Source organism: Phaseolus vulgaris, chromosome 4, assembly GCF_051622355.1.
Source record: "Phaseolus vulgaris cultivar YP4 chromosome 4, ASM5162235v1, whole genome shotgun sequence".
Classification (NCBI taxonomy): domain Eukaryota; kingdom Viridiplantae; phylum Streptophyta; class Magnoliopsida; order Fabales; family Fabaceae; genus Phaseolus; species Phaseolus vulgaris.
The window spans coordinates 42992664-43064752 of NC_143501.1; the positions used below are offsets into that span (position 1 = coordinate 42992664).

General features: G+C 32.1%; 4 protein-coding genes across 4 annotated transcripts; 1 reads left to right on the forward strand and 3 right to left on the reverse strand.

Moving 5' to 3' along the window:
- Positions 1–21021: 21021 nt before the first annotated feature.
- On the reverse strand, positions 21022–21573 carry LOC137838826 (psoralen synthase). Its single transcript, XM_068648048.1, has one exon. It carries the CDS (start codon positions 21571–21573, stop codon positions 21022–21024), a length of 552 nt encoding a protein of 183 aa, XP_068504149.1.
- Positions 21574–26953: 5380 nt separating this feature from the next.
- On the reverse strand, positions 26954–31130 carry LOC137837659 (cytochrome P450 736A117). Its single transcript, XM_068646753.2, has 2 exons — positions 30015–31130; positions 26954–27785 (listed from the first exon to the last, which is right to left on the reverse strand). The coding sequence occupies exons 1-2, from the start codon at positions 30939–30941 to the stop codon at positions 27174–27176; spliced, it is 1539 nt and encodes a 512-aa protein (XP_068502854.2). The 5' UTR covers positions 30942–31130; the 3' UTR covers positions 26954–27173.
- A 4197-nt stretch (positions 31131–35327) lies between these two features.
- LOC137837660 (cytochrome P450 736A117) lies at positions 35328–37778 on the reverse strand. The gene is made up of 2 exons (XM_068646754.2): positions 36755–37778; positions 35328–36142 (listed from the first exon to the last, which is right to left on the reverse strand). Exons 1-2 carry the CDS (start codon positions 37688–37690, stop codon positions 35531–35533), a joined length of 1548 nt encoding a protein of 515 aa, XP_068502855.2. The 5' UTR covers positions 37691–37778; the 3' UTR covers positions 35328–35530.
- Positions 37779–69560: 31782 nt separating this feature from the next.
- Positions 69561–71681, forward strand: LOC137837661 (uncharacterized). The gene is made up of 3 exons (XM_068646755.2): positions 69561–69946; positions 71005–71078; positions 71421–71681. Exons 1-3 carry the CDS (start codon positions 69703–69705, stop codon positions 71484–71486), a joined length of 384 nt encoding a protein of 127 aa, XP_068502856.1. The 5' UTR covers positions 69561–69702; the 3' UTR covers positions 71487–71681.
- The last annotated feature ends 408 nt before the right edge of the window (positions 71682–72089 follow it).

Below are 72089 nucleotides of genomic sequence, written 5' to 3' on the forward strand. Positions count from 1 at the left end.
TATTACGTTATGCAATGGATGATTACCATTGTAAGACTATGCATTAAAAGTGGTTGGAAAGAGGTAACATGATATGTTAAATTATTTTTATAATTCTTGAACATATATGTATCTTAAAACTAATTTATGTCAACTATATTGTGAAATTCAGTTCTTCACGGAAGAAGTACCAATGACTTCGGAAGCCATAGCATATGTGAGACATTCTTGGTCCATATATTTCATAAATTTTTATAACTCCAGGATAGTTGATCAATAGTGTAGGGATTATATGTAATTTGATTAGTGTTTGCAATGTACATTTTGATCAATATATATTTGATTCTCTGAATTTATGTATTTTTCTGGCTGGGTATATATAATTGAACAAGTTAATTTATATGATAATTAGCACTAAACAGATTGCACTAAAAAAACACTATTTACAAGGGCGGCTATTAGCATAGTTGCACTCATAAATGTGATTTACAAAGGTGGTTATTTACCAAAGCCGCTCTTGTAAATCACATTACGAGTGCGGCTATGGTAATAACTGCACTTGTAAATGCATTACCCCTAAACCCCTAAACCCTGATTCAGAAGCATATACAAGTGCGGCTACCAGAAATAGCCGCCTTTATAAATAGTATTTACAAATGCGGTTATATAGCCGCAGTTGTATCTCTTCGATTTAGGAATGTGTGCTGATCAAATGCAGTTATATAGTCGCCATTGTTTAACCATTATGCATTAGTGTTAAGACATGATTTCTCCTGGTTTCAGCTTAGGTTGTGTATATACAAGAGTCTTTGTCCGTGACGACACAGGCTATATGACTTCCAGCTCAATGACGAGGTTCGTGACAAGGTTGAGTCTTAAGGATTACATGGACTTAATTAGCACAATTTAAAAACGTATTTAATCTTTTTTTAAAATGTTATCTAAAATAGTAGTTAAAGCACCACATTTTTAAAAATATTGTCTAAAATGCTATTTAAAATATCTACAATTTTAAAAATGTTGTTTAAAGTACTCACACTCTAGTCCACATTTTATAAGATGTTGTTTAAAATAAATAGGCAACACTTTTTTAAAATGCTTTGATATAAAGTAAAAAATCTTACTAAGTGGGTAACAATAAAAAAGTATTGCTTATACTCACTTTCGACAACACTTTTCTAGCCATTTTCACTCACTACACCATTTTTTTTACCTTAGACAATGCCTAAAAAGCGTTGCCTAAAGTAGGAAAAGTGTTGTCTTAACTTTAGGCAACGCTTTGGTAACGTTTTTTTAGGCGTGGAATATGCAACCGTGGACTTAGGTTTAGATAATGTTTTTTTGCAGTCGTTGCCTTATACTGGTAGAATAAGCAACATTTTCCCAAAAAAATTTAGGTAACGCTTTTTCTCTTAATGTTTAGGTAACACATTTTTAGTGTTATTGCCACATTTTTTTAAATGTTGTCATTGGTATAATCAACATTTTTTTTTAAATGTTGTCATTGGTAAAGGCAATGCTTATTTACATGTTGCCTATCTTTTTAGGCAACACTTATTTACATGTTGTTCGTCTTTTAGGCAACACATTTTCAGTGTTGCATATTGATAGAATAGGCAACGCATTTTCAGTGTTGCATATTGATAAAATAGGCAACGTTTTATTTTTCATAATGTTTAGGCAACGCTTATTTACTTGTCTGTCTTTTTAGACAATATTTATGTACATGTTGTAAGTATTTTTTACAACACTTTTTTAATGTGAAAACTTATGAAAAACATCTTAATTTATAAAATTACGTTATATGCAACATTTTAAACTGATTTAAAACATAATTTCATTGTATACCAAAATATTTCAAATGTGCAAGTTGCATTTTCCATTGTATACAAAAATAGTAGAAGTTGTAATCATTACAACTAATTAGAGTTAGGAAATATCTCAAAATTTCTACATTTCTTCAATCGATCATAAATCTTGTGACACCAAAATTAGTTTTTATTATTGATAAATAGTTTCTAAATTGGTATCTAATTAGCTACCTAAGTTTTAGCTACAAATTATTTAGATTCTAAAGTTGGTATCTAATTAAATACTAATTTAGAAATCATTTATCAATAATAGAAACTAATTTAGATACTAATCATTTTTTTAGTCTCTAAAATAATATCTAATTTTGTCAATATAACAAATATTATCTCTAAGATTGATTTATATATAATGATTTTCTTGTAGTGTTTTAATTACATGATTTGTCTCCTCAATTTGCGTCTTATATACACAACTTTAATTTAAATTTATTAATCTTCATGGCCATCTCAAATTTTAAAAATGCAAAATAGTGAAAGAAAAGATGCCAAATAAATCAAAAAAACTTGAAACGATATGATAGAATTTTTGTATGGTAGATGACTTTAAAAAAGGCGTTAAGATTGTTTTTGAAGCATAGATTACATACCAAATAATGAAATTCGAGTTATTCATCTTTTAAGATAATTTTTTTTACAGAACTGTTTATTATTATTTATTTTCCTCAAAATTTGTGTCATTGATACTTGAACAATTTATTTATTTACATATACTATTTATGTTTATGCATTTATTAATTTTAGTATATTTAGTTTTTTATTTATTTATTCGTATATGTCTGATGTTATTTCTTATATATTAATATTTGTTTTGTATTTTTTTTCTAATTTAAATTTACATTTACATTTACATTTATATATATATAATTATATAAAAATATATTTGTACTTCTTTATAATTCATAAATTACATGCTAATTAAATTTGTAAACATGTTCGTACTTATTGTTAATTGATTTAAATATTTATATCTTTTTATAAAAAATAATAATTAATATATAATTAATGAACAGTGATGATAACATAGTTAATTTAAATATTTATATCTCTTTACAAAAATTAATGATTAATAATTACTATATAATTAATGAACAGTGATGATAAAATAGTTAATTTAAATATTTATATCTCTTTACAAAATTAATGATTAATAATTAATATATAGTTAATAAGCAGTGATGATAATAATTAATAAATATTTATATATCTTCATAAGAATTAATAATTAATATATAATTAATGAATGATAAGATCATTAATTTTTTTTAAATAAAAGCTTTCATGTTAGGCATCACTATGTCATTTAAGATCTCAGCTAGGCTGAGACTTCAAGTAACAACAATCATTTACCATCACATGAAAAAAATATTATTAAATAAAAGAAAAAAGAAAGAAAATACAAAAATACGGGGGGACTAGACCAAAACCCTTATTTTAACAAAAACGATACGTAGGTAGACTATACCTATTCATAAAGAATTCTAAGAACAGACAAGGTGGAAGCCTATTATACCAAAGAAAAGATTCTCAATGAAAAAGTCCTAAATTAGTCAACTTATCAGCACACGCATTTCCTTCCCGAAAAATATGAGTAACCGTCGATAAGATCATTAATTTAAATATTTATATCTCTTTAAAAAATTCATAATTAATTATAGTAATCTCTATTTATCTTGAAAGGGAGGACTGATGACTTCCAACACTTATAAATACCTCCTTCTGCATTGCTAATCAATTATGCAGAAAATTAAAGAAAACACAGGACACAGTGTTCACTTCTCTGCATGAAAACTCTTCATGCTGGTTTTTCCTCCCTATCGCTACCTTAATCATCTTTTTACCTATTGTCATCAATCTTTTATCCAAATGTAATCACAATTTCAATTCTGCAAGGATAAAAAAAACCTCACTCATCGCAATCTCCAATCCTTTGCTCAAACCTATGGCCCTTTAATGTTACTTCACTTGGGAAGGGTGCCAGTTCTTGTGGTTTTCACAACTGAGGCAGCTCGTGAGGTTATGAAAACACACGACCTGGCTTTTTCAAACAGACCATAGGTTTGAACCTTTTTGGCACTAAGAAGATGCAAGACAGAAATACTCCTTATCTGCTTCCAGTAGTTGCCATATGGAGCAAATGCCACATCTTTGGAACTATAAAAGAAGATATCCGACATCTTACGATGTGGTCTGTTGGAAAAAACAAGGTCGTGTGTTTTCATAACCTCACGAGCTGCCTCGGCTGTGGAGACCACAAGAACTGGCACCTTTCCAAAGTGAAGTAAGATTAAAGGGCCATAGGTTTGAGCAAAGGATTGGAGATTGCGATGAGTGAGGTTGCCAACTTGGTGGAGATTTCCTATTATTGGAAGCTTTAGAGGAGATGGTGGTGAGGTTTTTTTGCTCCTTGCAGAATTGAAATTGTGATTACATTTGGATAAACGATTGATGACAGTAGGTGAAAAGAAGATGATTAAGGTAGCGATAGGGAGGAAAAACCAGATTGAAGAGTTTTCATGCAGAGAAGTCAACATTGTGTCGTGTGTTTTCTTTAATTTGCTGCATAATTAATTAGCAATGCACAACAAATGCTTCTCATAAACCAGTTTGTATCTTGAAATGGTGAATGCACAAAAGAAATAAGTTTTTAGGTTTTGTAGATGTACATAAAAACAAAATTATTTGACTTAATGAATAACAATATCATGAGAAAAACCGAATGGAGAGCAATATCATGAGAAAGACTGGATGAAGAGCACTATGATGAAAAAAACAAAACATTTAAATTGTATCAGTAAATGCAATATAAAGAAACGCAAAAGAGTAGAATCATGTTGTAAAGAGAAGCTTACCAAGAGCTCTTGAAGAGTTTTTGGCACCACTAGGATTGAGAAGTGTAGTGCGGGATCCATGAAGAAGTGCGCGTATAAAGAATGAAAAAAAGGCTCTAAACTTCATTTGAAATCAAGAATCAATTGAGATTTTAAATTTGAAATTAAAAAACGATTATCTTGTTTATGTACACGGTCTTTCTACTGTACCGTAATTTAGGCTTGCGTGTGAGAGAGAAACGGAAACACCAATTTCCTCCATCCAAAGCAGCTTTAGGGTTTCGTGACAGAAAAAAAGAAATCCTAATCCAACTTGAGAGCATCTTGTGACTTTTGCAAATTGTCTTCCACACAGCAAGAAGAAGCTATGTCAGTGTGCCACATGTGTTGTTTCTTCTTTTAGTAAAATTGCATTTTGATTTTTTCTTAAAAAAATGTGGTTGTGACATGTGGCAAAAGTTTTCGATTGCTCCCATGAATTATATTAAGTATAGAATTTTATATTATTATTTAAGTAGAAAAATAAAATATTTAGACACTACAAGAGAAAAAAACCATTTTGTGTGGGCCAAATACGGACGCAAAAGCTAAAAAACTGACGCTTATGCATCGGATTCGCGTCCGTTCCACATCCCACGAAAAAACCGACGCATGTGATGAAGAAAAAAAAAACATTTTATTTTGCTTTCTAACCAGATTACCTGTAAAAATTAAATACCAACCAAATCACATTCAAACAAATTACTATCATTCACAATACATCTATAAACACCCAAATCCACAAACACATCCAAAGCATGAAATCAAAATCCACAAACACATCCAAAGTAGAAAAGCAATAGAAATAGTTAAACAAAAGATATGAATACTTGAAAAAAATATTACAACTAAAATTGTACATTACAAATTTAACTAGAAGTAGCAAAATGAATCTCATAGTGATGTGATAAACCTGTAAAAAAATATAAACAATATAAATAAATAAATCAAATAATTAAAATATTTAGTATATAATAAAAATATCAAATAGTTAAACTTACATTATAGGATGCACTTTAAGGAACAGGTTGATCATCCTGTTCTGGATCATACTCATGATCGAATTGTGTTGTGCTATTGGAAGTAGTTTTGTCACGTTCCATAGAGATAAGTTTATCTTTTATAACCTTCAGCTCATCCTCCAGGTGTGCATACTTCTGACTCCACATACTAAGTTTAGCACGAAGCATTTGATTTTCAGTCACATGTCCAGATTGTGAAGTGCCGGGCGCAGAGGCTTGGGTGAGAGAAGAGACTCCTTGGCGGATGTTAGCAGCCAAGTCTGTCGTACCATACACCCGACCTCTACTCTTTCCTCCGACAACTTCCTTCCATGTTTGAAGCTTAGTTGCAGGATCAAGTTGGTGGACATCAATGTTAGAGTCCTAAGAACTATTTGCTTGAAGGGCCTTCAAGTGCTCATGATACTTTTCCTACACAGATCATTACAAAATGAAAATGTTAGAAAATTAAAATATAAATATAAAACAATTTAAAAGAATAACTTACATAAGTTTCTCGAGCACGAGAATCAACCCATTCACCCTTCTTATTTGTGTGGGTGGCCATAAATAGTTCATCAGGTTCTGGAGGACGGCCATATTGACGTTCCTAATAATGTTGTACAATTAAAAGCATTATAGGTTGCAAATGTAAAATGATTTTCATGTAAGGCAGTGACAAGTACTTATCAAGGTAACTACAATATCTGAATGTGATTTTCTACCTGTGGAGTGCAGTGCTCCACCACGAGCTGAACTCTTATTGGCTTTATTTTGAGTTGATTTATCTTTGAATTTTTGTGAATCCCAATAGTTTAGAAGTTCAACCCATGCTTGCTGACCTATCCAAATAGGGCGGACAACCTTTCTCCTAGCCTTAGTCAACATGTCACAAAGTCTTTTTTTGACTTTAGACTCGTAGACCTTTTTAATTTGGCATTCATCATGGGGTGCCCAAGTGACTCTAGTCTGTTAAAAAGATGAAAATAGTTACTTTGAGTCCACAAGAAAACAAGTGACTGTAGTTTGTCAAAAATTAAAATTACCTGAAAGTCAGTCCACCATTTTAGTTTGTCCTCCTCAGGCATGGCATCATAATGATGATATGGACCTCTAAATTGAGATCGAATGCAATGTCCAATGGCCTCACTAGCAAAATGATTTGGTGTCCAACTACAAATACAAACAAATAAAATTACAAACATAGTAATATAAAGATAAAATTAAATGTACATTTAGGATGACTTACCCTCTACCAAGAAGTCGGATGATGACCCTACCAGTAGGGTCACGCTGGACCTCCTCAGGGGGGAGGTTATGCTCTGAAGCAGCAGTGGCACCATGGTCAACATGGTCAGAGAGGCCTTGCACAGAGCCAGTAGTAGTCGGGACAGATGAAGAAGATGTGGTGTGGACAATGGGATAAGGAGTAGTCTGCACCAATGTACCAGGGGTGGGCTGCACAAATGTACCAGAGGTAGGGTGGAGTGGAAAACTCTGAGTCTGGTGGAGTGGTTCAGGGACACTCTGATGGTAAGTCGGAGCAGAGGATGATGGTCCTGGTGGTACTGGAATACTAAGAGGACGAGGTGATATAGTGGGGTGTGGATAAGCATGCCGAAATTCTCCTGCCCAGAGGACGAGGGGATGGAGGAAGACGGGCTAGAAGATGGTGTCGAGGAATGGGATGAAATATATGGACTACCAGGATCAGACGATGGTAAAATACCAGAATAAGGGAGGTTTCCCAAGTCTATAGCTAGCTCACCGTGCATCGATGTAGAAACTCCACGTCTCGGCTGCCCACGTCTAACAATCCTACCATCCCTCCCTCTAGTCCTAACCATTTTTCCTGAAAAATTATCTGTTCATAATATTAGTATAAATATGTAATGATCACATGTTTTGTTTATAATTGATTACAAGTAATATACATTAGTCTTCATTGTTATCAAAATCTGAATCGTCAGTGTGTATGTGATGTTCTGAATAATCTTCATTTAAGAGGTCAACATCTTCATCATCGTCATCATTACGTGCTTCAATATCATTATCGTCATCAAGTAGTTCGACATTAGATGTGTCAGCTAAACATTGTAAATGTTCAATTCTTGTAACTGGTAACACATTAGACGTCTCCTCAGCTTGATACGGCAATTCATCATTGATGTTGTCAACTTGCACATATCCTCGAGGTTTTGTTTTAATTGGAACACACCACCCACGAAGGTTTTTACATATGTTTGGATAAGTGAGATAATAAACTTGTTTGGCCTTTTGCGGAAGAATGAATGGATCATAGGGTCCATATCTGCCACTTAACTTGATTTCAACTAAATTATATTGTGAATGAAATCTAGTCCCAACACTAATTGTAGGATCAAACCATTCACCCACGAGGCTCTTATAAACGTGCGACATCACAATAATCCGTGACCCACGAGGCTCTTATAAATGCGCGACATCACAATAATCCAAACCAGCAATAATCAGACCAGAAACCAACAATAATCCAAACCAGCAATAATCCAAACCAGCAACCACAACTCAATATCCAAATAAAAAATTAGTAAAATGTGAACCTGAGGAGGAGGCAGAGCTTGATCGGAGGTAGAGAAGGAAACGGAAGGAGAGCTACACGCGCGGAGGAAGCTTGACGTGGAGGGGAAGCTCGCGCGGAGGAAGGTCGACGCGGAGGGGAAGGTCGACGCGGAGGAAGCTCGCGCGGAGGAAGCTCGACGTGGAGGGGAAGGTCGACGCGGAGGAAGGTCGACGCAGAGGAAGCTTGATGCGGAGGGAGAACTTGACGCAGAGGAAGCTCGACGCGGTGGAAGCTCGCGCGAAGGAAGCTGGACGCGGAGGGGAAGCTTGAAGAGGAAGCTGAACGTGAAGGAAGCTCGCACGCGAAAATTGGGAATTAGGTTTTCAGAGATTTGGGGGTTTTGAAAAACTGGGAACCCCAAAAAAATTCTATATACCCAAAATAAATTAAAACATTTTTTATATAAAAATATTTAAATTTAATATAAAAAAATTAATTTCATTATATAACAAAAACTTTTATTAATTTATAAAAAACAATTTAATTTAATTTATACAATACAAAAATTAATTAAATTTACACAAAAATATTTAATTTAATTTATACAATAAATATTTACTTTAATTTATATAAAATAATTTAATTTAATTTCTACAACATAAAATTAATTTAAATTGTAAAAAAATATTATTTAATTTATATTAAATTTATAAAAAATATTTAATTTAATTTATACAATAAAAAATGACTTTAACATCTACTACCACAAATATCAATGAATCCTATTATTGAAATTGCTCATGAGACCTTCATCATCCCTTCTAACTTATAATCCAAAATCTAATAATCAACTATATTCCATGATTTTAAGTTACTTCTATAACTATCACGAAATGACTCATATTTCTCAAATTGCTTATGATACTCTCTTTCAACCTTTACAATGCACTTCTTAGTTCAACTCTTACCTTGACAATGGACTACGGTTATTAACTTCTTCCTGCTAGGGAGATGAGACCTAGAAAACTATTGAAGTCTTCGTCTTCTTCCCTCGGTCGGGCAGATTGTTGGGTGCTTGACTGGGATCTTTCTCATCTTCGTGCTTCTTTCCTCGGCTCTCGGTCTATGGCGAACACCGATGGGGGGTACCTGCGAAGGCACTCTGACGCTAAGTCAGTGAAGCGGGTGATCATTATTTTGGTAGGTGAACAGTAATAAATGACGTACCTTTCTTCTTGGAATGTGTGTTGTGTATATTATTTTAATGGGCTGACCTTATTGGGTCTGATTAGTGGAGTGGATCTGGCTTAGGGTTGTATTACTTTATCCTTAATGACAGATTAGCTTCACTGACCTTAGTTTCAGCGTTAACGGTAGTATGGGTCAGCCGACCGTGATGATTCCACTCGTCTCGGCCAACCTTCCATGGCACATAACTTATAATCCAAAATGTAATCATGAACTCTATTCCATGATTTTAAGTTCATTCTATATCACACCCAATCAAAACTTACTTATTTATGTTACGTTTATTAAAAACTAAGTCTACTAAATTTACTATGTCAAAGACCTATTATTTAGTATATTGGGAAACTATATTAACACACTTATAAGGAATATTGCATATGTATCATCTCGTTACTTACTACATTATTATGTGCTTCAGTTGGAAAACATTAATTTCTTTTCGAAATCATACTAAGTAACTATAACAATGACATTTATAGAGCATGTAGTCAACTTTGGAACACTTTGGATATTGTATCAATCTAACAATGAAGAATAAGTTACTTACTCACACACTTAATCTTAATATGTTTGTATCATATACATTTTCGCTAATTCATTAAGATGATCTTATTATTCATTTATGAGAAACATTTTTAGATCAAATTTATTCTCTATTTTTAAATACATCCATTACAATTTGCATTAATTAATTACTTCATCTTGAATTTATGTAAATTTTATATAATATTTACAAAATTTAAATACGCATTTTATTTTTATTTTTTTTACTATTTTTTGATTAATTATTATTTTTCTATATGCTTTCAAATCTTTATAAACTTTTTAAGATAACTTCTTTTAAATAATTTTAAAATTAAACACTTCATCAATTTAATAAATGTAATTTAACTAATTTATATCATAATTTCAAAAATAAAATAGTTATAACAATATATAAATAAAAAAAATTTAAAATAAATAATTTTTGAAATAATAAAATATTTTATATAACATTTAAATAATTTAAATATATATTTTCTTTTACTCAATTAATTTAATTTAATAAATTTAATTTAACTAATTTATATAAAAAATTGATAAATTAAATAATTTATTATAATATTAAAGAAATAATTTTAAAATAAATATAATAAAGAATTAAATATTATAATATTTATTATACATTAAATAAATTTAAATTTTAAAATCCTAAAAATGCGTGGGCCATTGCGGACGCATATGCGTGGGCTTTGTGGCCGACGCATACGCGTGGGCTGCGGCCGACGCAAATTGATTTTCTCTTAAAAAAATAATTAAATCCATTTGTGCGTCACTTTTGCGTCCAAGCTCATTCTTGAGTCGGCTTTTAGCCTTTTTGATCGACGAGACTAGCGTCTGCAAGTTGCCCACGCAAAAATTTGGAAGCTAATTTTTCATTTTGCGTCCAATGTGATTTTTGCGTGGGCTTTTACCCATTTTGGCCGACGAGAGTAGAGTCCGCTACTGGCCCACGCAAGATTTTGGAAGCTACTTCTTAGTTTTCTTGTGGTGAGAATTTGTATTTATTTTAGATTTTGAAAAACTTAGAAATTGAATTAATTTAGATTTTTATTTAAGAATGATATCAAATAATTTATGATATGTATTTATTTAGGAATTTTATTGATTTTAGATTTTTATTTAAGAATGACATTAATTTTTTTATTTAAATTTATTTATAATTTTAAATTTTTTATTAATTTATTAATTTAATATTTTTATTTAAGTAGTAAATAAAATAATTTAAGATTTTGTATTTACTCAAGATCAAACTTAGAAATTTTATTTATTTGAGATTTTTATTTAAGTATGACATAAAATAAAAATTTATGTTTATTTAGGATTTTGAATAATTTAAAAAATTTATTTATTTTAGATTTTTATTTAAGTATGACATTAAATAATTTAAAATTTATATTTATTCTGATTTTGAATAATTTAAGAATTTTATTTATTTCACATACTTTATTTAAGTAGGATATTAAATAATTTTAAAATTTTATTTGTTTAAAATTTTAAATAATTTAGGATTTTTATTTATTTACAATTTTGAATGATCTTTTCTGTTCTATGTCACGCTTTATTAGAAAATACTGCAACATTTGCTTTAATTAGTTGTGAGTTTAGGTTGGGGAATAAAATGGTTTGCTAAACAAACTCAAGGTCTATATTATATTAGTAATTTTATTCTTAATTTATATATTTTTCCCTTAGACTCGTTATACTGATGGTTATACTGGAAAAATCAGCTTGAAAAGCTTATGAACACAATTAAAATAGCTTAAATAAGTCAATCAATTGACACAGTACGAATATCAATGCAAAGAATGCATTTTCCTTCTGCTAGAGTATAAAATTAGAAATAGGTAGATAAAATTGTGATACTTGAATTCTACATTTTTTAATTATGAAATTAAAAAAGTACTGCAAAAAAGTTACAATCTCCATTCACCTAACATAAATTGGAAACCCCTACCACTCGTGTTAGTACATAGTATTCAACCATGTAGGCTCTACATATCACATAAAAAGTTAACGAGCTCCTAGTATGTGAATATTTTTGTCACAAAAATAAAAGGGAAAGGATCTTATATTTGATAATATATGATACCATTTCAAGAGTTTCAAGGATATTCTGAACATCAACCTTGACAACTTTGATAAGAATCTGATTCAAAAGTTTTAAATAGTTCAAGAGAAAGTGATGAATTAAAATAATTTTCATAAGTAATCAATATAAGAACACTAAAAAAAAATCAGTATTATTTACGGATTTTTATCCACGAATCTGAGTCCGTAGGTAAATTCAGCATTACTTACGAATATTACCAACAGATTCTGAATCCGTAGGTAAATTCAGCATTACCTACCAACTATTACCCACGAATTCTGAATTCGTAGGTAAATTCAGCATTACCTACCAACTATTACCTACGGATCTTATTACCTACCAACTATTATACATATTATTAATATTAATATAATAATTTAAATAATATAAATAGTATTATATTAATAATAATAATATTAATGATATTAGTAATATAATAAAATTAATAATATCAGTAATAATAACATTAATAATATAAATAGTGTTAATAAAAATATATATAAAATTAACATTTTTTATAATATTAATAATATTAACATTATTTATAATATTAATAAATATTTAATAATATTTAATAATATTAATAATATTTAATAATATTTAATAATATTAATAATATATAATAATATTAATAATATTTAATAATATTAATAATATTTAATAATATTAATAATATATAATAATATTAATAATATATAATAATATTAATAATATTTAATAATATTAATAATATTTAATAATATTAATAATATTTAATAATATTAATAATATATAATAATATTAATAATATTTAATAATATTAATAATATTTAATAATATTAATAATATTTAATAATATTAATAATATTTAATAATATTAATAATATTTAATAATATTAATAATATTAATAATATTTAATAATATTAATAATATTTAATAATATTAATAATATTTAATAATATTAATAATATTTAATAATATTAATAATATTTAATAATATTAATAATATTAATAATAATAATATTAATAATAATAATAATATTAATAATATTTATTAATATTAATAATATTTATTAATATTAATAATATTTATTAATATTTAATAATATTTATTAATATTTAATAATATTAATAATATTTAATAATATTAATTATATTTAATAATATTAATAATATTTAATAATCTTAATAATATTTAATAATATTAATAATATTTAATAATATTAATAATATTAATAATATTTAATAATATTTAATAATATTAATAATATTAATAATATTAATAATATTTAATAATATTAAATAATATTAATAATATTAAATAATATTAATAATATTTAATAATATTAAATAATATTAATAATATTTAATAATATTAAATAATATAAATAATATTTAATAATCTTAATAATATTTAATAATATTTAATAATATTAAACAATATTACTAATAATAATGATATTAAATATATGAAGAATGTTATTAATTTTTATTTTATTAATTATATTAATATTGATAATCATACTTATAAATATAATAATAATCATAACATGACAACAAAACTTGACTGGTGTAATGGTTAAAGCTTCTATGAACATATCTCAAGGGACTTGGCTTCGAGTTCCACCTGCTGCAGTTGAGTTCTAACGTAGTGGAAACCGGTACCAACACCACCAATAACGATGGTTCATAAATCGTCTTTATATGTCTTTTTTAACCGTTGTTAATGAATTTTTCTATACTAGTGATAGTTTGGTGCACTACAAGAAAATCATTGAATAAGGAAATCAGGATGAGAGGGAGGGAGGATGGAGGGCGACTACGCTCTGGTGGATAGAGGGAGGAGCAGAGGAGAAAATCTGATTCACCCTTAATCATTCGTCACCAAACTCCTGTACTATGTTTTTCTTTTCAAATTTTCCAAGTACCCATGGTGAATATGATATGCTGAAGATTTTCCAAAGATGGGCTAGGATGAAATAGGTGTTCATTTCGAGATGGCGGAATAGGTGGGGAAGAAGGTTTGGCTTTGTGAGATTTTTTATGGTGCCAAATGAGTACAAACTGGAGAAGGAGTTGGATCAGGTATACATTGGCAATATGAAGCTCTATGTTAACTTGCCAAAATACAAGAGATCTGGGTCTTCTCAACAAGGTGGGGTGTTACTTAAGGGAGACAAGGGTAAGAATCACCATAACCATGTACAGATGCAACTGAAGGGTAAGAAGGAATGGAGAGAGATAAAAGGAAAAAGCCTTCATAGGGACTGTTATGAGAAGTGTTCATACGCTGAAGCTGTTAGGAAACCTTCTTAGGACTCCTGGACAGGCCCAAGTATTGAGACCTCCTCAACAGTTCTTCCTTGGATGTCAAACAGCGCAGTAGGTCGGATGGCTCTAGATATGAACTTTGTGTCCTTAAGCGAGGAGTTTATCAAAGGAGGTATGTCTATGATTAAGGTGAGATATATGCGTGATAATCTTGTTCTCTTCACCCCTAAGGAAGCAGAACAAATGGAAGAGATCATTAAGCTGAACAACAAATGGTTTACGAGTCTGTTCGAGGATATTGAGCCTTGGTCTGAATCACTGGTAGTGGGTCACAGGTTAGCATGGGCGAGGTGCTACGACATTCCAATCCCCTTGTGGAATAGGGATTGTCTGTCTAAGGTTGTAGGCGAGGCAGCAGAGCTGGTATCCATCGACGAAGCTACTGAGCAGTGGGAGAACCTTGAGTGTGCACGCATCCAAATACGGGTGTTGAATTCGCGTAAAGTTGAAGTTTCAAAAGGGTTTCGTATTAATGGCCAAATATACAACATTAGTATTAATGAGGAGGAACCCATCCAAGGAGGACGGTCATGCATGTGCCCTGAACATCTTTATGCCTCTTCGGATAGCATTTCTTCAATGGACTCCTTCATTGTGGAAACTATCTTCTCGGATAAAGCATTTGAGGATGGGGACGCCAACATCGTGGTTTCTTCCCAGCGAGGAGAGGAGGCTAAGGAGGGAAGAGATATTTCACTAGAGACAAAGTCGAAACAAATAAGGGAACATTCTCAAGTTGAAAGGGGGAAGCAGAATAAAGAAAATCTTTCTTGTGCAAATGAGGTAAGGCGTGAGCAGGGGATCTCTGTTGCTGGGGCAGCTTTTTCTGAGCAAGAGAAGGTCAACACAATCTGTTCCTTTTTACATAAGTCTTTGTTTGACCTGGCTCTTTGTGTCCAAAACTTTAATCCCTCTACAACACAACCCGATTTAGATGTGGGCCAGTTTTCGAAAGCCCAAATTAATAATAGTGGGCTGCTGGGCCTTATGGAACAGGGGGTTCTGGGAGGAATGGATGAGGTGTGCGCAAGGGAAATCGGAGGTACCAACGTCACCGGTTGGTGGATGTTCGGAATCGGCAACGGAGGCTTCTATTAACTTTTATGGAAGGATTATTGCAGAGCCTAAAAGTGGATTGGATCAACCAGATGGTTCTCCCCGAAGCGGTGAGGATGAAAGAGGGCCTTCGCCCCAACCTTCGCCCAACCATATTGGGGTTTTTGATGAACCAAGCAGCGTGGGTAGCTCTACACCGGAGAGGAGAGGTTTGACCTTTGATAAAGCTACACCAAGTGGGGAAGAAGGATCCAAAACACCAGAGAATGTGCGTAGGTTACGTGACCTTTGGGAGCAGGGCACAAAACAGTCTTGCCTGCGGTGGAGGTCCAAGGGTGGCTTCGGACCTCTTCACTACGGGATTAACTCCTCATCTAGGTTAAGTCACTGCTCCTTTGCTGAATCTGTTAGTGACATAGAACATTGTAACAACAGGTTAAGGCTTGAGGAGTATGTCGCTGAATTTGCTCGTATTTGGGATGCGGGAAAACAGCTAGGCGTGAGGTTTTCGGGGGAGGAGGTGGATGTTGTAGTAGAATTGGAGTGTATGGAGGTATGGGACAAGGAAGTCAAAAAGTGTGTTGAGGAGGGTACCAACCATGTTGTTTTATGATCATACTCAATCTCAACATCAGAGGCCTAGGGGGGGGGGGGGGTGGGGGAACCAAAGCAAACTACCTGAAACACGTTATTGCCAAGGAGGATGCAGAATTTGTGTGTTTGCAGGAGACAAAATCCGTTTCTATCTCCGATAGTAGATGTTTCTCGCTTTGGGGGGTTAGTAATATTGGTTGGGTGCATCATGAAGATGAAGACGGCGCAAGGAGCCTTTTATCAATGTGGCATAAAGACAAATTTTGCTACAAATCGCACGTTGTAGGATTAGGCTTCATATCTGTTGTAGGTCAGCATATTAAATCTAGACGCACGTGTTTAGTGGTTAATGTGTATGCAGCTTGTAATTATAGAGCTAAAGTAACTCTATGGAAGCTCTAACGTCTCTTAAAAGGTCTCATCAAAACGTGGTAGGGTGTTTTTGCGGTGACTTTAATGCTGTAAAAAGGGAAGATGAAAGGAAAGGCATTGGAGGTGGTTCTAGCCAGAGGAAGGAAATGAAGGGTTCAACAATTTTATTGATACAAACTGTTTGGTAGACATTCCGAGTATGGGGAAAAAATTTACTTGGTTCAAAGCAAATGGTACTGCTAAAAGCAGGCTAGATAGATTTCTTGTGTTCGAATAATGGATTCAAGTTTTGCCCTTCTACAAACAATATGTACAACAAAGAATTGTGCCTGACCATTGCGCGATTGTGGCAAAGTCTTGGGCCAAAGATTGGGGCCCTAAACCCTTTCGTAATAGATGCGTGGTTTATGGAGCCAGGATTCAAACTGTATGTGAAGGAGAAATGGGGTTCTTACATTGGTCAGGGAAATGGTATTTCTAGTCTCAAAGATAAGCTAAAATATTTGAAGGCAGACCTCAAAGACTGGAATAAGAATGTGTTCGGGTGTATGCAGACAAACCAGAAGCAAATCCTCAAGGAAATTAAGGACCTTGATATTAAGGATGAAAGTGAAGTTCTTGAGGAGAGTGGTCAACTAAGAAGAATGGAATTACTTAGCCAATTGCGGGAGGTGGATAACAAGCTGGATTCCCTTTCAAGGCAAAAAGCAAGAGCAAACTGGTGCAAGTTTGGGGATATGAACTCTAAATTCTCTCACACGGCTATTAGATGGAGAAGACTTAAAAACGAAGTCAAAGGTGTGGAGGTTGGGGGGCAATGGTGTGAGGAACCGGAAGTAGTACGTAGGGAAGCTAAGTCTTTGTTTGAGAAAAGGTTCACGGCTACACAAGATTTTGGAGTAAATTTGGGCTCTGTGGAGTTTAAATGTCTCCCCTCTGAAATCAGTACAAGGATGGTAACAAGTTTCATAGAGAAAGAGGTGAAAGAAGTCGTGTGGCAATGTGAAGGTTCAAAGAGCCCAAGTCCAGATGGATTCAATTTTACTTTTATCAGGAATTGTTGGGACGTCCTTAAAACTGACGTTATGGAGGCTTTGCAGGTTTTCCATGAAACCGGGGTGATACCAAAGGGGTGTAATGCCTCTTTTATTGCTTTGGTACCTAAAGTGAGTGATCCCCTTTCTCTCGACCAATTCAGGCCCATCTCCCTTGTAGGAGTCTTCTATAAGATTGTTACTAAGGTATTAGTAGGTCGAATGAAGGATGTTCTCTCTTTGGTCATTGACGAAGACCAATCCGCTTTTCTGAGGAATAGAGGCATGTTGGATAGTGTGCTTATAGCAAACGAGGTGGTGGAGGTTAGGAGGAATCGGAGGAGTGCACTTTGTTTTAAGGTGGACTACGAGAAGGCATATGACTCAGTAAGGTCAAACTTCTTACTTGATATGTTACAAAGGTTAGGCTTTCATAGCAAATGGGTAAGGTGGGTTACAGGCTGCTTGGAATCGTCCTCCATTTCTATGTTGATTAATGGAAGCCCAACAGAGGAATTCAAACCATGAAGAGGGCTGAGACAGGGTGACCCTATGGCTCCATTTCTATTCCTGGTGGTTGTTGAGGGTTTGGCTGGATTAGTGAGACAAGCGACTAAGCAAAGCATGCTTACAGGTGTGAAGGTGGAAAGAAAGGAAATAGTATGCAGTATGCTCCAATTCGCAGACGACACCCTGTTCACGATTGCGGACTCTTTCTCAAATGTTTTCACTATAAAGACGATTCTAAGATGCTTTGAACTAGTCTCCGGATTGAAGATTAATTTTCACAAATCGAAATTGGCAGGGATAAATGTGGATAGGTTCACTTTAGAAACCTATGCCAAGACTTTAAATTGCAACACTATGCGGATGCCTTTCAAGTACTTGGGGTTGGAAGTAGGAGGTAATCCAAGGAAGGTACTGTTCTAGGAGCCTGTCGTCAACAAGATCAGTGCTAGACTTAGTACTTGGAAAGGGAGATGCTTATCTATGGCGGGTAGAATCTGCTTAATCAAATCAGTCTTTACATCCATTCCTCTCTTCTACTTATCCTTCTTTAAAGCCCCGGTATCGGTCTATAACAGAATTACGAGCATACAAAGGAGATTCCTGTGGGGTTGGGGCAGAGATAACAGATCCATACCTTGGGTAAGCTGGGGAAAAATCTGTAAACCTCTTGAGGAAGGTGGTTAGAAATTAAAGACATCAGGAAGTTCAACTATGCCCTTATGGCGAAATGGAAATGGAGGTTAATGAGCGAAGCGAAGGGGAAATGGAAAGATATCTTGGAGTCTAAATATACGGTGTTATCTGGTGTTAACCATGTTCGGTCTTGTTGCCAATCCTGGTGGTGGAGAGACTTAGAAAACATATGTAGGGAGGGTTATGGTGTAGGTTGGTTCCAACAAGCTGTTGCATGGAATGTCAGATCTGGGGACTCTGTACACTTCTGGGAGGATCCTTGGATTAATAACAATAATCTTAAGGAGTTATACCCTAGATTGTTCTCTTTATCCCTGAATCAAGGGATGATGGTGGGTGAGGCTGGATTTTGGGATGACTACGGATGGCATTGGCACCTAGAATGGAGGAGGGAGAGATTCAACTGGGAGTCAGTTTTGGAAGTATAATTATTAACAACCTTATCTAGGGAAGTTTTGAACAAGGACTCCAAGGATATTTCATTACTTGGAGAGGGGACCCTAAGGGGTTTTTTTTCTGTGAAATTAGCATATGGCCTCTTAACCAACCAAGGGTCCGGCCCAGGTAATGCTGCTTTTAGCATGCTGTGGAAGGTCAAAGCCCTACCAAAAGTCCTATGCACAGCTTGGAAAATCCTTTTGGACAAAATCCCGACAAGCCAGAATCTCGTGACACGAGGAGTCGTGGTGAACTCCCCTCTTTGTGTCTTTTGTAACCAGTCAGTGGAATCCACCCAGAATTTATTCTTGGATTGTGGTTATGCTTATCGTGTTTTGATGTTTTGCTATAGATGGATAGGTGTTCTGGGTGCACAGAACAAGGACATTTGTAATCATTTTCTGAATTTCCACTTACCTAACTTGTCCGAGAAACAGAATTTGGTATGGAAGGGAGTATGGGCGGCGATTACACGATGCATATGAGAGCATAGAAATAATGTGATTTTCAAACAAGGCATTCCTGAGGAAATTCTTCAAGCAGCTCAACTTCTGTCATGGTCCTGGCTCAAACATAGGGAAGGTTCTTTTTCTTACTCTTTCACGGACTGGCTTTTAAATCCTATCCAGTGTCTTTTATGTGTGCGCTGAGAATATTCTAGTGCTTCTGGGAAAGCTTGACGTCCAGTATGCAGGGTAATAGGTCAATTATTGTCTTCTTGGATATGCTGGAATTTTGTCACGAAGGCTGGGCAGTATATAGCTGTATCTGTTTAGAAGTGAAATGCGCTGGTTTGTGGCTGGTTTGAAAGATGCTGGTTTGTGGCTATCTTGATGCAGGTTCCTTCACGTTACTTGAAGCTAAGAAGTTATGAAGTCCAGTAGGTTCCCAATAGGTATGCGTGGAAGTTATGGTGCACCTGTGTTTCACTCTGAAGAAATGGATGTTCCAAAGTTTAGTCAGGCTTAACAGATCTGTTTGCATAGCCTTGTCATGATGGTAATTGGAGGAGAGTTGGCAGGTTCTGAATATGCTTGTTTTGTCTTCTGTTGATTCTAGCTTCAATATGGGGATGCTGTCCTGGTACAGTAGGGGGTGATAGGCATTTAGTACAACCTCTGGTCTATGCAGGTGTGAGATTAGTAATGGCAACCATGTGGAAAGGTATGGTTTGGAAATAGGGTTTGAGCATTTATATGGTAACTCAAATGTGGCAGTAGCTATGTGTGCGTTCCATACAGATATTGGGGCATAGGAGAAAATTGGAGTGAAAAACTGGAAGGGCCTAACTCTAGTAGATCTGGTTTGGTGTTGCTTGGAAAACCCACATTTATCTTTTCATGTTTTTAGCTACTAGTAGTTTTGTATAAGGGTTGGGACACCCCTGAAGTGTCCCTTTTAAATTTAATTAATTCATTGCCGATAAAAAAAAACAAAAAAATCATTGAATAGAAACCAATTTTAGAAAAAAATAATAATTAGTTGTTATAGTGACTAAATTAGAGACCATTTTAGAGTCTAAATTATTTTTTGATTTCTAAATTAGTCTGTATTATTTATTAAATAATTTCTAAATTGGTATCTAATTAGCTATCAAGGTTTTAACTACCAATTATTTAGATTCTAAATTTGGTAGCAAAAACCTTGGTAATTAATTAGATATCAACTTAAAAATTATTTAACAATAATAGAAACTAATTTAAAAACCAATTTCTTTTTAATCTCTAAAATTGTCTCTAATTTAATCACTATAACAATCAATTATTTTTTGTCTTATAAAATATATTATAACAATATATTCCATATGAAAGCTGAGAATATAATCCCTTATTTTTATTCTAAGTTATTATGTTTATCTTTTAACAGTAACTTCTTAGACATCATAGGATGCAATTGCTATGAGAGGAAATTCTCTATGATTGCTCAACCCATTACTTTCGTTGATGTTCAACGTCTGTTGCCCCACCTCTCCACCTGGAACTTCCCAATTAAATTGGTGAACAAGGTTTGCCACGACCAACTCAATCACATTCGTCACAAACATTATTCCTGGACAACCCCTCCTTCCTGCTCCAAATGGTAACACTTCAAAATCAAGTCCTTTCACATCTATTGAACTATTTAAGAATCTCTCTGGCTCAAACTCTTCAGCTTTGTCCCAACAAGAAGGATCTCTTGCAATTGCCCAAGCATTAACTACTACTTGTGTGCCACTTGCAATGTCATAGCCCATCACTTTGGCATCTTCTCTGGATTCCCTTGGAATCAACAAGGGAGCTGGGGGATGTAATCGAAAAGTTTCTTTAATCACTGCCTTCATATAATGCATACTAGTTAAATCTTCCTCAGTTATGCGACTTCTGCCACCAACCACATTCCTTATCCCATCGCAATTGGGTACCTTAGGAGTTCTGTCATTATCCATCCTAAGATTGTGGCGCTACTCTCAGTGCCTGCGGCAAACATATCCTGGAACAAATACCCATTGTCAGTTTCATTGTCTACCTTGAATTTCCATGAATGGAAATAAACTCAACATTTATTAAGATTTTGTGCAACTAATATGCGACTTAACTTTTTATAGAAAAGTAGTGTGTATGTGTGGAACATTGAAAAGAAATAACTTTTGTACAACAATTGTACAAGAAAAATATTTGAAAACTTGTTGTTTAACTATTTGCAACATAGACCCTATGACAAGTGAATTTCATGTAAAATAATTTAAAAGCTTAATTAATTTTCAAGTTCTTGAGAAGTTTGAGTATTTTTAATTGATTCGATTGAGTACTCAAAAACTCTATATTTTTCAATTGATTTTCCATTGTTTAAATTTTTTGTTAGGTAAGTGATGTATTAATGTTAACATTAAGTTAGAGTTGCACATGAAGATAGTGAAGGACATCTAATAATGAGACATATTTTCCGGATATCCAATAAAAGGTGACTTTTTATTGTTTTGGTTCAAAATGACAGAAACAACTTGTTTGAATGATATTGAAAAGAAAGTGAAACGAAAATGAAGAGAAAAGAAAATCAAAAGCCTAAATACAATGTTGAGAAACTATAGAATAAATGGTTGAAGTTGTGGGTGAAGGTCATGAATAATAAAATACTTACAATTAACTTTCTTATAGTTGACTCTAACCTTTATTTGGTCGCTATTGTTTTATTGTTCAACCTCACACTTGTTCTAAGTCTCTCAATATCATATTTTGATTTTGCTATTGTTTTTTTGTCTTTGTTTTTCATCAACCCATATTATGTTAATCATCAAATTATGTCGTTTAATATTAACAAAAAATAATATGTCAAAGATCCAAGTCTATTAAGAACCGGAAACTTCATATCTTTTAATAAGCACTTTGTGACTTTTGCAATCCTCCTTACAAGCACTTTGTGACTTTTGCAAGTTGTCTTCCACTCAGCAATGAAGAAGTTGTGTGAGTGTGCCACTTGTGTTGTTTCTTCCTTTAGTAAAATTGCATTTTTGATTTTTTCTTAAAGAAAACTGGTTGTGACATGTGGCAAAAGTTTTCAATTTCTCCCTTCAATTATATTAAGTATAAAATTTTATATTATTATTTAAGTATAAAATAAAATATTTAAAATTTGTATTTATTTTAGATTTTGAAAAACTTAGAATTTTAATTAATTTAGATTTTTATTTAAGAATGACATCAAATAATTTAGGATATGTATTTATTTAGAATTTTGAAAAATTTAGGAATTTTATTGATTTTAGATTTTTATTTAAGACATTAAATTTTTATTTATATTTATTCATTTATAATTTTGAAAATTTTATTAATTTTTATATTTTTATATTTTTATTTAAGTAGTAAATAAAATAATTTAAGATTTTGTATTTATTTCGGATTCTGAAAAACTTAAAAATTTTATTTATTTGAGATTTTTATTTAAGTATGACATAAAATAAGTTAGGATTTGTGTTCATTTAGGCTTTGTTTGGATTAGGGAGTGAAAAGGAGGGAGTGAATTTGTGATGATTTGAAGGGAGATTGTAAAGAAAGTTAGGGTGTTTGGATTAAGGTAAATAGAGTGGAAAATATGGGGAAAGTTTATAAAAGTTTGTGAATGATGTGATGGATGTGATTGAAATTATATATTTTTAAATTGATAAAAATGTAAGTTTACAAATTTATCCTTATATTTAAAACTGGTTAAAAATTAATTTGATATATTTATTTATAAATTATAATTATTTTAATTAAAATATTATTTAAATATTTATAATTATAAATATTTGATAAAAATTTATTTTTATATTAAATAAAATTATTATTTTTATCTTTACTTTTTTTAATTAATATAATTATTATTTAAATTTATTTTTTTAATTATTAAAATATATATTTATTTTTATATTTATAATTTATTATATATAATATGATTAATTATGTTTTTTATAATAATTATTTTTTTATAATCTTTATATTTTTATATTTAAATGATAATTATATTTTAAATAAAAATAATAATACTTTAAATTTAAAATAAAAAGGATAAAAAAGTAAATTAAAATTAATTAATTAAAATATATATATTTGCAAATATTTTAAAAGTAATATGAATTTGGACAATTATGAATTGGATTTGAGAATTTAGATTTTTTGTCCACCCTTATGTTATATTTTAATATTTTAAGATGATGTTTGGTTAGAGGTCACCATTTTTAAAAGAAAATTGAATGAAGTTAGGTCAAAGTCTCAACAACAAAAAAGTATAACAACTATTATGAATTCTAGAACTATAAACATCCTTTTCATCTACTTAAGATTCCAATTGGAGCAAACCAAGAAATAAGGGTGTTTGGGTACTAATGATGAACAAATAAAGAATAAATTATTTTTATGAAAGTTCAAATGAAGAAGGTGATTGAGAATCAAAGATTTAAAACACTTTAATTTGACCATACAAATGGAGGTGAAGAATGCTAGTAAAAAAAGGATAATTTATAGTTGAATATGGTTAGATAGGATGGAAGGAATGAGATGACATATTTAAACTAAGAGGACAAAGGAACGAATGGAAAAATTTTGGTGAAAGGTAACAAATCAATTCAAATTTTGGAAAAAGGAAAGGGTGGGTGACTTCACAATAGGGTGTTTAATGGTTCATAACAAAAGGAAATCACAACGAGGGAGATGTTAAAATTGTTAAAGGAACGAGAGTTGGAATTCAAGGAGAAACTAGTTTGATTTTACAATAGGTACATGAAGTGCCCCATATTATTTTTCCATAAAGATATAAAGAAGGAATAAAACATAATTGGATATGAAAAGAAGACATATTTGTGTTTAACATGAAAACTTTTATAAAAAAAAAATACATGTTTGCAACTTATGTGGTCAAATTTGTATACATAATGTTACATATGTACTTGGATTAACAAGATAGAATACTAATATAAGTCCTTTTAGAGACTATTACAAAGGATAAATGTCTCATCAAACATTGTCATCTTAACTTGGGAGATTGATAAGAAACAAATTAACATATTAAATACATATATCGGTATAAGAATACATATATCCTTTCTGCAATAAAAAAAAAATAAGAAATTGGCAGTGTTTTTACAAAGTAATCTTATGGGACCTGAGTAAATGAGTTTTATTATGATATGAAGAGTGTTATTAGGATGAGAAATTTTGTGAATGAGAAAACCCACGACCACCACAAGGGCCATGGAACTTGGGGTTGACTTTGTCATTGGTGGGATTCGAAGGTGACCAAGATGTGAGAGTGACAATTGTAGGAAAGCTGAGAGGATCGAGTTGATGATGACATTCAAGACGTTCTTCTTGCACTAGAAGTAGAGCTTCGATTCAGCCTGGTGGCTCATGGTATGCTATTTGACTGGTTAAAGGCAGATGTAGGAGCTAGAATGGTTAAAGGCTGGTTTGGCTGGTTTCATGCTTCTAAGAGCAAGAAAGGAAGCTTAAGTCTTGAGTCCTATAAGAGCTCACGTAGCTGGCACTGCCAAGGGTCTAACTCATGGGTTCAGAGGCATCATGTGTCTACAGGCATGAAGGGTATCCAAACTAGACTGTGATCCTGTTTTGATAATATATGCAGTAGAATTTTAAGGCCTGGATGGTGCTAGAATGGTGATGTAGAATGCTGGTTTCGCATTATAGTGCAGTAGATTTCTGCTATTGTTCTTATCTGGTTTTGGTTGCTGTCATAGCCATCTTAGCTTGATGCTAGTGGTCCGTTTGGATGTTGCTCTAAATGGCTCCAGTAACAGGTTTCGCTTCTCCTGCAGGTCGTAAAGCAGATTGGATGTAGATGTTTCCCAGGAGCTGGTATAGACTTGTTAACTAGCTTTGGGTTTTTTCCTAAGCTATAAGGAGGAGAAATCTCTTTTGTATAAAGGTTGGGATACTCCTGAAGTATCCCCTTTAAATTTAATTTATTCATTGCTGATAAAAAAAAAGTAGAGCTTCGATCTCTTCAACTTTATAATGAATCGGTTCTAGACAGAATGGAGGCAACAAAAGGATCAAAATCAGGAGGGAACCATCAAGGATGGTTTCGAAGTGATATTCAACAAATATAGGTGCAACAACCGCAGCCAACGCATCCACCGTGCGTTTGATTTCAATTTCTTTATCTAGGCCCGAGTATGAGAAGAAAAATATGTGTGTAACGTCTGCCAGATCGGCGATGCAGAGGTAAGACCCACCATTTGGGTTAAAATTGGAGTGGTCATGGACACTAGAAGTCATGCAACCACCAAATTATCTTGTTGTTTGTAAGAGATGAAGGAAGGATTGGAACTGACAATGTCATCAGCAGCAAAGAGGCAGCGCGAAGGAACGTTAGTTCCGTCAAGAAACGAAGAAAGCAGCAACCCATCAATAATGGCATGAACCTGTTGTTTCCACAACAACAAAATTTCGTCATCCAGTTTGAGCGGAATAAGAGTAGTAAAGTGATGCAGAGAGACAGAGGAGCTCTTGGTAGAGAGAGTCTGGGTGGACGAAGATGATGGTGGAGAGGAAGGAGCGGGAGCCATGAAAGAAAAACGAAGAAGAAAAAAAAGAAGAAAACTTTCTAGCTCATGATACCATGTTATTAGGATGAGAGAGAGAAAGGAGAAAAGTTCTGATATAAATCTGATATATGTAATTGTGTTAATAGAGTAGTTATTTATACACAGGATAACATATGGGTACCCTTAATAAAGAGATCTCAATTTTTTTATTCTTCTCAGTCTTTCAAACTTTTTTAATTTCTTGGTTATGCATCCATCACAGTCTCTTGATGGGTATCAAGTGAGAGAGATTCACCTGCAAAGATACTCCAACCATCAAGTTAGTAACAAAATTACAAAGTAAAAAATATTAGGATTCTGGTGATACTTGTGTCCAAGTTAGCTATTTATACTGTTATGAACTATCATTAAGGCTTACTTTTGACATTCTTTTGTTAACCTTTGAAGTTAGTAACATGAGATGTTGTATTCTAACAACATGCCGAGAGATCAATCGGTTTATCATTTTATTTGACATAGATTTCAATACATGGAGAGGCCGACTTGTTCATGCAGTAATATATTTTTTTATGTAATTTCTCTTACTCTATTTGGGTTTATGCTATGCTATGATTGATCTAGCATGTGCTTGCATAAGGATAACATTTCACATTTTCTATAACATTCTTGGTGGTCAACAATCTAGCTCCACATGAATAACATAAATTTTTAGAGAACGAAGAGCCAAATATCATTCAGGTTATTGATCTTACTATGAGGTAGTAGACAGATGCAATTGTATAGGACATTCACTAAAAATAGTAATGAATCCTTGTATGCTTCGGAACACTTTATATAACTTCTTACAAGCGATTCATCCCACAATTTTGAAGGCACCCAAAACTCACATAACTGAATGAAACACATCAATGATTTTATTTTTTCTGATAACGCAGAATTACTAATTACACAACTTACTTTCTTTTTATGCCTGCAATCTTATTTGGAATACTTCACTTCTTAATATACTATATACGAGGAGATGCAAGTGCCACAAGAGGTAGTTTTCTATGAACAGTTAATCCAGTAGTTTCAGACATGCAAAATGTCTGGTCCCCCACATCTCCATCAGGCACAGTCCAATCAAATTGGTGCACAATGTTTGCAAGAACCAACTCATTCACAACCATGGCAAAAGCTATTCCTGGACAACCCCTTCTTCCTGCTCCAAATGGAATCAATTGGAAATCATGTCCTTTGATATCTATTGAACTATTCAAGAATCTTTCTGGTTGAAACTCTAGAGGTTGATCCCAATACAAAGGGTCAGTTGAAATTGCCCAAGCATTGACTAGTACTTGTGTGCCAATTGCAATGTCATAGCCCATCACTTTGGTGTCTTGCATGGATTCCCTTGGAATCAAAATGGGAGATGGAGGATGCAGTCTAAGAATTTCTTTAATCACTGCTTTTAAGTAAGGCATGTCACTCAAATCCTCCTCAGTTACGTGATTCTTAGCCCTAGCCACGCTTCTCACCTCATCTTGTAATTTTTGCATCACATTTGGGTGTCTCAAGAGCTCTGTCATAGCCCATTCCAGGACTGCAAGGGTGGTATCAGTTCCTGCACCAAACATATCCTGAAACCAAAGAATCAAACATCAATACATATATGCTTAATAATTAATGACTTCATTGGTAACTATAAATCGTTCAGATTTCTAGGATAGTTATTATTCAAATTATCAAACTTGTTACATGTTAGTTTATATTTTGATGATAATGTAAGAAAAACTTATATATATGCCATTAGAAACCATCTTGTGTCCTGTCAGAATCACACAGTACAAGGTAAAACCAGACATAGTATGAATACATATGTTATTATCAGAAGTTTATGTTATGTGAGATAAAAAAGAGCATAAAGAAAGAAATAAAGGATTGCATTGCCTTATTATATTCAGTATGAAAATCAACTTTCAACCCAAGATGGCATCTTAAGAATTTAACAGAGAAGAATAAGACAATTAATTGTGTTTAGCTTCTGACTCTTTCTTTATGTTGTATTTTTCTTTGTAAGAAATCACTTTTCTATTCATTGATGTGGTGGTACAAGAGCCACATGAGTTTTCAAGTCCTTTTTGACATGTTAATTTAAAAATGTTAAAAAATGAACAAGATCTGACATCATTGTTCAGTCAGTTTCTCTCTCCTACTCATTGGGTCCAACCCTTGTCCTCATTCATCAATGCAATCTTTTATTAGTTAATCTTTTATTCCGTTTTTTTTTTATCAGCAGTCTTTTACTGCGTACAAATCTAAGCTTTTCATAACAAATAGCAGAGTCCAGATCTATAGTTTTGTGGACGAAACTACACCAGCAGCATGTAGTAGGTATGCAATTTAAAAGAAGGCAAAACAAATTAATTTTTAGGTATTATATTTTTTATTTAATTGTTAATTTTAAATTCAAAATACCATTAATTTCTCTTTTATTATTTATTGGTTGATTATTCACCTAATATTTAATTATATATATATATATATATTTATTGTAATGTTGAATTAAAAAATATAATAGAAAAAATTTAAATAACTTATAAATCTCTTATATATATGATCAATTTGTATTTTAAGTATCTAACTAATTTTTACTTCAAATTAGATATCTGTAAATTAAAAACAAAATTATTTAAGGCTTTTATGCCTATTTATTTCTATTATATATGTATGTTTTTCTTACTAAGATAATCACCATATAACAAAAAATCATATAAACTTTATTATGATAAAAAAAAAATAAGTTAAAACACCAAAATAAAAAGATAAAAATATTACAGAGATCGTTTAAATGAGTTAATATAATGTTATCAATTAAATATAAATAAATATTTTTTTCAAGGACTTCAATTCAAAAAAATTAAATTATTAAGTATTTATTTTAAGATAAACTATTATATATTATAAAAAAAATTCTTATTAAAGATCTCAAATTTCTTTAAACCAAATAATTTTTATTAAAAATAATAAAAAATTATATTTTTTATTTAAAGAAACTTTACACCACCCTTGAAAAGATGAAGTGGGGATAATATTTAAAATAAAGACAGTTCGACCATCTATCTTGCATTTTATTAATATTCAATTATTTATGATTTTGTTAATCTTTTTTATTTAATCAAATTATTTAGATGGTGATATTTTGACATTTACTAAATAAAAAATATTCATTTATTATATTATTAAAGTAGGTTCACATTTCTTAAAAAACTTACATCTAATTTATAATCCATTTTAATAATATAATAATATATATTAAAATTTTAAATTAAAAAATAAAATAAATATAATTAAAATATTATTATTTTGAATCGTCAAAAACAAGTGTGTTTTATGTGGTCACCACTCTATTATTTATCATATCCATACTTTTTTTTCTTTTGTTTCTCACTTTCTGGTGATGTAGGACATATAGGTTGAGAAAAATTTTATAAGCTTAAGATCATAATTAATTCATTTAAAATGCACTGTTAATATATTAACAATCATACATTATATTACAACTACACTATATTACAATTAAAAAAAATATTAAATATAAATTTCATAAAAAAAATAAAAAGTTTGAAAATTATATTATTTCATATCACAATTATAAATTGACGCATTCTATCAACATCCATTAAAAAGATTCGATCATGACTTCGTATTATGATAAAACATGTATAAAAATCACAAGAACTGACAACATTTTTCATTCAAATTATAAACATGCCATTTATCTACTAAAATGTGTAATAAATAATACTGATATGCTAGCAAAACACTCAATAAGAACTAATACACAAGCAGTGATAGATATATCTTACCATGATCAAAGCCTTCATGATAGTCCTATCAACCTGAAAATCTGTAGTGGAGCTAGTTTTCTGAATCTCCAGCAAGATCTCCACAAAATCATTCTGCCTATCAGCATTAACACCATCACCATGGCTTCTCACACCAACATGTTCATCAACAACCTCTTCCAAAAAATCATTGAGCTGTTTAGCCACTCCCTTTGCCCTACCATACATTCCATTAATTCTTCCCACCCAATCAAGCCAAGGTATATAGTCCCCTATAACCGATGCCCCCAGAAACTCTTCCAACTGGCTCATTGGCCCCCTAAGCACACTCCCTTCATATCTCCTTCCAATAACACTCCTACACACTATATCATTCGTCACATCAGAGAGCAAATCAGTTAAGTTCACTGGCTTCAAACATGCACAACTCTGCATAATTTTCTCTATCATTACCACAACTTCCTCTTCCCTCACTTTACGAAAGCCCTGAACCCTTTTCGTACTCAGAAGATGCAAGACACAGATACTCTTCACCTGCCTCCAGTAGTGGCCATATGGAGCAGAGGCTACGTCTCTGGAACCATACCAGAAGATATCAAACATCTTACGATGTGGTCTGTTACAGAACACGTGGTCTTGGTTTTTCAGAATCTCGCGTGCTGCTTCAGTGTTTGAGACCACAAGAACTGGCACCTTCCCAAAGTAAAGCATCACTAGAGGGCCATAGGTTTGAGCAAAGGATTGGAGAGTGTGGTGAGTGAGGTTGCCAAGTTGGTGTAGGTTTCCTATTATTGGAAGCTTTGGAGGAGATGGAGGTAGCTTTTTTGCTGATTTGGAATTCAGTTTGGATAGAAGATTGAATATGGTGGGAAAGGCTAGCAAGATGAAGAATGCTAGCATGGGAATGAAGAACCACAAGGAAATGGTTCCATTCAGAAAATTCGTCATTGGCTTCTACTTCAAGATTATGTTCAGTCGTGGATTTTGTAATAATGTGCTGTAATGTGTTGGCTTGTTTCACAAGGGATACATATATTGCTAAAAAAAGTCATGATGGGAAGTTGAATAAAGATGCGGAGCACTTGGGACCATAAGATTGACTTTATGCTTCTCCCAATCTATCAATGAGATATGTAACTCACTCCGAGTATGTAACCAATCATGAAAGATATATAAGCATGTCACTTTAGTTTAGTAAAGATAAAAGAAATTTTATACTCGATTTTATAAAGGTGGAGTTAAATTTAAATTCAGTCTAGCGAAAGTTAGTTGAATTTATCACTATCGAACTATCCATAAATATATAATTTCACACACGAGTTGATAGTCTCAGCACGATAAGGTATATTAAAGATTACACATCGACTAGATATAAAAATATTTCATAATATATAATATTTACAAACCTTAACTTTGAACCCGTTTTATAAGTTTAAATTAGACTTCAAGTTCACTTAATAAATATTTTTATGAAGTAAATTAATGTTATTTTATCAACATAATCTCCCTTCCTTAAACATTTAGGTCTTCATCATGTCTACTCACATAAATATAATGAAATTATTAAATAAAGATGGATGAATTATTCCTTTTGTGAATAGTCTTTTTGTTGCCTAAAGAATATATGTATTAATAAACATAACACGTAAAGAGTATTTAACCCTTTTATACATGTTTTATGTAACATCCCATAAAATACATCTAACTATTACAATACAATTAGTTCTACAGATTTTTACACAAACTTTTTAAAAATATTTCTATTCTAAGATGTTTACTTATAGAAATACAAATATTAACAATATAAGATTTAAAAACTACATCTTAAAGCCCTCCAGAACCTCCGACACATATACGATCATCTGCTCATGTACATAATACAGTCATCGCAGTTCACAACACATTAAGCTAGTGAAAATAAAGTTTTATAATATACACGATTAAATCAAAAGAGAAAACCAAATTACATGGATCAATTTATCAATTATTCAATCTTCTTCAAATCCCAACATAAAACAATCACATAAATCTCACATGGATCTACACATCCATGATATTCAACAAACAACGTCTTCCGGAAGATCCATATTAAGTAAGTCCTACCAGAGACTAACACCTGATCCAAAAATTACCAGGAAATCCAAGAGAAATGATTAGGGTAAGTTCAATACAATCCAAGTCGTGTATCTCATATGTCACGATGTACATGAAATCCTCCATCAGCTTCTCACCACCCCACCTGATATGTCTATATGACTTAGATCATCAGTGAAGCTCGAAGATCTCCGATACCACATAGACATCAATACTTAATACACAAACAAACATTAGTCCATACATTATCCCAAATGTATGAATTCAATTCCATACCATTTTCATCATACAGTATCATTTAAAACACGATCCAGAACATTCAAAAGTCTTATTAACATAAAAAAACAACACTTAAATACTAAACCATCAAAATCCAATATTTCTACAAGTTTAAATAATATATAAATAAAAACACAATATATAAACACGCAACATCCCTACAAGAGAAATTAAATATATAGATTACGTTCCCTTCACATCCAGATCTTCTAGCCTAGGTGCTATTAAAAATTTAAGTTAGCTTCCCTTACCTGAAATTTCACTGATAGAAATTTCACCTCAAACAGAGGAACCACTCCAAAATTTAGGAACCTATAACAAGTTATCCAAATATTACCAAATTTTAGTTTATAGTAAAAGAAGTTGAGAGGAACACTTTTCTCACTTGTCCCCATCGGGATTGATGACTAAATCACAGAGAAAAACCTAGAATAGAAGATCTTTAGAATAAAAATGAACTCACTTTGTTTGAAAATCTGATTGGCTAGAAATCTAGCCTGACTCTTTAGCTACAGTATGGCGTGATCAGATTTTGGAATAGATGAGATATGGGAGAGAAAATGAAGAGAGAAGGGAGAGATGAGAAGTTGGGAGAACTACAAAAAAAAATAAGAATCATCTATGAATTTTTAACCACGAATATGAATCCATAGGTAAATTCAGCATTACCTACAGACAATATTATCTACTAATATTACCCACAGATCTGAATTCGTAGGTAAATTTAGCATTACCTACCAATTATTACCCACAAATCTCTATTATCTACCAACTATAACGAATCTCTATTACCTACCAATTATTACCCACAGATCTTTATTACTAACAACTTTTATCCATAGATTTCTATTACCTACCAACTATTACCTACAAATCTCTATTACCTACCAATTATTATCATAATAATTATATACATAATATTTAAAATATTATTATAATATGAATAATTATAAAATTATAACTAATATTCATAAATAATAATAATCATAGATATACATATTATTAATATTATAAAATAAATAATATTAATATAATAATATAAATAATATTATTAGTATTATATTAATAATATGAATAATATTATTATTAATAATATGAATAATATTATTATTAATAATATGAATAATATTATTATTAATAATATGAATAATATTATTATTAATAATATTAATAGTATTAGCAATATTAATAGTATTAATGATATTAATAATATGAATAAAATTAATCATATTATTAATAATAATATTAATAATATTTGATAGTATTACTAATATTTGATAGTATTACTAATATTTGATAGTATTACTATTATTTGATAATATTACTATTATTTGATAATATTAGTAATATTTAATAATATTAATAAATTAATAATATTAGTAATATTTAGTAACATTAATAATATTAATAACATTATTATAATAATTAATAATGTTATTAATTTGAATAATAATAATATTAATGAAATTAATAATAGAAATGATATTAAATATATGAAATATATTAATAATATTTATATTTTTAATTATATTAATATTGATAATCATTTTAATAAGTATAATAATAATATCATGATAACAAAATTTGATTGGTTTAATGGTTGAAGATTTTTTGGTCATTCTTCAATAAACTTGGTTTCGAGTCCCAAATTGAGTTCTTTTTAAGAAATTCAATGAAAATGTTTTTTACTTTTTGCTCTTGAAAAATTGGCAAATTGAACTTATATTTGCTACTATCAAACATCAATATTTTGTTCTTCCATTTCAAACATAGTCAAATATCAATAATTCAATTAAAATAAAAATCAAATATCAATATTTTTCTATTTCAAAAATATTAAACATAAATACCGCTACAATAAACATAGTTGGAGCATTGAAATGAATAAAAAATAAAAACTGATTTTTTTTTTAATCCAACTTGTCTTATCATTATCAAGTCAACATACAAACTTTTTTTAAATAAGTCAGCGGACCAGCCATTCCGCCCAACTGTTTGTACGCACAAACTCAAATTATGCAAGACGGATTAAAGCGGATCAGCAGATTGAAAAATGAATCCATCCAGCATTTTTACTAGCGGGTTATGATTGCCCACCCACCCACTTTGCTATCCCTAAAAAAATTTATGAAGGAAGGGGTGGCGGCTGCTCTGTTGTGTTTTACGGGATTTACACTTTATGAATCGTTAAACTTGCATCCTTCCTAGAACTTTCACATAATTACTCACTTTAGTTTTTCAAACTTTTCATGTGTGCCAACTTAACTTTGACCCTTTTTTTTCTATGGAGGCAAAAGTAAAACTTAATAAATAATGAATCTATTTTTTTCCCTTCATTCTCTTCCAATGCAAACAAGAATTATTGGTTTACAAGTGTGAAAAGATGCACAAAAATACTCAAATTTTATTTATTTTACTTTAGACTTATGTGTTGTCTTAATTAAGATATTCTAGTTGCATCCTTTTCTCACAAGGAAATGGCATGGCGGCAACCTGTTGAAGTGGCCATAAATGTTTTGTTTCCACATATCAAATCACGTCTCCTTATTATAACGAATGATTGAAGGTAGTTGTCCCCACTACGTACTAACGGATAAGGAAGTATCTTTTTAGTGTGTACTGTTAAGATATCAGCACACTGCTAATTTAACCCATGCCTTGTTGCACTATTAAAATTTTCTTCTCATTATTCTCCCATTAATGTGTTTAGATGAAGAAAATAGAGCTTGAATAGGAATGGATTGACCTTGAGGACTGAAGTGAAAACTGTTCAAAAAATAGAAGGTGCTTTTGCATCTATTATCAAAACCCATCTTTCTTATTATTGTAGTCTTATCCTTTCTTGCACAATCACTTTCGTTAGTATCTTCTTCAACCGCCTCATTATTGACATATATTAAAGATCTTTCTTCTCACTTGTGTTCAAATGTTACAAAGAAAATCGTATATAGTAGCAGAAACTTTACCAGAATAATCAACACTTAAGAGCTTAGATAACATCCCAAAATATTACAAGAATAATAAACTTCACAACTACTTAAGATTGTTTAGCTATCTTTGGCAGAACGATCCAAAGTAAGCTCATTAATTCATTACTACAATATTGAGAGTAGATTGCATTATTTTCCTTTCAAGTTATTTTCTATATCTTTAACATTCACTTCTTATTCATGATGGGATGCAATTGCCATGAGAGGGAATTTTCTGTGACTGCTCAACCCTGTAGTTTCAGTCATGTCCAGTGTCTTATCTCCCACTACTCCACTAGGCACTTCCCAATTAAACTGATGAACAAGGTTTGCTAGGACCAGCTCAATCTCATTCATGGCAAACATTATTCCTGGACAACCCCTCCTTCCTGCTCCAAATGGTATCACTTCAAAATCATGTCCTTTCACATCTATTGAACTATTTAAGAACCTCTCTGGTTCAAACTCTTCAGCTTTGTCCCAATAAGAAGGATCTCTTCCAATTGCCCAAGCATTCACTATTGCTTGTGTACCAGCTGCAATGTCATAGTCCATCACTTTTACATCTTCCATGGATTCCCTTGGAAGCAACAAGGGACCTGGGGGATGTAATCGAAAACTTTCTTTAACCACTGCCTTCAAGTACTGCATGCTACTTAGATCTTCCTCTGTTATGTGAGTTCTACCATTAACCACATTCCTTATCTCACATTTTAACTTCTGCATCACAATTGGGTACCTTAAGAGTTCTGTCATTATCCACTCTAGGATTGAGGAGCTGGTGTCAGTACCTGCCACAAACATATCCTGAAAAAAATACCCATCAACTATCAATTTCATTGTCTATACCTTGAATTTTCCATGAACGAAAATAAACTCAACATGTATTAAGATTTTGTAGATGTGATTTAACTTTTGCTCAGAAAAGTAAGTATATATAGCTTTTGCTAGAGAGATATTAGAAAACTAACTTAGTGTTTGACTCTGCAATAGACTCTACTATGAAGTGAAATTCACGTAAGATTTCTTAAACAAGAAGTAAAACCTAATGAAACAGATTCATTCACTGAAACCCAAATGAGTTCACCAACTAGTTTTCAATCAAAGACATAATTTCTAATATTGTATGAATGTTAGACATACAAAATTAAAGACTAAGCCACTTTGATTTTTAAGATTTGTAAACGCTAGTCACCTTATAATAAAACTTCCACCAAACCTTTTGGTTTAGTCCCTAGCTGATTTGTGAAATCTCTATTACTTTTAGTGTTTTCTCACATCATCTTTGACTTTAAGGATTGAACTGCATGATGCTTCAGCAAAATAAAGATTCTATTAAGTTAGAAAGTAGAGTAGCTGTCTAGAGAATATTAGGAACTAATTAATGAGGGATAACACATTTGTTCTAATCTTGCATACCAGGATCAAAGCCTTTATGGTTGTTCTATCAATCTCAAACCCCGTTGCGTTTTGCTCTTGGATCCTCAGCAAAATGTCAACGAAATCATTCTGCTCTTCATCATCATCACCATGCACATGACGCACTCTCCTACTTACATGCTCATCAAGAACTTGATCAAAAAATTCATCAAGCTGTTTAGCCACTCTCTTTGCCCTACCATACATTCCATTAACGCTTCCCAACCAATCAAGCCAAGGTATGTAGTCCCCTATAACTGAAGCACCCAACAGCTCCATCATCTCATTCATTGGCTCCCAAAGCTTACTCCCTCCTTCTCCACTGTATCTCCTTCCGAGAGCAGCTCTACACACTATGTCATTTGTGAGTGTAGTAAATAAATAACTTAAATTCACAGGCATCAAAGAAGAACAACACTGTTTAATCTCTTCCATCATTAGGGAGATCTCTTCTTCTCTCACTGCACCAAAGGATTGAACCTTTTTGGCACTGAGAAGATGCAAGACACAAATACTCCTTATCTGCCTCCAGTAGTTGCCATATGGAGCAGATGCCACATCTTTGGAATCATATATGATGATATCAGAGATCTTTCGATGTGGTCTGTTGCAGAAGATGTGTTCTTGGGTTTTGAGAACCTCACGTGCTGCTTCAGCACTTGAGACAACAAGAACTGGCACCTTCCCAAAGTGAAGCAACATTAAAGGGCCATAGGTTTGAGCAAAGGATTGGAGAGTGTGGTGAGGGAGGGGGCCAAGTTGGTGTAGGTTTCCTATTATTGGAAGCTTTGGAGGAGATGGAGGTAGCTTTTTTGCTGATTTGAACTTCAGTTTGGACAGAAGATTGAAGATGGTGCGAAAGGCTAGTAAGATAAAGAATGGTAGCATGGGAATGAAGAACCACAAGGGAATGGTTCCATTCAGAAAATTCGTCATTGGCTTCTGCTTCAAGATTATGATCACTCGTGGATTTTGTAATAAGGTACTGCTAATGTGTTTGTTTATTTATGGTATGATTGTTCACGAGGAATAATTGAGTTGTTGCGTAGAAAAACTCATGATGGGAATGGTTGACATAGTCCTCATCACTTGGTGTGAATATTACCAACCAACAACAGTAAAACCACACATTACACACTTTAATAAATTAATATTTTATTTTTAATTTTTTCAAAAGAAACTGTTTATAATAATATAATAATATTTTTAATTAAAAAATAAAATAAAAATAATAAATATTAATATCAAATATTAATATACCCATCAATTATAATAATTGACCCATCAATTATAATAATTGACCTATCAATTATTCAATCTCTATTATTTGATATTAAATATATAATTGATTGATATATATATTTAATATCAAATAATAATCAAATAGAAAATTGATAAAAACTTGAATTTAAATTAGTATAAATTTTATATAACATTTTTATAACATAAAAAATTGACTTAAAAAAGTTTCATCATTTTAATCTATCACCATTTTTATTTTGGATATAAAAAAAATATAATAACTTATTTTTAAATTAGATATTTAATAAATGGTAAAATTTTATTTTTAATTTCCTAAAAATATTTATTTATATTTTATCTTTATTATTATGTTAGTTTCTTTAAATAACTTTTCAAGTAATTATAAATCACTAATTCAAGATGTAAATTTAGTTTCACACCATTTAAAAGTATGCTTAGACTCAACTCCTAGATGTAATATCCCACACTTATTCTCTTCTTTTATAGAAGTGGGAATTACGCATAACAAAATAACGTTTCGTTTTCCACACATAATTAAGGATCAAGACATAATAAAGAGATTTGTAAAAACTTGCACAACTAACATATAATCACTCTCAATTCACAAAGAGGTCAAACATTTCACCATAGTAAACTAAATGATTAACATGAAACCCAATTTTAATCTTTAAATTAAACAAAAATTATCAACAAGAAACAATAAATAAATATAGATCACTTAAGAGGTGATTCAACCCTTATACAAAAATAAAAAAAATAAGACCTCACATCTCAACCTAATCCAAACTCGCAACGAAACCTATCAATTAATCCTTATTCCAAATAGAACACAATCACAGGAACCCACCCTTAACAACAACTAGAATGTACCATCACAACAAACTCAAAAAACAAAAAACAAAAAAAACAAACCACTAAGAAAAATTGTCAACAACAATTAGAGGAACTTATAAAAGATCTTTACAAATAACACAACAGTTGTACAACCCATTATCTAAACAAAATCAAAGGTAACCCTTTTTCACTTCACATATGCTCCTCCTTAGAATTTCTTTATCCTAAAATAAGAGATAAAACCTCCTAAAGAAAACCAACCCTTTACTCCACTTAAGAGAACAAACTGCTTAAAATCCTTCTACAAAACACACAACTTATTCCTTCTTAAACATGGAGTTAGAGACACATACCAAAATAAAGGAGACAAATTTATTTCACATTTTCATATATACCAGAGATTCCAAGCACCAATCAAAATAAGTGAACTCTGCATCTTTTTCTTTACTGGTAATCGAAGCCCAAGTTTTTCTTTGAGCCACTGTAAACACCTCTATATGGTCAACTCTCCCATAATTAAAGACACACATATTCTGATGTTTCCATATTTCATCTACAATTGCAATTCACACCACTCCCCATATTATGGAAATTGGGCCATTAACCTTCATAGGGCAAAACACCATGAAGTGTACCTTGGCATCATAGTGGTTCATCGACAAACATCCCAACCAAGACAAACACATATCCCAAATTCTCCACGCAACATTACACTTAAAACATAAATGACAAACAGTCTCCTCTTCCTCACCACACAACCCACACAAGCAACTTACCAAGTCTCCTCTTCCTCACCACATAACCCACACAAGCAACTTACCAATAAAACTCTTCGTCTCAACAGATTATCCTTTGTTGTTATGCTATTATTCACACCCTCCCTCCAAGCTGTGATTTATGCAGAAGGAAGAGCCTTTACCTTCCAACACCTCTTAAACAAAGCCCTATACTCACCTCTAACTTTAAAGAATTATAAGATTTCATCGAAAATCTCAGCTGCTTATCATCCCTCCAAATTCAACTATCTGCAACGCTTTCCCCCTCCTCAACAACCTTTATATTTTCCAACAAAAGCAACAACTAACCGACCTAATTCTCTTTCCACACAAACAGATTTCTCCTCCACCCTAACTTCCACTCCCACTTACTATTGTTCCACCAGTCTGCTTTGTAATAAAGTACTACCACGATCTGCAACAATCAAATACAATCTTGGGTATTTATACATTAACGCTTCATTATGTACCCACTTATCTTCTCAAAATATGATTTACTTCCCATCCCCAATCGTCCACTCGACTTTATCTTCAGACTCACACCCTAACTATCTGAATTCACTAGTGCAAAAAACGCATACTACAACGACATATTAAGTCGGTTAATTGATAACCAATGTAAATAAAGATGCGATGACATTTTTGTAAATATTTAGGATATATTACACCGGTTGTAAGGACCAATGGGTATACTATGTTCTTTTCAGAGTTAAAAAATAAAGTTTTAAAAAAACTTATTTTGGCGCTAGACATATTACCCGATTGGTTAATCCAACTGGTGTAATATTTCCTTAAGAGTTTAAAAAAAAAATATTAGTTGAAATTACTCCGTGAGTGTGGTGGTCTATTTATAGGTCACTACAAAAAATATAAAATTATATTGATTTTGATTTTGAAGATATAAAATTATATTTATAGGTCTATTTATGAAGATCGGTCTTCATAAACATTAACAAAATGATATTGATTTTTAATAGTTTTCATTATGCATAATTATATTTAATGATAATATCATGTAACAAAATCAGAGTATCCCGTAACAAAATTATAGTATCATGTAACAAAATCATAATATCAAAAAATTATATAAATAAAACATAGTGGCATTTTTGTAAATATTTGGTATATATTACACCGATTGTTCCTTATAACCGATGTAATATTTTATTTTTAGAGTTAAAAAATAAAATTTTAGAAAAACTTATTTTGGAGCTAGACATATTACACTGGTTGGTTAATCCAACCGCTGTAATGTGTTTATTTACCCTACTTGTTGCCTCGTGCTCTCACTGCTCACACATGCTTAAAGTTATTTCTCTCTTTCTTTTGCCTCCAACACAGTTGTCGCGTTGTTGCCACCATTCTGAATCGCTTTGCCACCGTTCTAATTCACTTCTACCACCGCTCTGCACCTCTTACACCACTGCTGCTGACACCACTCACCACCTCCTCCACCTTCCTTTCTTCGTTGCATTCTTTCTTCACTTCTCTTTTCCTCAAATCTACATTTTGTGTTGTCTATTTTCTCGTTTTGCTAACTCTTTTTGAATTTCAAGATGGAACCTATGGACATAGTTGGAAAAGCCAAGGAAGACTCGTTGCTTCCTAAAGGTATCTCACCAGGCCTTTCTTTTCTCAGATTCGTGACTTTAGATTTATGTTTGATGGTAAATGCATTTCTTATTTTGTTTTCATGTCTAAACCAGTGATTATTGCGGTGTTAGCTTGTGTATCACTAATGGTATGTATGAGCAGGGATAAATGTTGTGTTTTATTTTAATAAATTTATAAAAAAAAACTTTAACATATTACACTGGTTGTGGCCTTAACTAGTGTAATATTTCACATATTACACCGTGTTTGTTTCAACCGGTATATGTCCCTTCTGGAGTACATATTTTTTAATATTTTATTCAGAATTTGGTACATATTACACTGATTTTAATTACAACCGGTGTTATATGTGATTGATATTTTATATGGCTTACATCTACATTCATGAAGGAACCAGTGTTACATGTCTCCTAGAATCGATGTTATATGCGTTTTCTGCACTAGTGATTCCATACACTTTTCAGATCTCTCCACCCAAGAGATTCCTTATTATTTATGACCGTACTTTTTAACTCATTCTAGTCTCCCTACTTAGATTCCAAAATTTCTTTCCATAACACACTTTTATCTGTTTTGAGGTTTAGATCCATTTACTTAATAATATTAAATAATCTTACATCTTTTACCACAAATCCACCAACCTCTATGTTTGAAACAATATTAATACAAAGATATGAAGAAAAACCCTTCACATATTCACCTCTCTTTTCCTTAAAATTAAGGACACAACTAGCAAAACTAAAATGATCAGAATTAACATTATCAATAATACATTCAGTATAACCAACGCAAAGTAAAGTAGGTAACAAGATATTATTAACTTTAAAACATTTCAACACAATGGCATCTTTAATACTATTATCTATTACACGCTCTTTAAGATATTACCAATCATGTTTATACATGCAACGAACTAAAACTAAATTATGGTAAAAATATTGGATATTTTATCAAAACAACATGAGCTTTTGGTAAAAAAAAAATTTATTTCATTAAAATAACATTAAAAAAATCATTAAATAACAACTAAATCTAGAGACAAAAGAATTAGTAACTATATTAACTAAGTTAAATATTATTTTAGAGATTAAAAAATTATTAGTATCTAAAATATTTTTTATTATTAAAAAAATTATAAAGTAATTTTTAAATTAATATTTAACATTAATTATCAAAATTTTAACTATTAACTATTTTTTATTTAAATTATTCAATTAAAAGAGATAATAACTTGTATTTAAATTAATTTTTTTAATTTATTATATACCTAATTTGAAAAAAAAAACAATAAGTGTAGTCAAATATTAAACCCATAAAAATATTACAAAAAACTAATTAATAATAACATTGAATATAATAATTTATTTATGAAAAATAATTAAAATGATAAACAAATAGAAGCGTAAACACGTTTTTCGTTAAAAAAAAATCAAAAATAGATTTGAAATACGAATATTGATTGATTTTCATCAACTCCAATTTTCTGAATTTAACATATATGTTATTAAACAACCCAGATATTTGTAATTGTCGATGATATAACCAATCAGGAATAAATTATACGCGTGCCACTTTTTTCTAATATAAAACCACTGTAAGTCAAAATCATTATTTTGTCGACAAACAGTGTAATTCAAAATCATTATTTTGTCGACAAAAAGTGTAATTCAAAATAATATAAGATTAATAAATTCAAAAACCAATCAAAATTTATTATATTTTCAATTTTGTGAATCTACTTCTTTTCAATTAATCAATTTATTTCTGTTTTCATCTTAAAAATCAGATCAGTTACGTTACGTGTTTGTGTAGCACACGTATGTAGTTGGGTAACACGTGTGTAGCCGTACTCTTGATCATGAAACACAATTCTGCAAATATGTGATATCAGACAAATGTCATAAATTTTAATTTTAATTTGTCTATCTCATTGTTTATTTATTTTTAAATCCAAATAATTTAGCAGTTCTATTTTTATAATTAACATCCATATAATAAAAATAAAAATAAAAATAAAAATAAAATAAATATTTATTATTATTTTAGAAAAATATTATTAATATTTAAAATAAATGGTTCAATTAAGTCCAACATTGTAGAAAAATAATTGCTGTAAAAATGATAGATTTTAAGAATCAATGCAAATTTAAAATATTTATTTTCAAAAATAGTAAATTTAAAAATCAATTAGAATAAAATTAAAGTTTAAGTATTCTATTTAAAAAATAAGAGTCATTAAAGAAAATGAATATTTAACATCCGATAAAAAAAAAAGACTAAAATAAATATTAATTAATTAATAACATTGAAATGTCTCACACAATTTACTCCCAAATATAAATGCAATTTATTAGTGTTTATTTTTGAACATTGACTCTTAGGACATCGAACTTGGGTTTCCATGTGTTGCTGAACATTCCCTTTACGGGGATGGTGATACTTTAACAACCCACCCAGAGAGTAAAACACATATAATCTACGTACTAATAAATTATTATTTTAATTATATTTATTTTATTTTTTAATTTTAAATATTATTATATTATTATAATTATTTGTTAAATGTGTATGTTTTATATTTTGGTTTTCAAAATAAACTTTTCCTTTTTTCTTTTTGGCTAATTCCTGCACTAATAGTAATATGTGATATTTTTTTCAAATAGCACTATTTTTACATATAACCTATTTATTTTTCTATCTACACTGTATTTTAATTTTTTCTTCATATATCACTATTTTTACTTTTAAATATTTGTAAAATTATAATGAATTTAAATATTTATAAAATTGAAATAGAAAAAAATTTGAAATTTGAAATTTGAAAATTAAAAATTATATATATATATATAAATTTATGAAGTAATATCAATACAAATAGAATGAAATAAAATATTTTATAGGTATTTTGATGTAAGGTGTTTTGATGTAAATAAATATTATGGATAAAATAAATGTAAATCCTAGAGCGTAAATCTTAAACAGTAAATCCTAATCCTAAAATCCTAAACCATAATCCTAAATCATAAACCTTAAATCCTAAATTCTAAACCATAAACACTAATCTTTAAACCGTAAACCCTAAACATAAACCCTAAACCTTACGTCTTAATCTTAAACCCTAAATCCTAAATCATAAATCAAAAATCCTAAATCCTAAGTCCTAAGAAATTATAAGAAATATTATATAATGATATTTGTTATTATAATTTATGACATATATTTATATATAACTCATTATTTACATAATCTTTCAATTTAAATATATTTTTTTCTTAATTTTTATTTTAAAATTATAATTTATACATTTATTTTTTTATTAAACTTAATAATAAATTTGTTCACTTAATTTTGTTTATTATTACATGCATATCATCATTGAATAACTTAATTTTTATTTATAATTTTTTAAACCATTCAATTAATATATTTTTTTTATAAAATATCCAAATAATTTTAATTAATTTTTACTATTACTTATTTTGATATCTTTTTAATTTTTCTTCTATTTCAATTTTATAAATATTTAAATTTACTATAATTTTATAAATATTTAAAAGTGGAAATAGTGTTGTTTGAGAAAAAAAAAGTCAGAAACGGTGCTAGATAGGGAAATAAAAACAAAAGAGTGTTGGATGGGGAAATAAAAGTGAAAATAGTGTTATTTGAGGAAAAAGTTCGTAATATACACTCAACATCTTAGAAAAATTGACTATTTTGTCCTTAACATTTTGGATGTCTATGTCTGTAACAAAAATAATACATTTTTGGATCTACTCGTCCAGAACTAATAAGTGATTTCTGGATATTATCATTTGTAGTCTTATCAAGATACCCAACAATGATATCTTCGCATAAGAATTTTAAGGGGAGTTTCTTTAAGGTTGTGGTCGGGGAGGAGGGTCATCACTTTTTCTATGATAGTGATTCTCCTCAGTTTCCCTTCTACTAAACTCGTGAACCGGCATGCTTTCACACATGCCCAAGGTCGTCACTAACCTGGGAAGACTTGGAAACTTTGTTCGTTTTAGACAAGCTTCCTCGGAAAATCAATACTCGACAGCTATTGTGAGTTTTCTTATCTCCTAATCGACTTGATGACGTTAAGGGTATGCTTTCGTTTTTATCTTTGCTTTCATCTTTGTTTTTTATGTTTGTTGAGTTGTGCTTTTCGCAACTATCATGGCTTCTGTGACCCGGAAGAACGGAAGCTCTTCTTTAAGGAGCTGTTGAAACAAAGGCATGTTGTTGCCGGCAAGACTCCATTCGTGCAAGCCGAGGTGGTGGAGCCTTTGTGGACGATCCCAGCTGGTGAGACTCGTCCTCCCCTGAACTAGTCGAAGAAAGTTCGACAAGAAAAGAGCACAAGAATTCCTCTCGCCCCCACTCTAATCGGTCCTCTTCGGGAAAATCCCTTAGGAGGCCACAAATCGAAGCTGGGTCGAGTTCAGCTTGGGACTTTCTCGTCCACAACATGTGTCTTGGTGACAAGGTTTCGATTCCTCTGAGCTCGAAAGAAAAAGAGAGATTTAGGTCGGCCTCCCCTTTTGAGTTGGCCAACTCGTTTCTAGCGCTGAGTGCTCGAGCCTTCATGCTTGGTAAGCAGATGGGCACAGTACTTAAAGACAAGGAAGGTGTTGACCTGGAGAACCCAAAGACTCAGTTGGTCGAGTGCGCCTCCTCTCTTCAACAAAACAAAGATCTGGTCGTCGAGTAAGCTTGTTTAAAGTTGGAGAATGACGCGCTGCTATTTAAAGAGAGGGTCATGTTGGTCGAAAACAAAGACCTCAAGAAGAATATGACCGACATGACCGTTAACTCTCTGGCCGAGTAGGGGGAAATCGAGCAGCTTCAAGTGTCCTTGCATAAAATGGGTGAAGACCTTCGCCGCACACAAGATTTTGTCCTCCACCAACATGAACTCAGTTTCAAGAAGGCCTTGGAGCTTATGGCATCCCTCTTAATGAAGATAAGTACGATGTCAACAAATATTTTTACAAGGGGGAACTTATGTTTATCACCTGTACTGGTATGGGACAAGACCAAGATGATCGAGACTCGGCCTCCCTGGCCGAGATGACCGAGACCCCCACGGACGGCCTGGCCGACCGACACAGTTAACCATTTACGCTCATACCAAGGTCAGTGAAGCTAAATTACCATTAAGAATTAGATAATGCAACCATAAGTGTGATCCATTCCACTAATCAGACCCAATAAGGTAAGCCCATTAAAATAATATAAATAGCACACATTCCAAGAAGAAAGGTATGTCATTATTACTGTACACACCCGAGTGTCGAATACCCTCTTTACTAACTTGAGCGTCGAAGTGCCTTCTGCAGGTACCTCCCCCATTTGGTATTCACCCAAGACTGAGAGCCTTGGGAGTAGCATGAAGACCAGAAGGATCACAGCAAAGCCTTAGCATCCTTCCCAAAGGAAGGAGGAAGACGAAGCCTTCAATAGTTCTTTAGGTCTCATCTCCCTAGCAGGAACATCACCAACATTCTAGATGACGATGGTGGGAGGAATCTACTTGGTTGGCCACTCTAGGTCCTGATGATGCAGCCGGAAAGGCTTGATGCTCTAGTGACTTAAGTTGAGATTGTTTTTGACGATGATTGAGATGCTATCGGGTTGGTTGGTGGTTTTTGCTTTGTAAGAGGGTTTAAGGCATCCCTCTTAATGAAGATAAGTATGATGTCAACAAAAACTTTTACAAGGGGGAGCTCATGTTTGTCACCGACATTCTGGATGACGATGTTGGGAGGAATGTACTTGGTCGGCCACTCCGGATCCTAACGATGCAGCCAGAAAGGCTTGATGCTTTGGTGACTTAAGTCGAGATTGGTTTTCGCGCATTTTTTTTTACTTTTTGATGATGATTGAGATGATATCAGTTTGGTTGGCGGTTTTTGCTTTGTTAATTTTGTTGTCGCTTTGACGACCTTTGTAAACATGGTGTATTTAAGACAGATTAATCTCTTTTGGCTTAATTTTATTTTTTGTCGATTTTATTTCTTTTTTTGGCGTTTGCTCTGTGTTTGTTATCTAATTGGCGATTATGTTTGCACTTGACGATTTTTCTTTTCTTATCATCTTTTCGGCTAATTACCTTTGACGTTGTCATTATTTGTTTACGCTTACGACTTTGTGGCTGATTATCTTCTCGACTTTGTTTTCTCGTAAGAGATCCATTTTTTGGATTCTTCCTTTTATTGTGTTTATTAGTAGGGATCCATTTATGGATTCATCCTTAATCGGTAAGTTAGAGTGGCCACTTGTGGAAGCGTTAATTGGTGCCTCGTTAAAACCCCCCGGGTTGGCTATTCATACCTGGCATAAACCGGTAGTGGAAAAAGAGTGCACTTTTAAAGAATTTTAACTAAATTAAAATTTTAAATGACTAGAGTTCCATGTCCTCGGAATGTGTTTTCCATCCAGCGTTTCTAGTCGGTATGCTCTGTTGTTCAAATTCTCAGTTACTTTGAAAACTGAAAAGTCCTTCCCAGTTGGAGGCGAATTTTCCTTCGACTCTATCCTTCCGAGCATCTCCCTTCATTCTCCATACAAGATCACCGGCTAGGAATGATCTTGGTCTTGTTTTCATGTTGTATATTTGGAAGCTCTTTTCCTGCATGCTTCTTCTCGTATTCCCTCAACTCTTGAATTAGATCGAGCTCTGTCTGAATGCACTCGTCATTCATCTAGAGGTCGGCAATTTTCTAAAATAAATATTTATTATTATTTTAGAAAAATATTATTAATATTTAAAATAAATGGTTCAACTCCAACATAGTAGAAAAATAATTGCTGTAAAAATGATAGATATTAAGAATCAATGCAAATTTAAAATATTTATTTTCAAAAATAGTAAATTTAAAAATCAATTAGAATAAAATTAAAGTTTAAGTATTCTATTTAAAAAAATAAGAGTCATTAAAGAAAATGAATATTTAACATCCGATAAAAAAATAAGACTAAAATCAATATTAATTAATTAATAACATTGAAATGCCTCACACAATTTACTCCCAAATATAAATGCAATTTATTAGTGTTTATTTTTGAACATTGACTCTCAGGACATCGAACTTGGGTTTCCATGTGTTGCTGAACATTCCTTTTACGTACTAATAAATTATTATTTTAATTATATTTATTTTATTTTTTAATTTTAAATATTATTATATTATTATAATTATTTGTTAAATGTGTATGTTTTATTTTTTGGTTTTCAAAATAAACTTTTCCTTTTTTTTTGCTAATTCCTGCACTAATAGTAATATGTGATTTTTTTTTTCAAATAGCACTATTTTTACATATAACCTATTTATTTTTCTATCTAGTACTGTTTTTTTTACTCTTTTTTTATATCATTATTTTTACTTTTAAATATTTGTAAAACTGTAGTGAATTTAAATATTTATAAAATTGAAATAGAAAAATATTTGAAATTTGAAAATTAAAAATTATATATATATATATATATATATAAATTTATGAAGTAATATCAATACAAATAGAATGAAATAAAATATTTTATATGTATTTTGATGTAAGTAAATATTTTGGATAAAATAAATGTAAATCTTAAACCGTAAATCCTAAACCCTAACCCTAAATCCTAAATTCTAAACCATAAACACTAATTTCTAAACCGTAAATTCTAAAACATAAACCCTGAACCTTACATCTTAACCTTAAACCATAAACCCTAAATCATAAACCAAAAATCCTAAACCCTAAGCCCTAAAAAATTATAAGAAATATTGTATAATGATATTTGTTATTATAATTTATGACATATATTTATATATAACTCATTATTTACATAATCTTTCAATTTAAATATAATTTTTATTTTAAAATTATAATTTATACATTTATTTTTTTATTAAACTTAATAATAAATTTATTCACTTAATTTTGTTTATTATTACATTCATATCATCAATGAATAACTTAATTTTTATTTATAATTTTTTAAACCATTCAATTAATATATTTTTTTTATAAAATATCCAAATAATTTTAATTAATTTTTACTATTACTTATTTTGATATCTTTTTAAATTTTCTTCTATTTCAATTTTAAGAATATTTAAATTTACTACAATTTTATAAATATTTAAAAGTGGAAATAGTGTTATTTGAGGAAAAAAAAAGTCAGAAACGGTGCTAGATAGGGAAATAAAAACAAAAGAGTGTTGGATGGAGAAATAAAAGTGAAAATAGTGTTATTTGAGGAAAACGTTTGTAATATGCACCCAACATCTTAGAAAAATTGACTATTTTGTCCTTAACATTTTGGATATCTATGTCTGTAACAAAAATAATACATTTTTGGATCTACTCGTCCAGAACTAATAAGTGATTTCCGGATATTATCATCTGTAGTCTTATCAAGACACCCAACAATGACCTCTTCATATAAGAATTTTAAAAGGAGTTTCTTCAAGGTTGTGATCGGGGAGGAGGGTCATCACTTTTTTTATGATGGTGATTCTCCTCGGTTTCCCTTCTACTGGACTATTGAACCAGCACACTTTCGCACATGGCCAAGATCGTCACTAACCTGGGAAGACTTGGAAACTTTGTTCGTTTTAGAAAAGCTTCCTCGGAAAATCAATACTCGACAGCTATTGTGAGTTTTCTTATCGCCTACTCGACTTGATGACGTTGAGGGTATGCTTTCGTTTTTATCTTTGCTTTCATCTTTGTTTTTTATGTTTGTTGACTTGTGCTTTTCGCAACTATCATGGCTTTTGTGACCTCGGAAGAAGGGAAGCTCTTCTTCAAGGAACTGTTGAAACAAAGTCATGTTGTTGCCGGCAAGACTTCATTCGTGCAAGCCGATGTGGTGGAGCCATTGCAGACGGTCCCAGCGGGTGAGACTCGTCCTCCCCTAAACCCATCAAAGAAAGTTCGACAAGAAAAGAGCACATGAATTCCTCTCGCCCCACTCTGATAGGTTCTCTTCGGGAAAATCCCATAGGAGGCCACAAATCGAAGCTGGGTCGAGTTCAGCTTGGGACTTTCTCGTCCACGACATGTGTCTTAGTGACAAGGTTTCGATTCCTCTGAGCTCGATAGAAAAAGAGAGATTTAGGTCGGCCTCCCCTTCTGAGTTGGCCAACTCGTTTCTAGCGCTGAGTGCTCGAGCCTTCGTGCTTGGTAAGCAGATGGGTGCAGTACTTAAAGACAAGGAAGATGTTGACATGGAGAACCCGAAGACTCAGTTGGTCGAGTGCGCCTCCTCTCCTCAACAAAACAAAGATATGGTCGTCGAGTAAGCTTGTTTAAAGTTGGAGAATGACGCGCTGCTATTTAAAGAGAGGGCCATGTTGGTCGAAAACAAAGACCTCAAGAAGAATATGACCGACATGACCGTTAACTCTCTGGTCGAGTAGGGGAAAATCGAGCAACTTCAAGTGGCCTTGCATAAAGTGGGTGAAGACTTCGCCGCACACAAGATTTTGTCCTCCACCAACATGAACTCGATTTCCAGAAGGCCCTGGAGCAAGCTATATATTTTTATGGCATCCCTCTTAATGAAGATAAGTGTGATGTCAACAAAGATTTTTACAAGGGGGAACTTATGTTTATCACTTGTACTGATATGGGACGAGACCGAGATGACCGACACTCGGCCTCCCTGACCGAGATGACCGAGACCCCCACGGACGGTCTGGCCGACCGACACACTTAACCATTTACGCTCATACCAAGGTCAATGAAGCTAAATTACCATTAAGAATTAGATAATGCAACCATAAGTGAGATTCATTCCACTAATCAGGCCCAATAAGGTAAGTCCATTAAAATAATATAAATAGCACACATTCCAAGAAGAAAGGTACGTCATTATTATTGTACACACCCGAGTGTCGAATACCCTCTTTACTAACTTGAGCGTCGGAGTACCTTCTGCAAGTACCTCCCACATTTGGCATTCACCCCGAGACTGAGAGCCGAGGGAGTAGCGTGAAGACCAGAAGGATCACAACAAAGCCTTAGCAACCTGCCCGAAGGAAGGAGGAAGACGAAGCCTAATATAGTTCTCTAGGTCTCATCTCCCTAGCAGGAACATCACCGACATTCTAGATGACAATGGTGAGAGGAATCTACCTGATCGGCCACTCCGGGTCCTGATGATGCAGTCGAAAAGGCTTGATGCTCTAGTTACTTAAGTCGAGATTGGTTTTTGACGATGATTGAGATGCTATCGGGTTGGTTGGCGGTTTTTGCTTTGTACGAGGGTTTAGGGCATCCCTCTTAATGAAGATAAGTGTGATGTCAACAAATATTTTTACAAGGGGGAGCTCATGTTCTGGATGACGATGGTGGGAGGAATCTACTTGGTCGACCACTTTGGATCCTAATGATGCAGCCGGAAAAGCTTGATGCTCTAGTGACTTAAGTCGATATTGGTTTTCTTGCATTTTTTTTTGCTTTTCGATGATGATTGACTTGCTATCAGGTTGGTTGGGAGTTTTTGCTTTGTTAATTTTGTTGTCGCTTTGACGACCTTTGTAAACATGGTGTATTTAAGACAGTTTAATCTCTTTTGGCTTAATTTTATTTTTTGTCAATTTTATTTCTTTTTTTTGGCGTTTGCCCTGTGCTTGTTATGTAGTTGGCGATTATGTTTGCACTTGACGTTTTTTTTTCTTTTCTTATCGTCTTTTCCGCTAATAACCTTTGACGTTGTCATTATTCGTTTACGCTTATGGCTTTGTGGCTGATTATCTTCTCGACTATGTTTTCTCATAAGGGATCCATTTTTTGGATTCTTCCTTTTATCGTGTTTATTAGTAGGGATCAATTTACGGATTCATCCTTAATCGGTAAGTTAGAGTGGCCACTTGTGGAAGCGTCAATTGGTGCCTCATTAAAACCCCCCGGATTGGCTATTCATACCTGGCATAAACCGATAGTGGAAAAAGAGTGCACTTTTAAAGAATTTTAACTAAAGTAAAATTTTAAATGACTAGAGTTCTATGTCATCGGAATGTGTTTTCCGCCCAACATTTCTAGTCATTATGCTCCGTTGTTCAGATTCTCGGTTACTTTGAAAACTAAAAGGTCCTTCCCAGTTGGAGGCGAATTTTCCTTTGACTCTATCCTTCTGAGCATCTCCCTTCATTCTCCATAGAAGATCACCGGCTAGGAATGATCTTGGTCTTGTTTTCGTGTTGTATCTCCAGAAGCTCATTTTCTGCATGCTTCTTCTCGTATTCCCTCAACTCTTGAAGTAGATCGAGCTCTGTCTGAATGCACTCGTCATTCAGTTGGAGGTCGGCAATTTGCTTGCAGATTGTTAATTTTGGGCCTTAACAATTATTATTGTTAATTTTGTGTTTTTAGAGTAAATTATCCGGAGGAAGCATCTACCTTTGTGAATGGGCCAAATATGCAAAAGTCCAAGTTGCTTCTTGAACCAAAACAAGAAACAAATTCTGAGGAGAAGAAAGAGAAAATAAAATCTACAATATCCCAGAAAACAGAATTGGAAGCAAATCTTCTGCAAAATACAAGAATTCTGGAAAGATGGAAACTTGGAAACAGTTAACAAAATATAAACTACAATATTCTCTCAAGATCCTTGGAGCAGAAAAGCCTATAAAAGGACACAAGCATCAAGGAGAAAAGGGGGAGTTTCATAGGATTTTCTTAGTTTATTTTCCTCTTAGTAATTCTTTTGTTTTGCCTCCGCATGGAAGGCTAAACCTTTTTGGTTGATTCCTTTGTAATTTCCCATTGAGTTATGAGGTTTTGTTCAATAAAAGTTTCGATTTTTAATTCTCTATAGCAGTTGTTTTTATTATCTAATCTCCTGGAAAATTGGTTTTTGTGAGAGGTTGTACTTGAACGCATGATTGAGAGTCTTCCTTATCTTAAACTTTGGTTTCTTAGTTAGTTCGCATTGTTCTAATTAATTTCTTGGGCGCATGATTCAAGGGAGAGGAGGTAAGCATTCCAATGGAGTATACGCATGGAACAAAGTGGGTATTGATTAAACTAGTAGACACATGCTTTACTGGTGAGTTTCAGTTGAATCAGATCGGCGCATGTTCAATCTGGTTGAGCTCTGTTGGAGGATTGAGAAAAGATTAATCTTTAGAGAACCTGTGAAGTTTCAATGGTGGAAGAACATGGGATCAACCGTTTTTATATTTGTTATTTTAATCTCTTTTATATTTTCTGCACAACTATCTCAAACCCCCTTTTTATCTTTATTGTTATTGCTAACTTTTATTGCTTGCAGATAGATTTTAAACCCTGATCAACTGATTTTACTATTAGATTCGTTGGGAGACGACTTGGGGACATTTGTCCACAATTATACAATCATCTCTCTAGTGTTACACAAGTCTACGCTAGAATCATATTAATTTGACAACAAAACGATAGCTATCAGGGTGGAAAAACCTCTTTTGTAGAGATCTTGTCCAATTAAGATGAACCGCGAAAGCTTTTGTCGTAGGGTGGGATCAGTTATTTCCCTGCAAGCATCTCAGTCTTCAACAACCTTCTTCATTGTGGTCAGCCATTCCGGGGATATTGTTTTCGTGCTTATGAATTCTTCCAATTTTACGGTGCCTTCGATCAGACTCTGCCGAATTACCGAGCTAAGCTTTCCCTTTCCTTTATCGCTTGCCAAATTGGAGAGGATGTTGACCTGCGTGTTCTCTTCCCTTGGTATGTGTCGCACCTCTAGTTCTTCAAAACTGGTCATCAAGGCGGATACTCTATGAAAGTAACTTAACATGAGTGGGTCTTTAATCTGGTATTCCTTGTTGACGATTAATTGGGGGTCACTTCAGCACTTCAATTTTCGTGCTTCCGTGTCTTTCGCGAGTAGAATGCCTTCCACCGAAGCTTCGTATTCAGCCTGGTTATTGGATGCCTTGAAATTGAAATTCAATAATTGCTCTATTTTGATACTCCCCGACCCGGCTCCTTCCCCAATTTTGTTGGACGAGCCGTCCACATACAATATCCACCACTTCTTGGTGGTTGGGTTGTCCTAAAGTTCCAAAATGATATCGGCTAAGCATTGGGATTTGATTGGTCCCTTGGGCTCATACTTGATTCAAAACTCTAATAGCACGACCAACCACACTACCATTCTTCACGCCAACTGGGGTTTCTGGAGGACCTTGTTGATAGGACAATTAGTTTTGATGATGATCTTGTAACTTTGGAAGTAATGCCTTAACCTCCAATATGTATGTACTAACGCCAAAACAACCTTCTCGATCATTTTCTACCGAGTCTATGGATCTTGCAGTACTCGGCTGACAAAATAGATGGGTTTTTGTTCAGTTGTTCCCTACACGATCGTTACAATGATAACTTTAGCTGACACGACCAAGTACACGAGCAGGGGCTCTCCTTCCTTCGACTTACTAAGGGTAAGAGGTGTGGCCAGGCCTTGCTTCATGGCAATTAAGGCGTTCTCGCATGCTTCGTTCCACTTAAACTTGTCTGCTTTCTTCATTATTTTAGTATGGGTTTTATTCGCTCCGCTAACTTGGGCAAAAATCAAGACAAAGTTGTTAGGCAACCGACAAACATTTGTTCCTCCTTAAGGTTCTGAGGGCTCCTCATCTCTTCTAGGGCCTTACACTTGTCGGGATTGGCCTTGATTTCTCATCTCTGAGTAGAAATCCCATAAACTTTCCCCCTTCTACTCCAAACATGCATTTTTTAGGGTAGAGTCTCATGTTGAAATCATGCAATCTTTCGAAAACTTCCAGCAGGTTCCTGACATGCTTCTCAGGGCTTTCAGATTTGACAATCATGTCATCAACATAAACCTCTACGTTGCAGTCAATTCGTTCCTTGAATATTCGATCCATTAACCTTTGGTAAGTGGCTCTTACATTATTCAAATCGAACAACATTACCTCGTAACAAAAAATTCCCCTGTCGGTCATAAAGGTTGTCTTCGACTTATCGGCCTCATGCATGGGAATCTAGTTGTACCCTAAATAAGCATCCAAAAAGCTCATGACACTATGCCCTGTTGCAACGTCCACTAACCTATCTGTATTAGGAAAAAGGTATGCATCCTTAGGGCAGGCTTTATTCAGGTCCGTGTAGTCAATGCAAATGCGCCATTGCCCATTACTCTTTTTCACCAAGACGATGTTAGCTAGCTAGGTAGTGTATTCCACCTCATGTATTAATCTAGCCTGTTTAAGTTTGTTGACCTATGCTTCAGCCGCCAATCTCCTTTCTTCACCTAACATTCTTTTCCTTTGCACTACCAGTTTTGCATCTCGGCACACCGACAACCTGTGTGACATCACCCGTGGGTCAATTCCCAGCATGTCAACTACCGCCCACGTGAATAGATCTTTGTTCGTGACAAACATCCGTGATCTTTCGCCTATCTTCCCCCTCCAGACTGGCACTGATTCACATGTTTTGTTCGGGCTTTTTCGATTTGCATAGGAACAATTTCGTCTTTTGGTTCTACCCGCGATTCATAATTGGTCGCAGATCCAACGGATAACGAATTTAAGTCTTTCTTACGCAGGACATACCTCGGTAAGATTCTCAAGCTTGCCGAATAGCATTCCCTGGCCATTTTTTAATGCGCCTTTACCCTTGTTACTCTTCCATCCTTGGCTGGGAACTTCATGGTCAAGTGTGGCATCGACACGATAACTCCCAGTCGATTCAACAATGGTCTTCCTAACAACGCGTTATATGATGTGTCGGCATCAACAATCAAGTAACAGATCTTAACGGTTTTTTGCTTCTTTTCTTCTCCAAACTTGGTGTATAAGTCCACGCAGCCTTTTGTATCCACCCTCTCCCCTAAGAACTCAATGATCTGCTCGTCGTGTGGGACGACCTCGTCTAGAGAAATTCCCATTTTCTAGAAGGTCTTAAGAAAAAGGACATCTATCGAGCTTCCTTGATCGACTAGGGTTTTCATGACGGTGTAGTTCGCTACTTCAATTGTGATTACCATGGGATCATTCTGATCCGTGTCTATCCCCTTGAAGCCTTCATCAATGAAGGTTATCGGTGGCATGGTGCGCCTGCTTCTTCCGATGAAGTTGACAGAAATGAGACTTCGTACATGGCACTTCCGGGAGGAATACGATGTTCCTCCCCCTGCAAACCCGTCGACTATCGTGTTAATAACTCTTTTGGGTGGACCGTTAGCTCCTCTCCCCCTATCGTCCTTGTGTTTCGGTGTTCATGATCTTGGGCGGTAACCCTTTTGGTTGGCTCCGGATTCTCACCCATCATACTTCCTCTATTTTTCCCCTCCTTTCGCACAAAATGTCTCAGGTATCCGCCCCACACTAGTTCTTCGATCTTATCTTTTAATACAACACATTCCTCAGTTGTATGACTAAAATTTCGGTGGTAAAGGCAATGTCGGGTTTGGTCTGCATTGGGAGGAATAGGGGTTCTCTTGAATGGTAGTATTAAGTCGGCATTCAAGGCCTCGTCAAGGACTCTTGTCATTTCAACAGTCAAGGTCCAGGTTTTTCTTCATCATTTCGTTCTCGGCCTTCAAAGTTTCTATCTATTCTCTGTTCTTTTCTTTCATGTTCTCGAGTTCTTTCTTCATGGCTAGAATCATGGTTATCGAGTCTGCAATTGGTTCTTCATTCTGCCTGATGTTTCCTATCATACACCTGGTGGTTACCATGTGGTTTTCAATAGGTTTTTCTTTTAGCCCCACGGTGGGCGCTAAAAATGTTCTTACAATTTCTCTGAGACTGACTGTCCCCTATCGAACTGCTTCAGTCTTCTCTTCAACTTTGACCATTCTCCTTGGATATCCAAGAGGGTAAGGTACTTGCAAAGATACTCCGACGCTCAAGTTAGATGTGGTCAATTTAGAAGAGGTCAATTTAAGTGGTCTAGTTCGAAGCTCAAAATGACATTACCCTTCACCATAAGGATCCCCTCTTATTTATACTATTCTAGTGGGTCTTATCCTATCATAAGGATTAAGGCAGACCCAATGAACATTTAATTACACTTTATAACCCCTAAGCGAGATTAACACTCTTAACCCTGTGACGTGGATATTGCTTTTCACCGAGAGGTCACTAGGCCGTCTGGGTAACCGACTACTCGGGCTTTCGGTTTCCATTGGGCAGAAGCTTTGATGACAAATACTTTGAAGAGTTCCAATAGGGCTTTATTTCCATGGGAGAGTCATGTGCTTTCCATTTGTCTCCAACTTGTTCAACGATGCTGATTGAAAACCAAACGCGTGACTCTTGTCAGTTTTTGGCAGAACGCTGGTTTTAACTAAGTAGAAGCCTTGTTGATGAGTGACGTGAGTTGATTTTAGGATTGCACATTTTTATGGGTTGCTCTTTTGTTTATGATTTTTGGATTAGCAATTATGATGATAAGCTCAAAGAAGATTGCCACTTGAGGTGCACCACATCTAAGATAAGACCCAAGAACAATTTAGGAGACAAAGCTCACTAATCACTCAAGCAGAGTTTCTCTTCTATATTCAAATTCAAGTGTCAAAATACATGAGACAAGACACCCTTTATATAGGAGATAATGACTTGGGGAGCAAGAGTGAGAGGGATAGGGGCATCATTTGTGAGAAACCTTCTAAAAGGTATGTCAAAGAAATCATAAACCTAGGTGCACATGTCATGAAAGGTGGGCTTGGCACAAGCCCAAATTACTATGTACACCTTACTCTAGCTTATTCTTCTATTTGGACCCCCAAAAAATGTCAAAATTATTTACATAGACTTGTCATATAAAAAGACTAGAAGAAAGAACTCCCTTCTCACACTCTTGAAAATCCAAAACAATCCAAATAAATTCTTAAAATAAAATCCTATACCATCAACATTTCCTCTTAATTAATCACACATTTTATATATATATATATATATATATATATATATATATATAATTACTAAATTAAACATGTGTTTACTAAATGACTTTACAAGATTAAACATGTTTTCATTATCGTGATTGATATATTGTGTACTTCTAAATACATTTATGTATTAGTATTGTCGTGCTAATAAATATCTTAAGGTACAACGTTAAAAAAATATAATATATGAATATGGTAAATATAAATAATATAATGTAAAAATATATAAAAAGAATAGAGAAAGAATAATAAAACCTAACTATATATATAGTGTAAAATATTATAATCTATCTTATAAGGTGATCAATATTTTCCATAGTTCTCTTCTATTAATGGATCAAATCAAAATTATTTGGTAACAAAGACTAAATAAATTAATATGGTTAAGCCAAAACAGAGATGGAGAAGCGTCTTATAGAAGATGGTGGAACGTGTGATTGCTCTAATTCAATCGGTGGCGAAGAAGCACTATGAAGATGATGATGAAACGTGCTCTTAATACAGAACAAGACGCTCAAATTCAATCACTGTAAAAGAAAGCATAGAAAGCAAAAAGCTTGATGAACCCTAAGATAAAAAAAGAAGAACAAAAAGGTAGTTAATGGTAAAAGAAAGAAAAGAATATGTATTATTCTCTGTGTCATTGAGTAATTACAAAGGTATATAAAACAGAAAGCATAGACCATAGACATGGATCGAAAATAAAAACAAATAAACAGAAAGTGACAATTCAACATATAAACTTTATCATAAATAAAGTCATATAACATAAATTATAATATTTTTAAATAGAGAAAATTATATTTTAATTATCAATTATACCTCTTAATCTAATATGAATCCAATAGCTAATTAAATATTATTTCAAATGTTACCTACCACATAAAATTGGGAAAAAAATGTGGCAGCAGAACTAAAAAGCTATTTAATTTTTTGTTCGTTAGTTTGTTTTTTTAGTTAAATGATAATATACTAAAATTAAACATATAATCTCATACATATTACATATCTAAGAATATATGATCAACTCTTCTCTATCGTGTAAAAATCTTCATCACCATGTGGATTATGCAGATGATCGAGCTTACCACTAAAAAGGATAAATATTAAATCTATTATGTAAAAATATTGTTGATGAAATTAAATTTAATCTTTTAAACAAATGTTTCTGTTATTAGTTTGTAAATAAAATAAAAAAGACGATTAAATAGTGAGATCGAACTAAAAATCAAAATTAGATAAAAAAGAATATTAATTGACAAAGCTAATGAGGTTGTTTGTCCTGATTTTATCGTAACAAAAATCTAAATTGTAAATAAAATGCTAACGAATGATGTGTTTCTTGACCTGAGTTTTGGTTTGATGTTTATGGGTGTGTGTTTTTTTATTCTGATTATATTTAACTTCTAACATGTTGTACATGATTAATGGTGATTAAAGTAATTTAGTTGGAACTTCCATAATTTAGTTATTAAAAGAAAAAAGATGTACTTAGAATGAGGAAACTTTGACACTAATCTCTTATTAACACATGTTTCTTAACTACAAGATTAACATACCACCAGAGTGAGAAAGAGGAAGGCAAGGCAAAAAAAAGGAAAGATATTATTTTCTTATTGTATATGCAAGTAAAAAGAAGATGTATATATACAAGAGGAAGCATGTATTTCGTAACAGACGTAGCATGCACTCTGTCAACAACTCCACTTAAACTTAAGAAGGAAGATTGATCAAACACTCTAAGTTTATTTAAAGGAATTGAAAGGAGACTCGAAAATAGGTTTGGTTAAGATATCTGCAACTTGAAATTGGGATGGTAAGTGAACGAGAATAAGACAATTAGCAAGAACATAATTTCGTACACAGTGCAAGTCCAATTTAAAATGCTTAGACCGGGAGTGCAATATGAGATTTCCAGCAAGTTGAACAACACCCAGATTGTCATAGTAAAGACTTGGTGTAGAAGGGATCTGAAGCTCATGCATTAGAGATTGTATCCAAATTATATTAGCAAAAGCAGCAACAACACTCCTATATTATGCTTCTTTGTTGCTCCGAGAAATCACCTTTTGTTTCTTTGAAGACCACAAAACAAAATTATGGCCAACGAAGATGCAGTAACCAGTGGTAGACTTGCGATCGTCCAAGTCGGTTGCCCAGTTCGAGTCGTTGAAACCAGTGACAGAGTACATTGGAGAAGAGCAAAGATGGAGGCCATGATTTGAGGTACTAGCGAGGTAACGAAGAATACATTTAACCGCTTTCCAATGACTCAATTGAGGTTGGTGCATGTATTGGCAAACCCAATTGACAGAGAAAGATAGTTCTAGATGAGTAATATTAACATATTGTAAGGCACCAATGATAGAACCAAAAAACGTAGAATCCTCAACAAAGGTAGAACCATCAGTAGTAAGACGAAGAGATGAAACCATGGGTGTAGGTTGTGGGTTAGCATTAAGCATATTAGTGCGACATAAGAGATCATGGATATATTTAGTTTAAGAAAGATGAAGAGATCATTGTTACACCAAGTAACTTCAACTCCTAAGAAATAATGCAAGCGAGTGAGATTCTTTAGAGCAAAGTGAGAGCTGAGTTGTTTGATAAAATCCTACACCAAGATATGTGAACTACCAGTAACCAAGATATCATCAACGTAAATAAGAATAAACAAGGTTTTAAAATAAGTAAATCGTGTAGACAAAGAAGTATCACTCTTATAGGGAAGGAAGCCCATTTGGAGAAGGTGGTGGAGAGTTTTTGGACCATGATCGTGGAGCCTGTTTAAGGCCATAATGGCTTTGTTCAAACGAAAAACTTAAGATGAATAAGTAGAAGAAAATCCTAGAGGTTGTTGCATATAAACAAGAGAATCCAGCTCGCCATGAAGAAAAGCGTTATTCATATCTCTTTGATGAATAGGCCAGTGGGAAGACAAGACAATCGTAAGAACAAAACGAATGGTAGTTTGTTTTATGACAGGGTTGAAGGTGTTAGAAAAATAATGTCCTTCACATTGGTGGAAACCTTTGGCAACGAGACGAGCTTTGTAGCGTTGAATAGAACCATCTGTGTTGAACTTGTGTTTGAAGACCCATTTTCACCCAACAAGGTTAGCATTATAAGGAAGCGAATTTAGTGTCCAAGTGTTGTTTTGTAGGAGAGTATCATACTAAGTTTGCATGGCATGAAGCCAAAGTGGGTTAGCCATAGCTTGTTTATAAGAAGAGGTTTCAAGAAAATCATCAGAAATAGAAGTAGTAAAAATTTTAGGTTACTAAATACCAGCTTTGGCACGAGTAAGCATGGGATGAGTGTTATTATCTGGCACAAGAGGAGGAGAAACAATGGAGATGGGAGAAGAAGCCAATGGAAAAGGTGACAACAAGAGGCATTGTATATTCATGTGAAAAAGAAAAAACAATAAGTAGTGCAGTAGAAGAGACAAAGGTATCAGTGAAAGTATCATTATGAATGAAAGGATCGTTTGTCATAGAAAAAGGAAAGAGTTACTCATTAAACAAAACATGGTGTGATATAATCATCTTACCAGTAGGTGTTATGCAAACGTAACCTTTCCTCTTGTCATTATAACCAGGACAGAAACATAAAGATGAATGAAAGTCAAACTTGTGTTGGTTATAGGGCACAACAATGGGTAAGAGGCACACCCAAAGAGTTTTAGAAAATTATAGTTAGGTTTAAGAGAAAACAATTTTTCATAAGGACTTAGATTATTTAAAACAAGAGTAGGTAATATGTTGATAATATAAGCAGCAAAAGTAAACACCTAGGCCAAAAACGTAAGAGGAAGAAAAGAAGCAGCAAGAAGAGCGAGACCAGTTTTAGCAACGTGACGATGTTTCCTTTCAATGGAACCATTTTGCTGGTGTGTGTGTGTGCATAAGTTAGACAGTGAACAATACCAAAATTACATAATGTTTTAGCTAAAGATAAAAAAAAACTTTGCGTTGTCACTGTTAGAAAAGATGGCTTTAAAACTAGAGGGGAGGTGAATTGTTTAAAGGGGTTTTCGCAAACTTTTCAAAGCTAGAATGAACTTATTTCAGAAACCAATTGATTCAGCAATTCAGTAATCCAAAACAGCAAGAAAAATAGAATACTAGAAAAACAATTGGTTGTTTCTTCGAAACAATCGGTTGTTTATACCAGCAAACAACAAACAAACTGAATTTAAAGAGATAGGGATAGAGAGATTGTACATAATTGTTTATACTGGTTCACTCCAAACTAGAGCTACATCCAGTCTTCTCAGAAACCCTGAGGATATCCACTAAGCAATCACACCTTGATCACTTACACCACAACCAAGAGAATGACCTTGAAAACCTCAAGACACACACTCTCCTTGGCCAACACTAAGATTGCTGATCTTGAACACCTCAAGAACACACAGCCAATCTCAGCAACACACACAAACGAATTGTTTAGCAGTTTTCAAAGATTACACTTGTTACAGATGAATATCTGAAATCAATACAAGTAGAATCATATTCAGCACCTTGATCAATCTCTCAACTCTTTAGCAATCTCAGAACTCTTTGAAAAACTCTTAGATCAATCATTTGTTTCAAGATCCTTAAAACTTAAAAACAGTTTTTCAGAATATATCTAAGAATGTAGTTTGTTATCAAATCTTAACAAACTCTTAATTGCATTTAAAATTGATTGGTCAAAGCATTTAATGACTGGAGCGTATTCAGTTAAAGCATTTAAAGCTCAGTCAAAGAAAACAGTTTTTCTGCTATGGTTTTAAAACAAACAATCGATTGTTTCCTTGAATCAATCGGTTGTTTTGTTACTTAACAAAATACACCATTCAAAAACAGTTTTCAAACTTTCTCAAAACATCTAAGTGTAAACAATCGGTTGTTTCAACAAAACAATCGGTTGTTTCAACTTAGTTTGAAAATCATTTTGCTTTGATAAAATTGAGATGCTAATTGCTTTGAGATTTAATCTAAGGGTTGATTACAACAAAGAACTACCCCAGAACAACGCTTAAACTAGCACAGCAGCATCAAGCAAAGCAGAGGCTTCATCATCCTTCAAAGGATTTGGATTCTTCAAAACATTGAACACCACTTGGTTCAACAGTCACTTTTGAAGACTTTTGATAGAGAAACCAATTTGTTTTTCCGCAAGGAGTTTAAATTGTAAAAACATAGTAGTGACCGCTGATTTGGATGTAAGAAGATATAACCATGCAAACCGGGAAAATGCATCAAGAAAAGAAATATAGTATAAAGAACCATTGGTGGAAGGAGTATGCGATGGATTCCATATATCAACAAAAATCAATTGCAGAGGTGCAATGTACATAGTGAAAGAAGGTGAAAAAGGTAATTAGTGGAATTTAGTCTTAGCACAAGAATCACATCAATTAACAGTTTTATTATATGAAATATATTGTTTAAGCGCATAACATGATGAACAACTCTAGTTTAAGCATGTCCAATGCGTTTGTGACAAATATCATAATTTTTCAACATTGTTATAAGAAACAATATTAACAAAGGTTTGCATAGTTCGTTGTAAGTATGGAAAAACATAAAGGTCATCATGAAATTTTTCTTGGAGAGTTATCTTTTTTGTATCATTATTTTTGACAAAGCAATGATCAGTAAAGAACTAAAAAAAGACTCTATTATCATGCAAACTTTAAAATATTTTTATAAACATAAGGAACATGTAAAATGTTATGTAGTTTAAAAGAATGAGATGAATGAGTAGTAGAATAACATGCAGAACCAAAATCGCGAATGATCATACCTGAACCATTACCAGTTGCACAAAATAATTACCAGTGTAAGCATTTTTATTGGAGAAAACAAAGGGGTCATGGGTTGTGTGGTGGGTTGCACCAATGTCATGATACCACAAGGGATCTTGGATAGTGGAAGGTGTTCCTAAGATAGAAGTCTCAGTGGTCAAGTTTAGATGAAGGTTGAAAGAATGTAGTATTAACAGAGACATGGGATGTCAATTTGTTATCAGAACGGGTCCAACAAGTGAGAGTTGTGTGGCCAAATTTATAACAAAGTTGACACTGAACACAAGTAGTAAAAGACGTAGAAGAAGATTGGGTAGTACAAGAAGTGTGTGGCTTGCGAAAAGATTGTTGGCGTTTAATGTTGTTATATGATCTGGAAAAGGGCAAAGAATACAAGTTGGTGGAAGCAACATTAGCTTGAATAAAGGAACGTTCAAGAAACATGTGTTTCTCGAATCTTTCTTCTTGGGCTAAAAGTAAAGCTTCAATATCCTCAATGGTATAAGTATCAATACAGGAGGTCATAGATGTGATGAAGGCGTTGTACTCTTCAAGAAGACCATCTAATATAGCATCGATGTGATCTTCAGAGGAAACTGTAGAACCAGTGGCAGCAAGGGAATCCATCACTTTCTTTATGTCAAGAAGATAGACAGATATTGAACGTTAATATTTAGGAGTTTTCAGCTGGAGCTTGAGTTTTCAAATTTTGGCACGACTGTGTGAAGCATAATACACCTTCAGCTTGTCCCAGATAAGATGAGTAGATCGTAATCATACCATTTGTGTTAGCATAGAAGTAGACATGGAGACAAGAAGCCAAACAACAATGGCTGGAAGCAAAAATAGTGACTCGTGATACCATGTAAGATTATTAGAGTAGCTAGAGAGAGAAAGAGAAAGGCAAGGCAAAAAGAGAGAAAAGAGATATTATTTTCTTATTGTATATGCACATACAGAGAAGAGGTATATATACAAGAGGAAGCATGTACTACGTAACAGACATAGCATGCACTCTGTTAATACTAACACGAATTGAAAACTCATTATGTAAAATCATTCAAATTTCTACACCTTCTTCATTTCTTTAAAAAAACAACGCGTGCACCCTTTGATTCCAATTATGTGAGAGATTACGTCAATTTGCATGGTTTTTATACATTAAAAAAACTTCTCATTTGAATTTTGTAAAAAAAAAATAGTAGTCTTTTATCAATGTGTATATAAGTTATTTCTAATTTTAACTTTTAAGTAATGTAGGACTATTAGACGTACTTACTTTTTATTTCCTTAATCAATAACTAAAAATTATGACGTCAAGTCCATTAAGACAACATCATTGTGATTAATGAAAACATCAAAGATATTGTCTCTCTGAAATTCAAAGTTCCATCACGATTTGGCTCGTAAAAGACGCCTGAGATGCTTAAGGGGGAATGTATATTTCAATTGTTCACGGCCTCGATTCATAAGCGATGTGTTGAACTTGAGGTTAGAACACACATATCTGTTGATGTTTATAAATGTTGACATCAATAATCAATTGGTCACAACAATAATAGAGAATAGAGATGTGAAGAATAGAAACACATATTTCCATTTTCTCCTTGAATAATCAATAATGACATTGAAGATGTTGCATTGTAACTTGGTATCCTAAACCCTAAACCCTAAATAATTACTAGGGTCATTACCACCCGCAGGGGTGGTAAAAGAAAATTCAATCAAATTATCTTGGTTGAACAACACAACGATTTTTTGGTAATACAACCCACCATTACAAGAAAAACGCGAATTATATACGGATTATTACATAGGATCAAAATTCGTATGTAAAATCAACATTATATACGGATTATCAAGTTTTTCAATGACCAAGGAAACTTTAACCACTACACCAAACAAATTCTTTAATATTATTATAATTTTTATTATACTTATTATTATTAATAATAATAATAATATTAATAATATGAATAAATATATAACCATATGAATAATATAACAATATTAATAATAATAGTATAATTATATTATTATTTTTAATAATATAATTATATTATTATTATTAATAATATAATTATATTATTATTATTATTATTATTATTAATATAATTATATTATTATTATTATTATTAATATAATTATATTATTAATAATATAATAAGTATATTACCTATACCGTCAATTATAAACTTTTAAGTTTCAATTACATTTTCACTCTTGAGTTGTATATGAATCCACTATTACTTAGACTGGGTCTTGGACAACTTAAACTTAAAGGACAAACACACTTAATTTAATATCTAACATGCTTGACCACTTATAACCGGATGAGATTCTTAACAAAACCATAGTTACATTAAATTTGACAACATTTTATTAGTCATGTTAACAACATTTTTGCTTTACTTTTTTGTGAACTCCTTATTATAGAAATAATGTTAAATGCTTATCAATGTTGACGTTTCTCCTTAAATTTAAGTAGTTATTCCTCTCATATTTTGCTACAATTAAATTTCATCAAATTATATATTATATTATAAATTTTTAGATGTTACAATAAGTGGCAAACACAATAATATAAAGAATAGAAAAATGAATAAATTTGAATTTGAAGTCACAAGATACACAAGTAAAGAAGGGAAAATTTTGAAAATCAATTTCTTAAAAAATTATTATGCAGTGTATGTCTTTAATATATTAGTATTATAATAACACACTTTTTCATTTTAAATTTTTTTTATCCCTTTTATATATTATTATATAAATATCATACTATAATATTCAACAGGGACATATAGATAATTTCACTAATAATAAATATAATAGTAGGTTGGGCAAATTTATTACATGAAGAGGATGGTGACAGAGTGAATATAGAACTAAAAAGTGGGCCGTTATGGGCTTGCAATCCAAAACAAAAACAAGAAATAGGACCACAGCATAAGAGAAAAAGGGAAATGTAAGGTTTAATAGGTTCCAAATCCTAAGTAACCACTTGTCACAATCTAACAATAGCACACAAGATATTTCTTAAAAGATATTAATAATATTAATAATAAAATAAAAATATTTAATAAATATGTATTTCATAAACAAATTATTGATAGATTCTTTAAATAGCACCTTTAGCACATTGATTAGTAAAGTTTAAACATTTACTATCCTCAAATAGAAAGGATTTTGTTAATAAGATCTAGCCAAGAAAGTAAGAAAAATCAATTCAATCTATAATATAATATTATATATACTTTTTATAGTCTTTATAAAATATTACTTCATATACTTTTAGTCAATATAAAATATTTATTCATTCTAAATTTTGAAATTTTGTAACTCTTTTTTAGTCTTTATTATTAACTATATATAAAAATTAAATATACTAATTAAGATAATAAATATTATTTAATTTTAAGAGAATAAAATTTTTTAGATACATAATTTAATTAATAGGTGAAATAATTAATATAGGATCGGGGTTGCATAAAGCTCACCTTAAGTTACAAATAGATGAAGAAAAAGATACGTATACGGCTATTACATTATAAAAAAAAAAAATTTGAATATATTTATATAATTTGGAAGAATAAAATATTTATAATATTATTAAAAAATACTAATAATAAAATAAAAAATACTAAATAATAAAATAAAAAATAATTTTAAAGAAAATAATTAAAAATGAATTTCTCTTTATTAATTTTATATGGATAATTAATTTATTACTAAAAATATTAAAAATTAATCAAAACAAAAATATTATCAGAAAAAAATTATATTATTTTAGAACAATTGCTAACAAAAGAATTTAATTTAAAGAAAAATTATTACTTATAATTTTATTTTATAGTTATATATTTATCATTTCATATGTAAAGAATAACTAGTGACAAAATATATTAATGTATTAAGAATAAAATTAATTTATTTTAGTTTTAAATTGTGTAAAGATAATAATTCGTAATTATTTTTCTGTATTACATATAATTTAATATATTATAATTAGCAATTTTAAAAATATAAAATATATTTTATTATTTTTATTCGGGGATAAAAATTATTCTTTATGACATTAGAAAATAAATTATTTTAGAATTCGTCAAAATTATAAATAAATTAATATACAAAAAAAAATACATTCAATAAAAAAATAACAGTAAAAACTAGATTATTGAATGAAAAATAGAAATGATATATAATTATATATTACTTAATTAAATTAAATATATAAAGATTATAATTATTTAAAATAATTTTTTTACCATAATTACATTAAATAACATTTTTTTTTAATTTTTAGCCTTAAACCAACCTTTATTTAGAATAAGGACTAAAAAAGAAAATTAGAAATTAAATTAATCAATGTTTTTGTTGAAAAGAAATAGCGATATTTGTATGATCAAAAATATATTTAAGTATTTTAAAAATGATTATGTAGGTATGAGTTTTACTCTAATTTCAATTATTATTATTATTATTATTATTGCATGTGTTAGAATATGCTTCTTAGTTTGTACTTTAGCAAACACACTTTTATTCTTGTTTTCTCAACTAATATTTAAAATATATTCGTTAATACCTATTGCAATAAAAAAAATAATGTATTATTTCTTATCATTTAAATATTAAAAATAATATACAATGATATCATTGTTTCAATTTTTTTAATAATCTAAAATAATATACATGATGACAATTAAATAATAATAAATTTTGTTTTCCTTCCAAAATATCTTCTCTCGCGCTCATTAGGATCAGAGATATTTTGTAACTTTTTGCACATTCAAAACCCTACCCACTCGAGTATGGGAGTGTCCTTCTCTACTCGCGCTTCTATTCACTACTACTTATCACTTATTTAATGCAAATAAAGTTATAAAAACTATTTAATTAACCAAAGTTTACATCCAACAATATTACATATATTTCATGATGAATAATCTATATTAATATTTTGTATCTCACATAAATTAAGACTTTTTTTTTCTCTACTTACAAAAGTAAAATATTAAATTCATCAAAAGTATGCTCTGGTTACATTATTAAAGATGGATTAAGCAGGTTTAAGGTTAAAATTAATTTGTCATCAACAATATTCAACCATAATAATATAAATATTCATAAAAAATATTTTAAATTAACTTGAAATTAAAAATTTGAGAATAATTAACTTTTGCAGAAAAATAATATGTTATTTTGTATCTTTGAATGCTATATTTTAAAATTTTACTTAATAAGTTAACAACATTATCTTGTATATTATGCATCATCACTAAAAAAAATTGATGAAATATTAAAACCTAGCAAATATCATTATTCTTTTTTGGTGAAACAAGGACAACTTAGGTGTTGGTTACATGTCCTTTTTTCTGTTTTTTATCATTAGAATTAAAATCTTAACTCAATAATATGTCAATTTACAGTAAAATTCTAAGGAAGTGCAACCATATTCTTTTAACATTATTTTTTTTACTGTTAATTATACATAACAAGAGAATATTTGAAAAAAAAAAATATTGAGAATAACAATTTTCTTATAATAATGTATTATATAATGCATAATTCCTACATTTGATTCAATGTATTTATCTCTCCATGTGAATGGTAGGCTATTAATTAAGTTCATTTTTTGTTATATTAAAATAGAATTGATCTCTGCTATTTGTGTTTTCCCACTCCCACCCAACTTCTTCACAAGCTCTCAACAAAACTCCAACCCCTCTCACTAGGAATCTCCCAACAAACTACCACCGCCGCCGCAATGGACTCCGCTGCGCACGTGCCGGACACCGAAACGCCGCCGTTCTGGACGGACGAGAAGCACGTGCACTTCCTCAACACCATGGAAGCCTCCTTCGTGCGTGCAATGCTCGAAAACCAAGGTGCGGCAAACCCCACGCGCCACTCCCTGCGCCTCGATCGCTACCTACCGGACATCTCTGATTCCACGTTGGATTTGAAACCGCACCCTCGCCGCCGCACTAGACAGCTCCATGCACCTGCAGGTACGTGATCGCACCCCTCACATGTTAAACAACCCCGCGCATTTTAGCGACCGCCGGTTTGTTATCACCGTTGCTTTGGGTTCGATGGGTTGAGTTTGATTGAGCCGAGGAGGGTGTTCGTAATCATAAGACAGCGTTTGGCTGCGTGTTATTAAATTTTTATTTTGATGAAAACGGTGGTGGCGGTGGACCGGTGGTTGACTGCGTAAAATCCCAAACCAAACAGCTTGTAAGTGTTGTCGAAAATATCGAATATGCCTCTTAGATATTTGTAGGCAGTATGTGATATTTTCCTTTGGGATCTGGCCCCACTACCAAATGTATAAAAAAATATTCACACTAAAAAAAATAGAAAAAATATTATAAGAATTATGACTGCTACTAAGATATTTTTATTCAACAACTTTTTCTCTCTTCTTTCATTATTCATTATATTCTATTTTCTTGTCTTTTAATTTTATTTTTTATTATATAAATACAATTTCAGAGGATTTAACAAGTTTTCGATCTATATAAAGAAAGGGTTGTCCAGTTTCACTGTACAACTTATGTATTAACAATTAATCTTTTATTTGATAATACTAACATACAATTAACAATTATAATACTAAGAGTAATGCATCATAACATATAATTTTAGTCATATATATAATGTTCTTGAATAAAAATTATATTTACTCAAATACTTAATCTCAACATTTAATGCAGGCTTATTTTGGCTTAATTGTAGATAGTGGACAGATCTTTTGATTGAAAAGATATTATTTCTCAAAATTTTAATTAAAGCAAAGTAAACATTGTTTTATTCTATTTTTGAAATATGTCAATTCATTAAAAGATTTTGTCTTTCCCGATAAAAAAACTAAAAGATTTTGTCCAGAAAAAATCTTGTAAACTTTACAAGCCATGTTCTTCGATGTACTTTTATTTGATGAAAAAGATCCCATAATCCACTGATATTGTGTCGTGTTTTAATTAAGATGGCTCACTTTTTGACCACCTTTTTTTCTTTTCATATTTCTTTTTTAATAATTTAAATTTGGTTTTGCTTCTTGCAGGAGATTCAATGGGTCCAACAATGAGAAGATCGAGGAGGAGATCATCTCAGCCCTACAACTCATCACAGGACCAGGTTTAATAAATTTGCATGTGTCTTTGTAAATATGAAAGGTGTTTGCAGCCGTTGGATCATGAAATATTTAAATATAAAAAACTTATTAGGAAAACGTTAACTCTATTGCAAATCAATAGATACCAATTTATAACTATAATTTTAAAATTATTTTATTTTAAAAAAAATATTGATTTTCCAGTTATAATATAGAACACGTTTTCAATATAAACATATTAATAGATTCACATGATTTTGTTAAAGGTTTTTTTGTTGGAATTATTAAGATAAGGATATTTTGTGGAAGAGATATATATAGATGATGAAAAAGACTAATGTTGATCTCCACGTATCCCTACACAGGTGGTCCCACATGGTGTAGCAGCATGTATGGGTGGTGGTGGTGACGATACAAGAGCTCAAAATTAAGAAAATTAATGTTTGGTGTACCTTTTCCACCAACCCCATTTTTATTTACAATTTATTTTATTATTATCTTTTTTTTCCATGATCTTTCTCTTTTTCTCTAATTCGTGTCATGTAAGTTTTCTTTATTTGTAACTAAAATCTTCTACATATATGAGAAGAAGCAGCCATTATGCTTTGGTGGAATATTTTTTTTCATTTCTTTGCATGAGAGTTATTAATTATCTTTTTCCAATGATGAAAAAAGAAGCAAGGTTTTGGGAGGTGCATTCTTAATTATGGGTAAGAGATATTTTATGAAAGTTCTAAGGAATATCATATCAAAACACTATTTGATAGTGCTGTAGGGAGAATAGTGTAGATTCTGACAAGACTTTTATATTATGTATAAGAAATATTTACTATGTGATGATAATGTAAAAAATATGGTGTTAGTGATGTTCTTTAATTAGGGCACGTGAATATGTGGATTGTGATTAGGTTGAATGATAGGGACATGAGAGGAGTTTGGTACCTTATCTGTATGAGTATGCTGGAAGTAGTAGTGTTTGGTAGGTAAATGTTTTGAAATCAAAATTCCGTGATCCATTCTCTGTTATACTTTTT

Excerpts from the sequence above, each read along its gene's own strand:
- LOC137837659 (XM_068646753.2), bottom strand. The coding sequence starts at position 30,941 with ATGACGAATTTTCTGAATGGAACCATTTCCTTGTGGTTCTTCATTCCC. Across the intron at positions 27,786-30,014 it reads TCATGAAGGCTTTGATCATG|GATATGTTTGGTGCAGGAAC; the intron begins GTAAGATATATC and ends CTTTGGTTTCAG.
- LOC137838826 (XM_068648048.1), bottom strand. The coding sequence starts at position 21,573 with ATGGATAATGACAGAACTCCTAAGGTACCCAATTGCGATGGGATAAGG.
- LOC137837661 (XM_068646755.2), top strand. The coding sequence starts at position 69,703 with ATGGACTCCGCTGCGCACGTGCCGGACACCGAAACGCCGCCGTTCTGG. Across the intron at positions 69,947-71,004 it reads ACAGCTCCATGCACCTGCAG|GAGATTCAATGGGTCCAACA; the intron begins GTACGTGATCGC and ends TGCTTCTTGCAG. Across the intron at positions 71,079-71,420 it reads ACAACTCATCACAGGACCAG|GTGGTCCCACATGGTGTAGC; the intron begins GTTTAATAAATT and ends ATCCCTACACAG.
- LOC137837660 (XM_068646754.2), bottom strand. The coding sequence starts at position 37,690 with ATGACGAATTTTCTGAATGGAACCATTCCCTTGTGGTTCTTCATTCCC. Across the intron at positions 36,143-36,754 it reads CCATAAAGGCTTTGATCCTG|GATATGTTTGTGGCAGGTAC; the intron begins GTATGCAAGATT and ends TATTTTTTTCAG.